Genomic DNA, 60557 nt, shown 5'->3' with positions numbered 1-60557 from the left:
GGAAATTCAGCACCACACATCATCTCCACACTATCCCCAGTCGAATGTAAAGGCTGAGACGGCAGTGAAAATCGCCAAAGGACTCGTCAAGAAATCAAGCAAATCTAGCGCTGACGAATACAAGGCAATCCTCAAGTGGAGGAACACAAAACCTGAAGGCATGGAAAGTAGTCCCGTCCAGCTGACCAGAGTCTAATGTCATGCTGCATGCAAACTGCCCTTCCAATAGCAAAAAAGATACTGAAACCAGGAGTAGTAACATGCGTGAGTGAAAAGATCAAGGTGAAACGACAGAAAGGCAAGTTTAATTTTGACAAGACTGCCAAAGCATTGCCAGAGCTGAGCATTGGAGAGCCAGTCAGGGTGCAAATCTTCAATGCTCTCAACAGGAGTCAGCCGTATGGAAACTTGGGAAATTGCATTGATAAATTGTCACATCGATCGTACGCAGTGGAAGTAAAGGACCAAATAAAATGCCACAACTGCAGGCATATCTGAACAATTAGCAAAGCTGTTCCTTCACAGCAATCAGCTGGTCAGGGAGAAGGGTCTCATCAGGTGCACTGAGTACAGAACTACCATCAATCGCGGAGGCCCACAAGTCCCCAACAACCACAATGGAACAACAATAGTTCCCAAGGCAACAAGTGCCATGGAAACAACACTCTCTAGATAAGGAACATCACCCAGATGAACAGCCAAAGTCAACGCGCATGCGTTCCATTAAGAGACCTGCATAATTTAAAGACTATGTGTGCAATGCATATGTGGAGACTGACTAGTAGAACAAACTGTTATTAGTGCATGAGAACAATGGGTGTTTAGTGGGTAACTTGGGTAACTCACAGTCACACAGGATCACACATGCAAATGTGTCTTTTGTTCACTAGGAAAAGGGGGATGTTTGTATCTTTTGTTCGATATGAAAAGGGTAATGTTTGGGTTTGGAAATCCAATCTTTACTAAGTGGCTTACCATAGTCATGTGACTATGCCATGAGGCAAGCTGATTGTAGGTTGCCATTTCTCTTCAGTTTAATAAAGCCTCTCACTGAGAATGCACTGAAGAAGTACAGTTATCCTTATACAATAAACAATCTCCATCGTGTTGTGTGGCACTACCACAGTGGTCAATTGGATAGATTTCATACAGATGTAGCAAAACTGGGATTCTATGAGGCGCTGTGGGCCATCAGCAGCAGCAGAATTGTAGTGAACCACAATTTGTAACCTCATGGCCCAGCATATCCCCCACTCTACCATTACCATCAAGCCAGGGGATCAACCCTGGTTCAATGAGGAGTGCAGGGGGGGATGCCAGGAGCAGCACCAGGCATTCCTAAAAATGAGGTGTCAACCTGGTGAAGCTATAACACAGGATTACTTGCCTGCCGAACAGAAAAAGCAGCAAGTGAGAGACAGAGCTAAGTGATCCCACAACCAATGGCTCAGATCTAAGCTCTGCAGTCCTATCACATCCAGTTGTGAATGGTGGTGAAGAATTAAACAACTCACTGGGGGAGGAGGCTTCACAAATATCCCCATCCTCAATGATGGGGGAGCCCAGCACATCAGTGCAAAAGATAAGGCTGAAGCATTTACAACAATCTTCAGCCAGAAGTGCCAAGTGGATGATCCATCTCAGTCCCCTCCAGAGGTCCCCAGCACAGATGCCAGACTTCAGCCAATTCGATTCACTCCACATGATATCAAGAAATGGCTGAAGGCACTGGATATGGCAAAGGCTTAGGGTCTGAACAACATTCTGGCTGTAGTCCTGACGTTTTGAGTTCCAGGCCTTGCTGCACCCATAGCCAAGCTGTGCCATTACAGCTACAACACCAACATCTACCCACCCCCAATGTGGAAAGTTTCTTAGTTATAAGCTAATCACAAGATGCAGGACAAATCCAATCTGGCCATTTACTTCTACGCTCGATTATGAGCAAGATGTTGGAAGGGTTTGACAACAGTGCGATCAAGCAGCACTTGTTCAACAATAACCTGTCCACTGACGCTCAGTTTGGGTTCCGCCAGGGCCACTCAGCTTCTGACCTCATTACAGCCTTGGTCCAAACATGGACAAAAGAGATGAACTCTGGAGATGAGGTGAGAGTGACTGCCCTTGACATCAAGGCCGCATTTGACCGAGTGTGGCATCAAGGAGCCCCAGCAAAACTGGAGTCAATGGGAATCAAGGGGAAAACTCTCCGCAGGTTGGAATCATACCTAGCACAAAGGAAGATGATTGTGGTTGTTGGAGGTTAATCATCTCAGTTCCAGGACACCACTGTAGGTGTTCCTCAGGGTAGTGTCCAAGGCTCAACCATCTTCAGCTGCTTCATCAATGACCTTCCTTCCAATATAAGGTCAGAAGTGAGGATGTTCATTGATGGTTGCACAATGTTCAGCACCATTCGTAATTCCTCAGATACTGAAGCAGTCCGCATCCATATGTAGCAATACCTTGACAACATTAAGGCTTGGGCTGATAAGTGGCAAGTAACATTCACACCACATAAGTGCCATGCAATGGCCATCTCCAATATGAGAGAATCTAACCACCTACCTTTGTCATTCAACAGCATTACCATCGCTGAGTCCCCCACCATCAACATCCTTGGGGTTACTATTGATCAGAAACTTAATTGGACCAAACATATAAAAACTGCAGTTACAAGAGCAGGTCAGAGGCTGGGAATTCTATGGTGATTAATTCTCCTTCTGGCTTCCCAAAGCCAGTCCAACATCTGCAAAGCACATGTCAGGAGTGTGATGGAATACTCCCCACTTGCCTGGATGAGTGCAGCTCCAACAACACTCAAGAATCTTGACATCAGACAGCACAAAGCAGCCTGCTGGTTAGCACCACATCCACCACCTTAAATATTCACTCCCTCCACCACTGCTCACAGTAGCAGCAGTGTGTACAATCTGCAAGTTACACTGCAGAAACTCAACAAGGCTTCTTCAACAGCACCTTCCAAACCCATGACCGCTACCACCCAGAAAGACAAGGGCAGCAGATACAGGGAACACCACCACCTGCAAGTGCCCCTCTAAGTCACTCACCATCCTGACTTGGAGAAATATATCGCCATTCCTTCACTGTCACTGGGCCAAAATCCTGGAACTCCCTCCCTAACAGCACTGTGGGTGTACCCACGCCACATGAACTGCAGTAGTTCAAGAAGGCAGCTCACCACCACCTTCTCAAGGGCAATTAGGGATAGGCACCAAGTGCCTAGAAGGAGTACAATTCTAAAAAGAACCATTGGCGATGGTGCAGGTACAATTCATAAGGATGATACTGGAACTTTGAGGTTATGACTATCAGGAGAATGTGAACAGCTTGGGATTCTTTTCTCCATAAATAAAAGAGAAGGCCGAGGGATGACCAAATAAAGGTGTTTAACATTCTGAAAATCTTTGATAGGTTTGACCCAGAGATTTCCCAACCGTAGGGGAGGTGAAAACTAAGGGCCATAAATAAAAGATGGTCACTAATATATCAGTTAGGGAATTCAGGAGAAACTTCTTTATCTAGAGAGTGGTTAGAATGTGGAACTCACTACTACAGAAAGTAGTTGAGGCAATTAGCATTGATGCTTTTAAGGGGAAGCTGGATAAACACATGATGAAGGGGAAATTAATGGAAGGACTGGCTGATCAGGTTGGAAGAAGAGGGATGGGAGGAGGCTCATTTGGAGTATGAACACCAACATGGACCGGTTAGGCCGAATGGCCTGTTTCTGTGCCGTAGATACACAGTGAATGGAAAGTCCAATATCACAGCATCACTCGCACCCATGGCTTTCTAGGATTAGCTATGATCATATTGGATGGAAGAGCGGGTTTGATGGGCTGCATGGCCTCTCCTGCTCCAATCTCTTGTGTCCTTGTATTTCTGTTTTCACAGAACAATAAGTTGCATTGGAGACCATGATCGTAATCGATAATAAAAGAATTGAATTCCCATTAAATAAAAAGGAATTAAACCTATTCGGTCACCTTGAAGCAGTGGCCTGGGCAAGGAGCCCTTTTTTTAGTTGTATGTAATTTGTGCAGTCATGATTTCTGAAGCCACTTATCAACGTTCTTTGGCATGGGTATGAATGGTCGGGCAGAATAATATTGTGATAATGACTGGGCCAAGGGGCTCTCAGGTAGACATAAGCGACCCAATGTCACTATTCCAAAGAATATCAGCAGAGCTCCACCTGATGTCCTGACCAATAACTATCCTTCAACCAACGTCAAAAATTCAGATCACTGTTTCATTGCAACCTGTTAGATCTTGTCGTGTTCAATAGACAGCCAAGTTTACTGTTATGACACTGTTACACTCCTAAAATACTTCATTAGCCCGTAAAATGCTCTGGCACATCCCGAGGTCATAGAAGGGACCATATAAATCTTTCTTTTAGGTCATGGCTTACCTGTGTCCCAATTCCGAGATGATGCCAGATAAGGGGAACAATCATCATGAAGAAAGGCTTGAGATATTGCGACTGTTTTCACCAGAGCAGGGAAGGTTAAAGAGATTTAACAGGGGTTTATAAAATCACAAGAGTGCTTCATCGGAGCGATTGAAGAAAGACCATTCCCTCAGGTTGCTGAGTTTGTGAAAGGTCATCAATTTAAAATTGCCACGAGGAGAATGAGGAGAGAGATTAGGAGGAATTTCTTTACACAGGGGGTTGCTGCATCTTAGAATATTTTGTGACTAAGTGTGTGAGGCAGAGGGAGGTACAGGATTACAGGGAGAGTGGAGTTAGTTCTGGATTGCTCCAGTAAAGAGACTGTAAGGAAAGGGTTAACCAAACTGATTTTAGAAGTGCTAAATGTAATGCTGCTCATAATGTGGCAATGTTAGCTTTTTAGCATTGGTTTGTTTAGACGGGACTGTGATTCCATTGTGAAGTGGCAATCACCCAACATTTGAACTGAAACTCTGGAAGATTTTAGTATGATGTAACCACTTGTTCAATAAGAGGTGTTAATTGACAACTGTGTAACTCTTTCGAGTACATTCACAGTTCTTGGTTTCCGGGAGTGGGACATGAACCCACAACCTTCTGATTCAAAGGCGAGGGTGCTATGAACTGAGCCACAGCCGACACCTCTTGACAACTGTGTATTGGTTCCTTTCAGGTAGCTACAATTACTTAAAAAGGGAGGAAGGGTTAACAGTTTGTCCTGTGAAAGAAAACCATGCAGATAAATATTCTCTTTGCATTGGGGGAGTTAAGCTGGTTCTGATTGGTATAGAATCAAAGGCAGATTTATCATCAGTACTTTCACTTGGTGGAACAGGCAATTCTACAGAACAAAAGGGAAATATGCAAGGTGACAAAGTGAGTTATAGTCATCAGGTTAGCTTGGCTGATAAAAGGCTCATTAGCATTAAGGAAATCAGATTAGCAACTAAAATTATTGATGATGCACAGGTTCGATTAAATTCTCCTGATACTAGGTCATATACCACCTGTAAATCACAAGTCCCACTCCAGGTCTTGAGCACAATAATCAAGGGTGACCTCCAGCGAAGTTTTGAAGGAGTGCCGCACTGTCAGAGGTGCCTTCATTTGGATGAGACATTAAACCAAGGCCTCGTCTGCCCTCTCCAGTGGCCATAAAAGATTGCGTGGCACATTTCAAAGAAGAGCAGTAGTCATATCCTGGGCAATGTTTATTGCTCAATCAACATTGCAAAAAAGGATTATCTGGTTATTATCATTTTGCTGTTTGTGGGAGTTTGTTTTGTGCAAATTGGCTGCTATGTTTCCTATATTACAACAGGGACTACACTTCAACAGTACTTCATTGGCTCCAAAGACCTTCCTTCCTCCCTTCCCTTCCCTTCCCTTCCCTTCCCGCCCTCCCTCTCCTGAGAAATTGGAAGGCAAGTTCTTACATCTTCACCCATGTCAGCCAATTTGTGTTACAGAAATGTCTACACTTCAAAAATACATCATTGGCTGTAAAGCACTTTGGGAATCCTGAGGTTGTAAATGGCACTATATAAATTTCGATTGGACACAGATGTAAAGCTGTGGCCAAGACATGGTCAGGTCTAGGTAACTTACCGTAGATGGACATCTTGTTAAGGAACCTGTAACTCAAGGACCTGTATAGATTGGACTGAGCTCAGAACTGAGGTGTAGGTATAAAAACCTAAGTATGAGTGCGTACCTAAACACAGCTGCATATACTGTATAAGAAATACATTTATGAATCTTGATTTCAATATTTGCTGAACCTTATTGATTTGAAGGAATGGATCGAACATAAATAAAATCCATCCTCAAATGGACACGAGAGGCCAAATGGCCACTTTCTGTAAATGGAATAAATTTGTTCAAAATCATGAAAGATCTTGATAGAGTTAAAAAGGAGAAACTATCTACGCTGGCAGGAGACTCTGTAACCAGAGATTTAAGGTAATTGGTAAAAAGCCAGAGGGGGAATGAGCAGGCTTATTTTATACACTTCAAGTTGTTATGATCCGGACTGCCTGAAAGGATGGTGGAGACATGTTCATTAGTAACTTTCAAAAGATGATTGGATAAATACTTTAAGGGAATAAAATTACAAGGAAAGAGGTGGGTTTTTTCCCCATTTTTTGATGGGATGTGGGCATTGCCAGTATTTGCTGCCCCACCCTTAATTTCCCTTGAGCTGAGTGCCTTACTAGGCCATTTCAGAGGGCAGCTAAGAGTCAACCACATTGGTTAGCATTTTCAAAGAGCCGGCACAGGTGAGATGGGTCGAATGGCCTTCTGTGCTGTATGATTTTATGAACCTGTGACCTTTTGAACCTTTACACATCTGCTTTAATGCTTCCAATACAATAAGCTCCATGGTCACTGTATCATGGGACTATCAAGGTGTCAACCGGTGAACTGGGTTAAGTCTTTTCTCATCTAGGAGTTTTTATGCTTCCTGCTAATGTATTCAACCTTTGGGTGAAAATACCCACTTTTTTCTTCCCACTCAGGTCGCTAATGTGGGCTGACATAGGGGGAATGAACCATCTCCTCAGTCACCAATTAGCTTGAATCAACTCAAACTGCTGCTCAGAGACATTTAAAGCTGCTTTTGCTCAGGGTCTGGACAACATCCCCATAAAGGGGAGAGAATTAAAGAAGGAATTAATTCACAGTGCAAGTCAATTAAATTAAAACTGGTTTTATTGTGCAGCGCTCACAGTGAAACTTCAATTTACAGAGAGTAAAAAAAAAAAATGGGCAGTTTCTATTGGAGCCAAGCATCCCAGTTTGCTGGCAACTTCTCCAGTGGTCCCAAGGAATTTGTAAACTGGTTTGTTTTTCAGTGTGAATGACAACCTAAATGTCTCTCTAGGACCACCTTCGATTCCATCGCTGTGTTAAAATAAAAACCATAGCGCACCCCTCACCCTGCCACTGCTACCCCAACGAGGACCGCAACTGGAAACTTCTTCACTGTTGCTGAGGTTGAATCGATTTGACAAAGGCTTCAGTGGGGGGGGTCCAACCTCAGTTGGGTCCTCCCATTTTTGCTGTTTTACACCTCGATTATTTTGTGCAAAATACGAGCTCTGAGATGTTGACTGAGTTTATTGGAAAACAGGAGGATCGCTATTAAACCACATTTGGTTAATTCACCGATCACATCACCTTATCAGCTGAAAGTCTATCTTCTTTTTTTGCATTGGGCCTCAAGACACGGAGGTGGACAATGACAGAAATGACCATTACTTTGACCGAAGAGAATTTCAGATGGCAGCACACAACAATAATCGATACACAAGTTCATGAAAAAACATGGGACACTCCTGTTGGTTTATACTGCTACAGCCACTTTAGGTCCACGTCACCTGGTTTATCGTTGCAACTGGGTGAGGTAGCATTCTGCAGCCCGCTGCAGTTGAACAGGGAGGTGGCAGGAGGGTGTGTATCGCGGGCTGGGGGGGGAAACTACATGCAGGCCATGACTTGACGTTTGCAAATTGGGACTGCGCAGGTGTAAAATCCCGCGTGATGATGTCAGGTTGCGAACGCGGCATCAACGCTCTGGTTTTCCAGGTGGGGTGGGTTCCGAAATAAAGCAGCCTGCCCGCCATTTTGAAAAAAAATCACGAATGGACAATTGAGCTTGTTAACAAGCCAACTGACCCGAATATTACGCTGCCACGTGATTGGCTTGGGCGGGCGAGAGTGGGGAGTCCGCTTTTTCACCACCTGGTGACTACTGCATCACCCTCCCCCTCCTCCATTTGAAGATTCCCAGCAACTACCCCATGTTTCCTGTATGAGAAAGTGAGAAGGTAAAGGGGGTGAGTTTTTGTTGTGTTGTGTGCATCGTGGGCAAAACTCATCCCTCCCTGGGTGATACCCTTCCCTTTGTGCCCCCTGCCTGGCCTCCAAAACCTGCCCACCCCAATCCCCTTGCCCTAGGTTGGCTGATCCATCCCTGCCCAAAAATCCCAGGCTCACCTGAGTCCGAGTCCTCTGGCACCCATTGACCTCTTCACCGTAGGGCTTGCAGTCCCAGCAGTGCCCGCCACTGAATACTGGCGCCAGGGTGGCCAACTCATGGGGAATAAATGAAGGGACATGTTGGCATGGGAAGGGTAGGGGAGGGAAGGATGCTGGCAAACCCATGAGGGGAGGAGGGGGCCTGAATCTATGAGAGGCCCCTGGGTCGCTTGGGGTGGGGGGGGTGAGAATGGTGCACAGCGCTGGCAAGTACTTCAGAGCGAGCGAGATGGAAGGAGGCTGACAGCTACGCACACGGATTCTGATTCTGTCTGCTCGCAACCTGCCCCCCCTGGTCACCCCCCAAAACCCAAACCACGTTAACTGGCGCATGGGCAGAAACAAAGTCTCCAGCAAAGGAAGACATCCCGGGAAAAACGTGTCCCGGGAAGGCCTGACCTGGGAAGTGGGACGAAAGGTCATAATAGGGGACAGTCCCAGAAAATCCTGGAAAGGTTGGTCAACCTGGCTGGCACTGCCGGGATGGCTAGAGATCTGATTGGCTGGCAGCTCTTGAGGGGAGGACTTCCTACCAGAGGAAGTTGCATTCTCCGCCTCTTATCATTGTGGGGCGTCCATTTTCTTAAGCCGGTAAATTTGTGGCTGGCTTTTGCAGCGGGCGGGCGATATACCCTGCCCCTGTCAAATTCAACCTCATGTTTCCGACCTTAACCGGAGTTCTTTGAGCAGTTGTTTTCTACTGCTGGCGGCTTTGGCCAGGTTGAAGCCAGTTTGGTGTCTGTGCCGGGCCTTCCCAAAATGGAAACTTCCAAGAAAATTCCCGATATTTCAGAGGCTCACGCGTGAAGCTCTCTCTGTTTTAGAGTAAGCAGCGTCTTAACACTGTGAATGGCCAGGGACTGTACAACATCATCACAAATATATAGTCAGAGACTTCCCTTCAAAATCATACTTTATCTGAATTTTGTTTTATTCACTTTACGGGATGTGGGCTTCGTTGGCTGGGCCAGCATTTATTGCCCATCCCTAATTGCCCTTGAGAAGGTGGTGGTGAGCTGCCTTCTTGAACGGCTGCAGTCCCTGTGGTGTAGGTACACCCACAGTGCTGTTAGGGAGGGGGTTCCAGGATTTTGACCCAGCGACAGTGAAGGAACGGTGATATATTTCCAAGTCAGGATGGTGAGTGACTTGGAGGGGAACTTCAAGGTGGTGGTGTTCCCATCTATCTGCTGCCCTTGTCCTTCTAGATGGTAGCAGTCATGGGTTTGGAAGATGCTGCCTATGGAGCCTTGGTGAGTTTCTGCAGTGCATCTTGTAGATGGTACACACTGCTGTCACTGTTTGTTGGTGGTGGAGGGAGTGAATGTTTGTGGATATGGTGCCAATCAAGCGGGCTGCTTTGTCCTGGATGGTGTCAAGCTTCTTGAGTGTTGTGGGAGCTGCACTCATCCAGGCAAGTGGGGAGTATTCCATCACACTCCTGACTTGTGCCTTGTAGATGGTGGGCAGGCTTTGGGGAGTCAGGAGGTGAGTTACTCGCCACAGGATCCCTAGCCTCTGACCTGCTCTTGTTGCCACAGTATTTATATGGCTAGTCCAGTTCAGATTCTGGTCAATGGTAACCCCCAGGATGTTGATAGTGGGGGATTCAGTGATGGTAATGCCATTGAACATCAAGGGGTGATGGCTCTTGTTGGAGATGGTCATTGCCTGGCAATTGTGTGGTGCAAACGTTACTTGCCAATTGCCAACCGAGGCCTGGATATTGTCCGGGTCTTGCTGTATTTGCACAATTTACCAAAAAAAGTGCGTGATGCTATCATTGGAGAATTTACCAGACATAGCTGTCTGGCTTTTTGAAGCACTAACTAGTGAAATGAATTACCAGCAATGAAGTCCGATTCCTAATGGATCCCAACAAAATCTAAGCAGCAGAAGAGAGGAGTCATCGATCAGGTGATTCAAAAGTGGTTGAAATATCATTTTAATTAACAGAAGTTAGTTTCTAATTCCATCCCTCCTCCGGTTAGGATCTCTTCATGCGTCCTTTCGAAAAATGGGGGCCAGTGAGTTGTGCCAAAGCCATGCCTGCTATTTGCTCAGCTATAAGGAGAGAGACAGATGATCTGTGCGCCCTCAGTCATACACCTTACTCTGGTAAGGAGGCGTTATTTGCTATTTGAGTGCTACTGGCTCTATCCCCATTGTTGACATTATTACTGTGAGAGGGTGTGAGGTGCCTTCTACAGGGAGTTCTTGACTGGGGCAGAGGTTGCATTAGGCAGGAGGTAAGCGTCTTTATCACTAACACTTGGTTTGTGTGATCTCCTGGACCAGTTTCCATTGCCTGAGGGAGTCAGAGAGAAATGTTCCAGTCATTTTTTGATGATTGGTCTTGGTCTTTTTTGTTTCTCTGAGTTTTGTTTTTTGCCTTTCCAATGAGGTTTGAAAGGTTTGGGGTTCAGGGGAGATGAATGATGGAGTGGGTGGATCTCAGAGAGGAGGGAGCGAGTGTTTAGCCGGGATGCTCTGGGCATCATGGGGTGGGCAGGCTTGATGGATCAGCTGGTCTTTTCCACTTTGTACACCCAGAGGAAAACCTGAAAATCTCGTTAGTTAATCCGCCGCCCAACCCCAGGCATCAGAGTTGAGTGGCATTGCTGGTGCAGAGTCTTGAGCCAGGAGCACAGGCTGGCATTGAGATCTGTGGACGTGTGGGACAAGCACTGTTTCTCATAATACACCTTTGGCAGGCAAGGCTCCAGGCTAGGTGTGTGCAATTGTAAAACACTTTTACTTCTATCTCCTCTAAAGGGGGCGGGAAAAGATATCTGGTCCCCAGGGCGTTGTGTGACTGACAGGGTAGAACCTGCTGCCATGCTTCTGTCAATGCCTAGCTGTAACCATCCAATAGTGAACCCACAGTGAGTAGTGAAAGCAATGCCCATTACCTCCCCAAGTAGCTCAATGCCATAACAACCAATGACATTGCCACTTCAATGGCCGAGGGGTCAAAATGTAACATATAAGATCCTGAGGGGTCTTGACAGGGTGGATGTGGAGAGGATGTTCCCTCTTGGGGGAGAATCTAGAACTAGGGGTCACTGTTTAAAAATAAAGGGTCACCCATTTAAAACGGAGACGAGGAGAATTTTTTTTTCTCTCAGAGGGTCATGAATCTTTGGAACTCTCTTCCTGAAAAGACGGTGGGAGCAGAGTCTTTGAATATTTTTAAGGCAGACGCGGGTAGATTCTTGGTAAGCAAGGGGGTGATAGGTTATCGGGGGTAGGCAGGATGCAGGTTTGAGGTTACAATCAGATCAGTCATGATCTTATTAAATAGCGCATCAGGCTTGAGGGGCCAAATGGCCTACTCTTGCTCCTTGTTTGTATGTTTATTGCCAATCTCCAAAACCTTCAGTAACACCAGAATGGCACAGTTTCGTCTTTGGAGGTTTGTAGGTGGTGCCACACATCAGGGGCAGCAGCGGCACGGGAATGCCAGTGTCGACAAGGCCCCTCCCGGTCACTCACCACCCTGACTTGGAAATATATCGGCCGTTCCTTCGCTGTCGCTGGGTCAAAATCCTGGAACTCCCTCCCTAACAGCATCTGTGGGTGTACCTACACCACAGGGACTGCAGCGGCTCAAGAAGGCAGCTCACCACCACCTTCTCAAGGGCAATTAGGGATGGGCAATAAATGCTGGCCCAGCCAGCGACACCCACATCCCGTGAAGGAATAAAAACAAACATGATGCAGTGCTGCCTAAATTGGACTACAATTTTTCATTAAAGGGAAAGATAACATCAATAAAGATTAAATGACAGATGGAGAGTGATAACCAAAGTCTCTGTGATACAGCAATGAGTTCCTTTTGGTTTCATTATTCAAGTTAGGAAGGATGTACACCTGATCCATTTTCAGAAATAGCCTTGTGATATATTGTAATATATTGTAACCAATTGTGATATATTGAGATATATTGTGATATATTATAATCTATCATGATATATTGTAATATATTATGACCTATTGTGATATATTGTGATATATTATAATGTATTGTGATATATTGTAATATATTGTGACCTGTTGTGATATATTATAATGTATTGTGATATATTGTAATCTATTGTGACATGTTATAATATATTGTGATATGCTATTTCCTACAGGCTGGTTTGTCAATTCCTTGATCCTCCCAAACTATTATAACAAATTTGTGTTTTTTTTAAGATTACTGCACAATGTATTCTCCCCTCAAGGGAGACAGGATTTCCAAAGTCAGGTAGAAAATAACCTGGACTTCCGAGTTTTCTTCTTTGGAGAACCTTCTCACAGGCTGCTTGATAGAAGATACCATTCAACAGCGGAGAGGATCAGTCAATACCAGGTTTTAGTCTTCGCAAAACATTCCAGTCAGATACCTGACTAGCAACAGGTTGAAGAAATTGTCACAACACTGGACAAATATATTCACATGCCAGGCAGACTGAAGTATAAACTTATCAGGAGGAAGAGCACTGCACTATTTTTACTCTTCATCGTTGGGAACTGGGACCAAGCAATGCGTTGCGCTAAGACTGTCTCTCGATCTCTCGATGTACACTTACAAGCTCCAGTCGTAGGAACACCGCACACTCTACAGAAACAGAAATACCTGGAAAAACTCAGCAGGTCTGGCAGCATCGGCGGAGAAGAGTACAGTTGACGTTTCGAGTCCTCATGACCCTTCAACAGAACTGCACACTCTACAGTGTTGCAATCATTCAGCTCTGAAGAAGAGCCATGAAGACTCGAAATGCTAACTCTCTCCACAGAGGCCGCCAAAGCTGCTGAGTTTTTCCAGCGCTTTCTGCTTTGATTGCGATTATTGATCCTGTATCTCTTCTATTTTATTTTCCTAAAGCAATTGCCAGACTGAAATCCTACTATATTCTAATAACAGCACACCCTTCTAAAAGCAGAAACCTCCCTCCGTTGCTAGCCGATTGACAGGACTATTCAATGAATTAAAATAAGAGGAAGGACAAAATTAGCCCCTAAAAGAATTTCCAGATAGGATTCTTTATCCTCAAGCAATGAATAAGTTATAGTTTCCACCTACTATGGCCAGTTTTTCTTTGGTGCTCACTTCTATCATGGCTTATGTCAGCTGTTATAAATAGTTAGATTGTTACCGGTGTCTGATAGGAATAAACTCTCACATCAAGGGAATGGCTTAATGTTGCCTTTTGCCCAGACACTGCAATCCCACGTGTCCTGAAATATTCCCATTGCTAGACGTGCTCGTTCTAATAGAACAGGATAGCCCATCAGGTCGACCTACGCTAAAATGTCTCAAGGCCAGACAATCCTGAGGGGAAACTTCCAATCACAACAACCGAACTTGCGCTCAATATCGAGAAGACGCTTCACAGCAGCATGAAGGTAAAACAGAAGCTAAGCGGAAATAAGAAGGGATTAGGAGCGGTGGACAAAAGGTTGGCTAAGGAGGAAGATTTTAAGAACAGATTCAAAGGAAGGTAGGGCAAGCAGCTTTTCTTCATTTCATGGGATGTGGTGTCATTGGCTAGGCCAACATTTGTTGCCCATCCCTAATTGCCCTTGACCTGAGCTGAGTGGCTTGCTAGGCCATTTCAGAGGGCAGTTAAGAGTCAACCACATTGCTGTGGGTGTGGGTCTGGAGCCACAAGTTGGCCAGACCAAGGAAGGATTGTAGATTTCCTTCCCTAAAGGGGATTGGTGAACCAGATAGGTTTTTAAACAACAACCGATGATGATTGTCGTGGTCACCATTGCTGAGGCTAACTTTATATTCCAGATTTATTAATCGAATTTAAATTCCACCAGCTGCCTTGGGGGGATTTGAACCCATCTCCCCAGAGCACTAGCCTGGGCCATTCAGGTGGGGGAAGGAATTAAGAATTAAGAAAGGCATTCCAGATAGTGAGACATGGGTGACTGACAGCACAGCTGTCGATGGTGGGGTGCTAGAGAGTTTGGGGAAAGAGGAAGTTGGCCATAAGCATTTTAGGAGGTGGTGAAAGGCCATGGTGGGATTTAACCACAAGAGAAGAAAAGAAACAATCAAGGACCAGAATGAAAATCTTTCACTTACAGTATCGGAGGAGTGAGAGCTCATTTCAGGTAGAGAATACAGGTACAATGGACAGTTGGGACCTGCTGCAGGTTAGGAAATAGGCATTTGAGGTTGGGATGGACTGAAATTTTTGGAAGGATGTTAGATGGTAAAGGGATTGTTGGGGTAATCAAACATTGAGGTGAATAACGCTATGAATAAGGATTGCAGCAGCGAATGGACTGACAGAGGGACAAAAGCAGCACTGGTATGGAGCTGAAAGTAGAGGTTGCTGCTATGGGGTCGAGAGGGATCAGAAGATCATCTTCAGGTCAAAATGGACACCAAGGTTGAGAATATTGCGGTTCAGCTTGAGACGGGAGTCAGGGAGTGGGCTGGAGAAAGTGCCGATTAAACTAATGAGTTTGACTGCACCGTGAAAAAAAAAGAAAAAAAAAACAATACTTTGTCAAGTTTTTGTGCAGGAACTGGGAAAGCGATGAGGACAATGGGTGTGTGCGCTTTAAATTGAGTAGCAATGAGGAAGGATTTGCAAACAGCAGGGGAGAGGGCAAGGTAAATCAGAAAGTAGTGAGCAAGTGATGATAAGAGAAGGAAGATGGAGTGATAGTAAAACAAGAGGGAGAAATAGAGATCATAAAAGGAGAGATAGATAGAGTAAAACCGCTTGACATATGAAGCTCCCAGTGGAATTTAACAGTGTCTATGAGACATGGGAATGATAATAAATGATAATATGCCAGAAGGCTTAGCACCTTTTTGAGCAATTTCATTAGTGTGAAAGAGAGAAGGATGTGTAAAAAAGTGTTATGTTTCCCATCCCAATAAATCACCTATTCCTGAATTAATTGTGTATTTTACATCTAACACCTAACCGATGTTGAGCCTGGTGAAGGCTGGAGGTGGAGGGGGGTGGGGTGGGGGTGGAGTGGGGTTGGGGGGGCGAGGGTGTTGGTAGGGGGGCGGTGGTGGTGTGGAAACTTTAACCCTTATAGTTCCATCAGTAATGGAAAAATATGGCAATTACCAGTACTAGATGAAGACTTCAAGTTGTTCAATGATAAAAATATTCTTTAAAAGCATCAATTTATGATTGTTTTCCTTTTTAGAAAGGGTGCATAACATTCCTGTGAGGCACCCTTTATTGCCCCATCGTCACCCCTGCATAATGGTTGTCTTAGGCTGCATGCATCAACCTCAGACAGGGTGGTCCAATGCTGCCTACACCCATGCTGTACAATGCCAGTCTTGGACAACTGCCAGGAGGAACATTTTCTCCTTTCCCAATGTCAGATCCCATCATTTGGTGATACCTTGTGCTGCCAGTTGATATTCACGGCTAACATCATGTGTTGACCCGGCAAGCTCTTTTGGCTGCTAGGCTCAAGACGAGAGCACAAAATTTTAATTGTACATTCGCATTAAGCAAGGCAAGTTAGGTTGGAGATTGGAAGACTTGTTCTCGATGTGTAAAGCTTTCTCCGATTTACCCTGATTTTTTAACTCAATCCCCATCCCACCATTCTTTCTAACACCAAGGTGAGATCCCTTGGCCTTGCATTCTTCGTCCATGAACTTTGAGGTAAATGGTCAAAGTAGTGCAAGTTAAATCCCAATTTAAAGCCAGCTTTGTGCATTGTATCAAGTTCACATCCACCAGAATTCATTTTGCTTAAAGGTTGACAAAATAACGAGTATTCCCTACATTAGGAGCAAGACACAAACTTGATTGGGAAACATATGTTGCACGCTTAATAGGTTTGCCCAGAATTCCCCTGTTGTCTCTTTCAGTGGGAACTACAACCTGTTTATTTTAAATAAGCTGAAAGTGTGTAGAGGAATTTTGGATGAGCACTGGCATCCCACATTGTAACGTCAGAGCTTTCTATGGATTCAGCAGGGGTAATGTTTGGACTTTGTGCTTCCTGACGGAAGCCTTGTCTGCTACGGAGACATGTTAGAAATTCCAGTGACTGCCCTACAGAGTGGAATTTCTGATTACGCGCTCTCAGGAGATTGGAGGTAGGTAATTGCCCCTCCACCATGTCTGAAAACTGGCCCAAGTTTCGAAGAAACCATGCTGAAATTTGTTTGATTCTTAGAATCCTTTAATGGCTCATTTCATGCCTATATTGTGTCCCAAGGTGCTAGCAGCTTTGTCCAATGTTGTGTTGCTGCAGTTTTATGTTGCATCGAGCAGGAGTAGTAAGCGTCAAAGGAATCCTAGCTTCCCCTGCAATGTCAGACAGCCGACTCCCTGGATGACAGCAGGAAACTTTAGCACGTAGCGGAGATGGAGATAAGTCTGGTTTTCTGGGATCGATTCCTCATCTTTACTTCTATGCAGTAGCTTAGTGGAAACTGAGCAACTGAATGAACCTGGCACCATCAGGAGGTGTGGATAGGATCTCAGATTGCCATAAATAGGAAGCACAATTTAAATTTTGTTTGGTAGTACAGAACGAAAATTTTGCTGAGAAGAGAGACATGTCGCCAAAGCTTTTCGCCTTGCACTCATCAGGACAAACACAAGAATACTACATTTCAAACAACCATAACAATTCATACTACAAGAGAAAAGGGGTCTGCTTGGTCGGCAAGTTGACTCTAATTGGCCGAGGCTTTGCCTTGGAGAAAGCAACTAGGAACTATAGGCTCCCCAAGCTCCCAGGTAATTCAAAAAATTTTGCAAGGCTTGAACATATTCCTTTTGTTTGCAGAGTATGGAGATGCAGATTTTTGAAGATGTCGATCTTTGTCAAGGGGTGCTCCTGGCACTCCTGGTGTGATGGGAATGCACATTGGGAATAGGGGCAGAGTGTCTGGCTTGATTCTCCATCATTCATTTTTGGCAGATTTTATGGGTTACACGGCTCACCACAACCAAAACCCTAATACATGTCACATCAGCGCAAAACTGGATGTCAGGCTCTGTGATCCATCACGTGCAATTTTCTAATTCTTCGTGCATTATTGGCCCTTTGCATTAAGTCGCAGGTTGGCCTGGGTCCCCCTGCAGTACAACAGGGGGGGGGAACATTGATTCCTTTCAACTGAAAAGATCAATTTAGAGATAATTTTTTTATAAAAGCAAGTCCGCAAAAGTGGAAACAGGAAAAAGACGGAAAATCAAAAGAGCTTTGAGGCATTGGAAGGTTGATTAGATCCATCCAGGATATGAATTCACATTAACTAAAGATGGACGGGAAAGAGGAAGATAAAGCAAACAGCGAGAGCAGAGTTAAAGCAGTTAATTTTGCGTTTTTTTTGTAGGTTAAGATAATAAAAAAGGGTTTGCTTTATTCACGTTTTATGCCTTCAGGGCATCTCAGAAATGCTTCATGGGCAATTTTGAAGGTGAGACACAACAGCCAATTTGTACACAGCAAGCTCCCACAGACAGCAAAGAGGTAATGGCAAAGTAACAATGTTACTTGATGGGATAAATGTTGCCTGGAACATCGGAGGACTCTCCCACTCTTCTATGCCACACGGCATCCATTAAGCTCACCTGTTTACGGGCACACAGGCTTCACTTTGAAGGTCAAAGCATGGTTACCATCTTCAGTGTTGGAGTATCAGCGTGGATGATGTGCTCAAGTCTTTGGAGTGAGCCTTAATAGCCTGACTCAGGGGTGAGAGTGCTGTCACTGATCCAAGGGAGCAAGCCCGAACACTGGAATGGGTTGGAGCTTTTTTCTGCATCGCAGACCGAGGAGCTGAAAATTCTCAAAACTGCCTGGCCCAGCGCCAGCGTCCTTAAAATTCACAGCAGGTTAAAGGTTAAAAAGGAGGAGAAAACAGAACAGTCAAAACTGTGCAAGCCAGGATATCTCCCAGGACACTAAAATGTGACGCATTCGTGCAGCATTCTGCTGCTTTGATGGGGGGGCGCTGACTGCTTCACTTTAAACAGGTCACGTCTCCGCTTAAGCAGTAAAGTGAGGGATGTTGTCCCAAACCATGCAGGCAAAAAGGAATTTTAAGCTGCTGATTTCTATTTTAAGTGTTTTTTCTATGAGGCGGGGGGGATGCCCGGGGCTTTGATCCCAAGATTATTTGAGCACTAAATCAAGGAAGCATCCTGCAAGCTTAGATTACAAATTCTGGTGTGCATTGCTCCCACTCAAATGCTATTGGGGGTGATGAAGGAGAACGGAATTGAAATGGCAAAGACAGCCTGATTCACCTTTCCAACTCAGCACTTCAACCCACAGCAGAATACCTGCACCTGACATTTTGGTTGTCTGTGGTTTTAATATAGTTGTTGTCCCACGTCACTAGGGTTAAAAGTCGTGAGGTGAAGCTACCAAGCAGAGCGTGGAATTTTGTTGGAGTCTGTCCCTGTGATGAAAAGGGGCTCTTACAATTTTCTTAAGTGAAAGCGTCGCAGTTCCGCAGCCAAGAATGAATCACGCACCGGACACAGGATGGAAACTCCCAGGAAACCAGAAGCAAACGTTTCTCCCAGCAAGCCATCATTAAGGCCAGTTAAAGCTTCTTACTCATTGTGGATTATTTTTCGGCGTTTTGGTCCCTCCTGTAGATCAGAATCTGAACCAAACCGGCAGCAGGCAATTTGTCGTGGAATTTCGGGACAAGGTGCCCCTCCCATAGTTCACCGATGTAAACAGCAGCTGGTTTGGGACAAGTCGGGGTATGTTAGTAGCTCAGCTTCTTGACCACTTCCCAAGGGAATTCGTTCCTGCCAAAATGGCCGTAGCAAGCTGTTTGTTGGTAGATTGGTTTCTTCAAGTTTAGGTCCCTGGAAAAGGAAACATTTATTTTGTCTCATACAGAATTGCAAAATAGATACAAAGGACAACATAGAGAGAGGTGAGGCTGACAATCCAACCCATCTTACCTCATCCAAGCAGAATGTGCACTGCCAAGCGGGACATTCAACTGTTTCTTAAAGATTCGAGGCTTTTTGACACTTGTGTGCAGAAGGATTCATCATTGTTAACTATATCTCCAGCTGGTTTGACCCTGTGCCCTCTTTACTATCATGGTGCTGTTTAATGGAGTGTTCCAAATGTACCTGTTGCATATGTTACCTTGTAAGATGGCTCTTCAAGAACTCGCTCCATTACTTCTGAGCAGCTCCTTTGAAAGGTTTGACAAGCCCAGTCTTCCCTCACACTTCAATCCCCTAACCCTTGGAATCAGTCACATGCTTCCCCCCCCCTCAGAACCATCTAAAGAGCTAAAATAACTCCCTCATCTTTGGTAACTAGAAAATGACACAAAGTGTAGCCTGACCAAACCATCACGTTCTTTAAATGCGCCTTACGCTGACTTGTACTCTACTGTTTGGCTATACAGCTCATTGTTCTATTTGCTTTGTAGATTTTTGGGTGGTGAGGGTGGTAATGAAGCCAGTGGGTCCCTGCGCGAATTGGAAATCATGGATCTGATTGTCTCCCGGGTCTCCACGCTCTCATATAGTTGGTAAACTCATTAATCTGCCTTGCGCAGCCCTTATTCAGGATTGTGAAGTGATTCTAAAATCACGCTTTTGACTACTTGTTCTCCCTGCTCCCTAATGGCAATGGGGGAGTGGATAGGAGAGATATGGTTATACAGTGAGACTCTTGTCCCAACTGTGCCAACTCCAAACCTGAGCTTGCCGTTGGGCACTGTCTATTGACCTGCACAGGAGTACAAATGGAAACATGTAAAGGGAGTATATTCTTCACCTCGAGTGAAGGGATGCTGAGCAATTTCTCAGCCGCAGCCTGAATAGTTGACCGACCAGTGGAAATATGTTTTCCTTTGACTTTTATCAAGATTTCTCACAACCTGAGGTCCTTCGAACCTGCTTTGCTTTAATGAGAAGAAAAAATATACATTTTCTCTCATCTCTCCCACCAGGTCTCACCCTAACGAATCTCTCAGTGATATAGACATGTTCCTGAGATGAAACTAGCCACAATATTCTAACAACAGCCTCACTCATGGTTTCTACTTGGTTAACATTCGGTCTTAGCCTTCATAAAGTCAAGGACTTCATCTGGTTTTCTTTTAAACAGCTTTACCCACCTCCCCCTTCAACTTCATGCATCAGAAAGGAATACATCCACTTAACAATAATCTCCCGGCCACATACATTGGGCGGACTTCCTGTGGTGCTCAGCAAGTTCCCTTTGGCTCTTTCACGTGAGGATCTCTGTACCAAGGGATAAATGCCCTGGGTTGTCATTAGATTGTTTGTGAGTTACATTCCCTCTAATGGACAGTGTTGGTTTAAAATTAAATTTAGTCAATGCATTAAATTGAATTCATTCTCAGTCTGAACTGGTTCGCTGCTCTGCTCTGTCCTCTGGAACGCATTCAGGTAAAAGCAGTTTTGACAGCGTTCTGCATTTGACAGCGTTTGTGTGGCACGGCCAATTCACACAGCACGCTGGCTCCCACACACCAAGGGGCAACTTAGAACAACAACTGAGAGTTTGTACAGGAACAGGGCCGGCACGATGGGCCGAATGGCCTCCTCCGGTGCTGTTAAAACTCTGCGATTCTGAAATCTCTGCTCCCTGGACTGAGGGATGGGCTGCGGCCAGGGAAAGATGACAACCCTGAGCTCCCGGCTGCCGGCGATTAACGTGCGGGTTGCCAACCCTCCAGGGTTGGCCTGGAGTCACCAGGAATTGAAGGTCAATCCCCAGGACACGGCTGTGAACGAACCCAGGGGAACAATCATTGCGGCGTCAAAAGGATCGCGTCCTTTTGTCTTTTCCCTCGATCGGTTTTGCTCCCTAATTACAAAAATTTTGGAGGTGGCGGAGGGGCAGGCTGCTCAACTGGGTGAGGCGGTTGGAGGTAAAGAGCCATGTACTGAAATCTCCAGGAATTTGACCAGTGTTGGCGATGCTGGTTTTTGCCAGTTATTATGGATGTAACGCTGCCAACTAACAGGGTCGCCTTAAACTGTAACCAGGAGCATTCTCTAAGCGAGTTCCTTCCTGAGTAACGGAACCAATTTTACAAGTACAGGCTATTGAAGGGGTCCCATGTACAGGCTGCACACATCAGGCAGTGTTCTGGTAGGTTTTGTTGTACAATTATATCTGTACTTCTGCACATCAATGATCCCCCACCCACAGCACAGCGTGCCCGCCTTGGGTGAATGTTCATCAATCCTCACCTTTCGCTCCCAGGACCGAGCGCAACAACTGAATTTTACCTGACAATCACGCCAGGTCGAAGGTCAAAGTTCTTTCTCACAATTTCCATCAACGCCTTGTCACCCATTTGTGCAGTTCCGTATGAGAAAACGGAGATGGAGAGTGGTTCAGCGACGCCAATGGCATAGGAAACCTGCAAATTTACAGCAATGCGTTTATGCAAAAATCTGCTTCACTGTTATCATTGTGCAAAAACAAGAGAGTATGGTGACGATCGCTAAGCAGGCTCACGTAACCACACACACTCACAAACACACACTCACAAACACACACACACTCACAAACACACACACACTCACAAACACACACTCACAAACACACACACACTCACAAACACAAACACACTCACAAACACACACACTCACAAACACACACACTCACAAACACACTCACAAACACACACACAAACACACACACACTCACAAACGCACACACACACACAAACACACTCACAAACACTCACAAACACACACACTCACAAACACACACTCACAAACGCACACACACACACAAACACACACACTCACAAACACACTCACAAACACATACACTCACAAACACACACACTCACAAACACACACACACACACACAAACACACAGACACTCACAAACACACACACTCACAAACACACACATACTCACAAACACACACACACTCACAAACACATACACTCACAAACACACACACTCACAAACACACACACACACACAAACACACAGACACTCACAAACACACACACTCACAAACACACACACTCACAAACACACTCACAAACACATACACTCACAAACACACACACACACACACAAACACACAGACACTCACAAACACACACACTCACAAACACACACATACTCACAAACACACACATACTCACAAACACACACACACTCACAAACACATACACTCACAAACACACACACTCACAAACACACACACACACACAAACACACAGACACTCACAAACACACACACTCACAAACACACTCACAAACACATACACTCACAAACACACACACTCACAAACACACACACTCACAAACATACTCACAAACACATACACTCACAAACACATACACTCACAAACACACACACTCACAAACATACTCACAAACACATACACTCACAAACACACACACTCACAAACACACACATACTCACAAACACACACACTCACAAACACACACATACTCACAAACACACACACACTCACAAACACACACACTCACAAACACACTCACAAACACATACACTCACAAACACACACACTCACAAACACACACACACTCACAAACACACACACTCACAAACACACACACACACACACAAACACACACACATTCACAAACACCCAGGTTCAGATACTAACTGACAACCACAGGCACAGGAACACACTCATTCCCAGTCACGCATACACAAAGCCACACCCTCTAAATTCCATGCAGACTCACACAGCCACGTACAAACACACACACACAAACATTCCCCACTCGACATGAACGCGCACAGCTATGTTGTGGGAACACTATAACCCCCCCAAGTTCTGCTCCAATTCACACTCTATCCTGACGTCTGCATATATCATCCTTCTTTAATCGTCGCTGGGACAAAATCCCGGGATTCCCTGCCTGACATCACCATGGGAGCACCAAGGCCACAAGGACAGCGATTCAGGAGAAGACTCGACACTGTATTCTCATGGGGCAGGATTTTTACCTCGCTGGGCGTGCGCAGCAGGCGGGCCCAGAAGCGTCCACGATACCGACCGCTGCCTGCGATCGGGCCCCGGCCGCGATTTCACGCTGGCAGCAGGCCAATTGACGGTCAGCGAGCGGGGATCGTGTGCTGCAACGCTCAGCGCTGCCTGGGTGGCGGGCGGGGGGTGGGTGGGTGAGGGCAAGCACGGAAGTCAGCGCTTGTGATTGGGTGCGCTCAGCGAAAGCTCCTCGAAGGCACGGGGCTGCCTCAGGGAGCTGAAGATTTTTAACATTAAAAAACGAACAACTGAAAATGAAGGAAAAGATGTCCCTTCACGTGACTCTGTCGTGTTGAACATGAGTTTGAAAAGTTTTTGTTTTTGATCACTTGTCGAAACCTCATCCCCACCGGTGGATGAGGTTTCGCAAAATTGCAAAGGCCGCTTTGGCCTATTCGCCCGCCCCCTCCCCCCACCCAACTAACCCTGAGGCCGGACGGGCAGGGAAAAGTTCAATTAAACGAATTAATTAATGGGCTCGGCAACCCTCTTAATTGTTGGCGGGCGCGTTGCCAACTCCCACGCGGGCCCGCCGACCGAAATAATCACCCGAGTGTGTGATGTCGCCCGCCTCCATCACACACGCTTTCTCTCCCATTCAGGTTGGGCAGGCATCTGCTCAATGAGGGAGAAACTCTGCCCATAGTGGCCATTGTCTGCCTGTCAGCTCTCAACGGGCACTTTCTGACACAGGGGCACTTTACCCTTTGCACGTTGTGGACAAACTGCTCAAATCTAATGGGCATTTTAACAGGGGATTATTGCGAGTACCAACTTTGTTTACTCTTCATGCTCTGAGCACAGAGTCCCCTTGGCCAGCCACAAAACCCCAATGTCTTTAAGTGACTTTACTCGACATTAATGCGTGGGTGCTTAACACGGTCACGTTGAATCACTGCATTGGTGCAATGCAAGCTTCGATTGATACAAAGTAAAACGGGCACATCCCTCGGTTAAATGAGCAGAGTAATGTCGTACAGAATGCAGCGAGAAGCCCAAGGCCACGCTTGGTCATCTCTAGACTGTTGCCTCCTCAGTCCTCACCTGCACCAAGACGCGTTTGCACAGACCAGCCTTCACCAGGGATTTGGCCACCCAGCGAGACGCATAGGCTGCCGATCGATCGACCTTTGTGTAGTCCTTGCCTGAGAAGGCGCCGCCGCCATGGGCTCCCCATCCCCCGTACGTGTCCACAATGATCTTCCGCCCAGTGACTCCGGCATCGCCCTACACAAGCCGAACACCATGCACCAGGTGAATCCTCCCACATCGCAAAGAGAGTCAACCCAGCCAACCGAGCGTTTTTCAATCCCCTTTTTTCTATCCCTTTCTCCCCAACCATTGTCGTCTCCCCCGACCCCACCTCCTATAGGTCCATCTGTTACTCCTTCCATGTTGTTCTTTCACAGAGTGGCTGACCCACGTTCAGCTATTCACACATTCTGCTTTTATACCTCTATGCACCTTCTTTATTCTTCACCACTACCATTAACATTCCCTTTGTCTTATGTCCATGACATCTTTATCAACCTCTCCTTAGTCCCCACCTATCGCTGACCTTCTATCCAGCTTCACCTGCCCCTTAAACAGTATAAATTCCATCACATTTCTACTTCTCTTTAGCTCTGAAGGAGAGTCACACGGATTCGAAACGTTAACTCTGTTTCCCGCTCCACAGATGCCGTCAGACCTGCTGAGCTTTTTCCAGCATTTTCTGTTTTGATTTCAGGTTTCCAACATCCGCAGTTTTCTGCTTTTAACTGAGGAATGGCCTTGGAGAGGACTTTAAGATTCTCAAAGGGTTAGATAGGGATGATGTAGAAACATTTCCATTGGAGGGGAAATCCATGATCCAGGGCCCTAAGTATACAATAATAAATCCAATAGGGATTTCAGGAGGAACTTCTTTACCCAGAGAGTGGTGAGAATGTGGGACTTGCTACCTCAAGGAGTGGTTGAGGTGAATCACATGGATGTCTTAAGGGGAAGCTTGATAAGCCAATGAGGGAGAAAGGAATGTGTTGATTGTAGGAGATAAAATAGGGTGGGAGGAGATTGTGTGGAACATAAGTGCCAGCATAGACCAATTGGACCAAATGGCCTGTTTCTGTACTTTATCTATGTAATACTAAAGGGATTTTCAAAGACTTAAATTTTAATGCGTTTAATGTCCAATTTAGGGCTGAGTCTGTGCTCCCAGTGAGAAGTCACACTTTGACAAAGCTCCTCGCTGCTTAGGGATAGATTCTAACTCTCCAACTCACCCGTCTTGTCCACACAGCTGACTGCGGACTGAGGAGTCGCCCCCTTTTCCTCACACAGCCCTTGTGATCGTCACAATTATACGGTGGTATCCCAGTCGCATGTGCAATTTACATTGGTAAATTCCCCAGCTGAAGGCTTAACAGATTGGATTCTACCCATGCCATCATACAGCACAGAAGGAGGCCATCTGGCCCATCGTGTTCTTGAAAGAACTATCCCATCGGTCTGGCACCCCTGCCTCTTTCCCTCATCGTCTTGCAAATTTTTTCCTTTTCAAGTATTTATCCAATTCCCTTTCGAACGTTAGGATTGGATCTGCTTCCACCCACCCTTTCAGGCAGCGCATTCCAGATCAAACAACTCTCTGCATAAAAAAATTCTCTTCATCTTCCCCGCCCCGGTTCTTTTGTCAATTATCTTAACTCTGGTGTCCTCTGGTTACTGACCCTCCTACCAGCAAAAAACAGTATCTATCCATCTACTCTGTCAAAACCCTTTGTGGTTTCGAACGCCTTTGTTAATTCATCCCGAATGATGCTCTTTCGGCTAACCTGGGGACCTCCAATCACGAATCGCCCACTGGGCTGGAGGTGATACACGGTGTTATCATCCAGATACTTGTTTGGCACCACAGCATCGACAACCTTCTCCTTCAGGACCGTGCGCATCTCGTCCACTGTCATCTCCTCATCGTGCTGCACAGAGATGACAATGGTGTGCACACGAGTGGGGACAACCATCCCGTTCTCCTGACTGTACTGGACCGTCACCTGCAGAGAGAACACAACAGCTGGGTTAGTCCGGTGTCCGACGCAGTGACGGAGAGCCAGTGCTGGTGGGGGGGGTGGTGGGGAGGGGGATGCACACCCGGGCTCACAAAATCCCACCAGCATCCTGCCTGAAACACTGCCAAGCCCCTCTGCAACCCATGTGACATTAGGGGGAGGCGGTGACAGAGTGGTATTGGCACTGGACTAGCACTCCAGAGACACAGGGTAATGCTCTGGTGAAAAACAAAAAGAAAAATAGCTGGCAAAACTCAGCAGGACTGACAGCACCTGTGGAGAGGAAGACAGAGCTAACGTTTCGAGTCCGTATGACTCTTCATCAGAACTGAAGAGAAATAGAAAAGAGGTGAAATTGAGAGGGGGGGTGGGACAGGTAGAGCTGGATAGAGGTCCAGTGATAGGTGGAGGCAAAGGAGAGATTGCCAAAGATGGTCATAGACAAAAGGACAAAGGGGTGTTGAAGGTGGTGATATTATCTAAGGAATGTGCTAATGGTGACATTAAGGGTAGAAAGCAGGACGAGCAAGTGACAGATGGCCCTAGTGGGGGTGGGGTGGGGGGAAGGGATGAAAATGGGCTAAAAGGTGGAGATAAAACAATGGATGGAAATAAATTTAAAAATAATAATAGAAATAGGTGGGAAAAGAAAAATATATCAAAAAAAATATATATAATAATTATTTAAAAAAAGGACATCGGAAAGGGGGTGGGGATGGAGGAGAGAGTTCATGGTCCGAAGTTGTTGAACTCAATGTTAAGTCCGGAAGGCTGTAAAGTGCCTAATTGGAAGATGAGGCGCTGTTCCTCCAGTTTGCGTTGAGCTTCACTGGAACAATGCAGCAAGCCAAGGACGGACGTGTGGGCATGAGAGCAGGGTGGGGTGTTGAAATGGCAAGCGACAGGGAGGTCTGGGTAATGCTTACGGACAGACCGAAGGTGTTCTGCAAAGCGGTCACTCAGTCTCCGTTTGGTGTCTCCAATGTAGAGGAAACCACATTGGGAGCAGCCAATGCAGTAGACTAAATTGAGGGAAGTGCAAGTGAAATACTGCTTCACTTGAAAGGAGTGTTTGGGCCCTTGGACGGTGAGGAGGGGGGAAGTAAAGGGGCAGGTGTTGCACCTTCAGCGGTTGCATGGGAAGGTGCCGTGGGAGGGGGTTGAGGTGTAGGGGGTGATGGAGGAGTGGACCAGGGTGTCCCGGAGGGAACGATCCCTACGGAATGCCGCCAGGGGGGGTGAAGGGAAGATGTGTTTGGTGGTGGCATCATGCTGGAGTTGGCGGAAATGGCGGAGGATGATCCTTTGAATGCGGAGGCTGGTGGGGTGATAAGTGAGGACAAGGGGGACCCTATCATGTTTCTGGGAGGGAGGAGAAGGCGTGAGGGAGGATGCGCGGGATATGGGCCGGACACAGTTGAGGGCCCTGTCAACTACCGTGGGTGGAAAACCTCGGTTAAGGAAGAAAGAAGACATGTCAGAGGAACTGTTTTGGAAAGTGACATCATCAGAACAGATACGACGGAGGCGAAGGAACTGAGAGAATGGGATGGAGTCCTTACAGGAAGCGGGGTGTGAGGAGCTGTAGTCGAGGTAGCTGTGGGAGTCGGTAGGCTTGTAATGGATATTGGTGGACAGTCTATCATCAGAAATTGAGACAGAGAGGTCAAGGAAGGGAAGGGAAGTGTCAGAGATGGACCATGTGAAAATGATGGAGGGGTAGAGATTGGAAGCAAAATTAATAAATTTTTCCAGGTCCCGATGAGAGCATGAAGCAGCACCGAAGTAATCATCGATGTACCGGAGAAAGAGTTGTGGGAGGGGGCCGGAGTAGGACTGGAACAAGGAATGTTCCACATACCCCATAAAGAGACAGGCATAGCTGGGGCCCATGCGGGTACCCATAGCCACACCTTTTATTTGGAGGAAGTGAGAGGAGTTAAAGGAGAAATTGTTCAGTGTGAGAACAAGTTCAGCCAGACGGAGGAGAGTAGTGGTGGATGGGGATTGTTCGGGCCTCTGTTCAAGGAAGAAGCTAAGGGCCATCAGACCATCCTGGTGGGGGATGGAGGTGTAGAGGGATTGGACATCCATGGTGAAGAGGAAGCGGTTGGGGCCAGGGAACTGGAAATTGTTGATGTGACGTAAGATGTCAGAGGAATCGCGGATGTAGGTGGGAAGGGACTGGACAAGGAGAGAGAGAAGGGAGTCAAGATAGCGAGAAATGAGTTCCGTGGGGCAGGAACAGGCTGACACGATCGGTCTGCCAGGACAGTTCTGTTTGTGGGTTTTGGGTAGGAGGTAGAAGCGGGCCGTCTGAGGCTGGGCAACTATCAGGTTGGAAGCTGTGGGAGGAAGATCTCCAGAGGAGATGAGGTCAGTGACAGTCCTGGAAACAATGGCTTGATGTTCAGTGGTGGGGTCATGGTCCAGGGCGGGGTAGGAGGATGTGTCTGAGAGTTGGTGCTCAGTCTCTGTGAGGTAGAGGTCAATGCGCCAGACAACAACCGCACCACCCTTGTTAGCAGGTTTGATAACAAAGTCAGTGAGAGAACGGAGTGCAGCAATTTCAGAGAGAGACAGATTAGAATGGGTGAAAGGAGCAGAGAAATTGAGACGGCTAATGTCACACCGACAGTTCTCAATGAAAAGACTGAGAGCAAGTAAGGGTCCTGAGGGAAGGGTCCAGGTGGAGGGAGAATACTGGAGGTGGGTAAAAGGATCCACTGTCAACACCCCTTTGTCCTTTTGTCTATGCATCTTTGGCAATCTCTCCTTTGCCTCCACCTATCACTGGCCCTCTATCCAGCTCTACCTGTCCCACCCCCTTAAACAGCTTATATTTCACTACATTTCTATTTCTCTTCAGTTCTGATGAAGAGTCACATGGACTCGAAACGTTAACTGTGTTCCTCTCCGCAGATGTTGTCAGACCTGCTGAGTTTTTCCGGCTATTTTTGTTTTTGTTTCAGATTTCCAGCATCTGCAGCATTTTGCTTTTATCTTAATGCTCTGGGGGCCTGAGTTCGAATCCCCACCACAGCAGATGGTGAAATTTGAACTCATGTGAAGCAGGAGTGGGCCATTCGGCCCCTCGAGCCTGCTCCGCCATTCGATAAGATCATGGCTGATCTGCCAGTAACCTCAAACCTGCATCCAGCATTCAATAAAAAACCTGGAATTAAACGTCTAATGGTGACCCTGAAACCATTGCCGATTGTTGTCAAAACCCCATCTGGTTCACTAATGTCCTTAGGGAAGGAAATCTTACCTGGTCCAGCCTACACGTGACTCCAGGCCCACGGCAATGTGGTTGACTCTGAAAAGCCACTCGGTTCTCAAGGGCAATTAGGGATGGGCAATAAATGCTGGTCCATGGACGAATTTTTTAAAAAATGAAAAGCGCTGAGGATTCCTCATTGGGAAGCAGCGTAAACATGTCACGCACCTGGGTCTTGGAGTCGGGTCTGAGCCAGGGGAGTGTCCGGTCCCGCCGGAGCTCAGCAATCTTGGCGTTGAGCTGGTGCGCGAGGATAATCGTCAATGGCATACATTCCTCTGTCTCATCTGTGGCATAACCAAACATCAAGCCCTGAAAACACAACACAAACATGTTTAGAAAACGAAGGGGTCGGTTTTCCTGTCCCCGTCCGGGTGGAGCATCCCTCCATCGCCCTGAATTCCGAGGCTGAGATCAATAGATTTGTTAGGTAAGCGTATCATGAGATATCGAGGCACAGGTGTGAAGGGCTGAATGGCCTCCTTCTGTGGTGTATCATTCTACAATTTTCGGATACGCAGGGAATCCTCACTTAAAGTTGCGATTGCAATCTTGAAAATCACAACTTTAAGTGAAACAACTTTGAGTGAATCATAGGTTCTCATAGGAATCAATGTTAAAGCCAGAGATAGGTTCCTTCAGACACTTCTCACTCAGAAGAAAACAATGTACAAGTTGAAACACTGTACATTACATGTGCAGCACTGTGCATTCCTAGCTGAAGTAACTTGCAAAATAAAATACACCACCAAATATAGAAGAAATACAACACACAATGCTGTAGAATGTAAAATGTCTAAAAGAATTACAGTACACTCACCTACCTAACAGTGCTTTTATATTGACCAGGCTCCATCTAGTGGCAGAGGTTGGTTGGTGCAGGTAGCAGCTGAAGTCCTGACCAACCTCTGCCACTAGATGGAGCCCAGGACGCGAGTGCGAGTTCAGAATGGAGCCAGAAGTGAAGCCAGCAGCAGGAGCCAGGAGGTGGAGGTAGCGAGGACAGACCCTGGAGACTAAGGTAAGAACAGGAGGCAGGAGGCAAGGGTGCGAAGCAACCACTGAGGAGCAATGTCAGGGCGGAGGCGAGGCCAGCAGCAGGAGGAAGAGGGACTGACGGCGAGAGCAGGCAGGCCACAGAAGGGGAAGTTTGTGGCAAGCAACGTTAAAGGGAAACTGGCCCCGTTAAGTGGATCCACTGACACTAATTTATCAGCGACATTAAAGTAAAACAAAGATATGTGAGTCATTGTTAAGCGAGGACTAACTGTAGGTGGAGTTCAGATACTGATCAGCCACGGTATAATTGGTTGGTGACACAGGGTCGAGGGGGTTGAACCTTTTCCTATGTCTGCATGGCCCCCCTCACCCAGGCTCCTGGTTCTGGGCTCATTAGCTATTACACAGCATTTACGGTCAGCCTATCTGGTCTATGTCAGCTCCACAAAAGCCTCATCCCCACCTACTTCACTCCAACGTATTAACATGTCCTTTTGTTGCTTTCTCCCTCATGTATTTCCTTTCAACAAATCCACGCTACTTACCTCAGCCTCTCCAAATCTCGCAGCGTTCTCTGGGCAAAGCTGCTTCTTCTGAACTCTCCGTGGAGTTTATTAGTGTGACTAGCCCTAGCCGATGGGCCCTAGTTCTGGTCTCCCCCACAAGTGGAAATATTGCCTTTCCTTAAGCTGAAAGGCCTGAGCCAGGCTGCCCCACGGGTTCGCTTTCCGAGGCTATTCAATCTTTCCTAAATAGCCTCTTATTTCTGGTATCGTTCTAGTGACATGTTTTTGCACCGTCTCCAAAGTCTCTGCATTCTTTTTATAATTACGGAGATCAGAGTGTTCAATAATCTTCAGAATGACTAATAACCCAGAGGCCCAGGCGAATGCCCCGGGGGCATGAGTTCAAATCCCACCCCGGCAGCTGGCGGAGTTTAAATTCGATGAATAAACCTGGAATATAAAAATAGGCTCAGTAATGGCGACCGTGACAAGTATCACCTGGTTCACTCAGGGAAGGAAATCTGCCGTCCCTACCCTAGTCTGGCCGACATGTGACTCCAGACCCACAGCAATGTGGCTGACTCATAACTGCCCCTCCGAAACGTTCAGTTCAAGGGCATTTTCAAGGGATGGGAGAGGTCTGGAGGGTTATGGACTGGGTGCAGGTCAATGGGACGAGTGGAATAATATTTCGGCACAGACTAGAAGGGCCGAATGGCCTGTTTTCTGTGCTGTAGTGTTCTATGGTTCTATTTAGGGATGGGCAACAAATGCTGACCTTGCCAGCGACACCCTCACCCCATGAAAGAATAAATAAAAAGGCGTTCCAGCTGTGGCCTAAACTGAACTTAAAACAGAAAATGCTGGAAATACTCAGCAGGTCAGGTCCATGACCTTTACAGTTTTGCAATCTCTGTTCCTCTCCTTTCAGGTGCTGTCTGAGGGCTTGCTGGAGTTGAAGGACAGTTTCATAGGTTTACCGTGTGTGCCCTGGGTGACACAGCCCCTCTCCCTCAGAGAGCAAACACTGCCCAATACAGTCACTGCCATCCGCTCTCGCTTGACATTGTCACAACTGTGCTTCTGCCATGTTCTCTCAGTCAATGCCAAAGGAGGTTCTTTGTCAGTCGCTGCCACACTTTGTCCTTAAACTTGCTGGATTAATCACAGCCAAGGTGAGGCAGTGGTATTGTCACTGGCTCAGAGACCCAGGATAATGCTCTGGGGACTTGGGTTGAAATCCCACCATGACAGACAGAGTCAAGAGTCTAATGACCATGAAACTCATTGCTGTAAAAACCCACCTGGTTCACTGATACCCTACAGGGAAGGTAACCTGCTGTCCTTACCTGGCCTGGCCTATGTGTGACTCCAGGCCCACAGCAACGTGGTTGACTCTTAAATGCCCTCTGAATTGGCCTAGCAAGCAACTCGATTCTCAAGGGTAATTAGGGATGGGCAATAAATGCTCTGAAGGAGAGTCATTCAGGCTTGAAAGGTTAACTCTGTTTCTTGCCCCACAGGTGTTGTCAAGCTTGCTGTGTTTTTCCAGCATTTTCTGTTTTTATTTCCGACTTCCAGCGTCCACAGCATTTTGCTTTTATAACAGGGCGTTGGTGGGGCAGTGGGCGCAGAGTTGGCAGGTGGTCTGTCCAGCCTTCTTAGTGACCAGTGGGGGAGGGGATTATGGCCATGTCCAGCATTCAATTCAGGATACAGGGGAACAATCTGTGTCTCAGTTCTGGGGACAGAGGGATGAGGAGCTGTGTCCCAGGTCTCGCATGGATTCTCCGGAGCTGCGTCCAACGTCTTTAATGGATTGTGCGTAGGCCTGTGAGTTTGCAATTTGTGTTCATACTTCACCTTTGGATTTTTACTTTGACCGCAATCTAAAATCAGGTCAGCCCTTTGCTGACACAAGGAGCTGTGGCAAAATATCCCTGAGCAACATTCAAAAATATTCCCTTCAGACGCTGTCCTCAGCCCAGCACCCTGAACGAGGCCTGAATGCAGTGCTGCACGCTTTTGGAATCACAACCTTGACTGATGCAATAGTTAATCCAGCCCCGTGGCTGCCAACAACTCGAGAGGCAGCTGCTGCTCCCAGGCAGCAGAATTCACAGAGCTCAGAGCTCAGCTCAGAATTATCAACTGTCAGGGTCTCACTTCGACTGAAACCTGGGACCACCCCACCTCCCGGACCCAGATCCACATAAACGCCATGAGAGACCTCGGGTCAGACCCCAAACTACTTATAAGCTACGGTGTTTATAAAATCTTCAGGGTGACTGATAGCAAAACAGGGGTGTCTTTGTAGCATTATGGAACCTGATGGCCAGCAGATTGTGGGCTCTGAATATTCTTTGGGATGCTTTACACCACATCGTGCAATAGAATTGTGCAACAGGTTTTGTGTGTGAGCAGCACTGTCACTGGAGGCAATGGTGTAGCAGTATTGTCACTGGACTAGTAATCCAGGGTAATACTCTGGGGACCTGGGTACAAATCTCACCATGGTGGATGGGGGAATTTGAATCTAATAAAAATCTGGACTTAAAAGTCTAATCATGACCATTGTTGATTGGCATTAAAAACCCATCTGGTTCATTTATGCCCTTTAGGGAAGGAAATCTGCCCTCCTTACCTGGTCTGGCCTACATGTGACTCCAGATCCACAGCAATGTGGTTGACTCTTAAAATGCTCCCTGGGCAATTAGGGGTGGGCAATAAGTGCTGGCCTAGCCAGTGATGCCCACATCCTGTGAATGAAGAGGGGGGTGGGGGGGAAAAAAATGTGCCAACAGACGGCAAAGCCTTAATTTTGCAGAGCTGTGCACAAACTCTGTAATTATATAACACCTTATGACCTCAGGACACCCTAAAGCACTTTTCAGCCAGTGAAGTACTTTTGAACTGTAGTAGCTGTTGTACTTCAGGAAAAGCAGTGGCCATTTTGTGCACAGCAAGCCCCCACAAACAGCACTGTGAAAGCGACCATCAGTGACTGAGGGATAAATATCAGCCAGGATACTTGGCGACGGTGGTGGTGGTGGTGTGTGGGGGGGAACTCTCCTGCTCTTCTTTAAATAGTGACATTGAATTTTTTTTAACATCCACCTGAGAGGGCAGACGGGGCCTGGGTTTATTGTCACTTCAGAAAGGTGGGGATTTCCACAGTGCAGCACTCCCCCAGCTCTGCACTGGGAGTGTCAGCCTGGATCATTGTGCTAAAGTCTCTGGAATGGAGCTTGGACCCGTGGTCTTCGGACTCAGTGTTATGAGGCAAGCTCGACACCAAAGCAAGGTTAACATATATATTAAGTGCCACATAGTTTTCAATTTCAAGCCTAGAATTGTGTCACTAACTTGCTGTCATAGGGCTCCACACTTGTCAGCAGTGATGGGATCCCAGCGCTACATCAGTTTCATAGTCAACCCGGGTTGGAGTTTTAAGGGTTTTAAGCAACATTTGCTCCCGGGTCTGAGGTGGACATTGCCTCCTGTAGGCCTCACGCTGCTGCAGGCTGTACCAAGGCCACCTTCTTTCAAGGCCCAAGGCAAACTGAGCCATTCACTGACCTAGACCAGGGCGGGCGCCAGTTGAAAGCGGGATCAGCAAGATTGTGGCTGACCAGCTTCTCTTCGGAGATTTGCTAGAGTTGTTCAAAACCATGAGGAGTCTGGACGGAATAGATAGGGAGATCCTGTCCCCATTGGCAGCGGGATCGAGAACCAGAGGGGCCAGGTTTAAGGTGATTGACAAAAGAAGCCACGGCGACATGAGGAGTAACCTTGTTGTGCAGCAACTATTTAGGATCTGGAATGCGCTGCCTGAGGGTTTGCTGGAGGCAGGTTCGATCGTGGCTTTTACAGGGGATTGGATCATTATCTGAAAAGGAGAATTTAGCAGGGCTACAGGGGGGGCGGTGGGTGGTGGTGAGCGGCACTTGGTGAATGGCTCCTTCAGGGAGCCAGTAGAGACACGATGGGCTGAATGGCCTCCTTCTGTGCTGTAACCATTCTATGATTCTATTCTAAGCCCATGAATTTCAGCTCTCTCAATGGTATCTTGATTTTACTCTAGAGCTCGCCAACTCACCCACGAAACTGGAATCTTAGCTAAGGAAAGGCTTGGAGTTGGACCCCAGCATTCGGTGCCCACAACCACAGGTACATGAGGCTAAAAAACAAAACTTGATTTCACTTGGGATGGAAGGCGGTGAGAGAGGGGGAGTTTTGTACTTTGATCCCAAAACAATGGACCTCCCAGCAATTTGGTTTGTGAGTGGCAGGTGAACAAGTCACACGCTCTGTGCTTTGAAGGCAAGGAGTTGAGACGGATAAGGTACTTAGCACATTGTGTTCCAATAATGAGAAACACTAGCCTCCCATGATCTTTGATCTGTCATGATGCCCAGCATTTTGCAAAGGTCAGTGATACAACGCTCTGTGCTGGATCAGAGTGCCCTCTGGATTGTGATGGTCAGTGGCCTCAGTAATATAGTGACCACTGAGTGGCGAAGGCCATTAACACACCTGGTCTCCAGCGCCAATGTCCTCTTCGTGTCTGTCTAGGTGAACTCCTTGCGCAATGTCTGGTGACTGCTGTTCCAAGGCAACCAGCACATTGCATGTCTTGTAGTCAAAGCCTGTATACAGAAAAACACAGTCAGAGCCCAGTAACAGGTACACACACTACACAGTAAAGACCACACAGTAAAAACTACACAGTAAAAACTACACAGTAAAAACTACACAGTGAAGACCACACAGTGAAGACTATACAGTAAAAACTACACAGTAAAAACTACACAGTGAAGACCACACAGTGAAGACTACACAGCAAAGACCACAGAGTAAGACTATACAGTAAAGACCACACAGTGAAGACTATACAGTAAAGACTACACAATGAAAACTACACAGTGAAGACCACACAGTGAAGACCACACAGTGAAGATTACAAGTTTTTGAAAGTTAATAGAGGGACTTTTCTCTTTGCTTTCCCACTCTCTGGTCCCGTGATTGTTAAATCAGAAAGGTTTTTGGAGCCATATACCATTTGTACACCTGTGTCAGTAAGTGAGGACAGAGCGTTAGTGTTGAATGTGAGCAGGTGGTTACTGGTATGTGTTACTGAGGGCAGTGATGTGATTGGGGTGAGGGTTTCTGCTGGTATCAGTGAGTGACATTATTGCTGGGATGGGATGAGGCTCTGTGTTGTTGGAGGGTGAGTTTGACTGTTGCGTTATGGAAATTGATACTAACACCATGTAACTGAGCTACGCAGACTATAAGAAGCTGTGTGTTGAGTTACTGGAACTCAACTGAGATGCCACATTTGGCCAAAGCACCACTAGCAGAGATTAATCCCCCTGAGCACTGTCAATAAACGGGGTGGAGACTGCACTGAATTGACACAAGGAGAGGACCAGAGTTGGCTGTGATACCTCGCAAGGTTGGATATCACAGTCTAGACTCAAATTGTGAAGAGTGACTTGCATGGGGTACTCAGGGTTCATATTCCCCAGGGGATTAACCCCCAGCTGTATTATCAGTAAAAGAAACCCAGAAAACTGAAGATACTTTGAGGTAGTTTCCAACGTGTTTAGTCATTGAATAGATTCGATGTGGAATTATTTTGAAAAATATTTCACACTGAGTCATGAGAATTGAAACGGAGACTTTTAAATGAAGATTCCTTCAAGGTGTTAGTCTACGAGTCGAAATAAAGTTGACATTGAGTGGCTTTTCACTGACCTTTATTGGAATTATCATATCCAATGTACTGTATTGTATCCCTCACCACCTTCTGGTAATCAACAACCGCACGGGAGGTGATCTCCCCACATAACAGCACCATCCCGGTCTTGCAGACAGTCTCTGTGGGACATAGGAGGGACATGGCAATGAGCTTAGAGGCTGATCTTTTAGATTAGGAGACATTTTGATTTGTTGATCGTGATGTGGACAGGTCTCAGCTCTGGGGATTCAAGGACTTTCTATTTTGAGAACCTGGAGTCAGCATTAACCACAGCCACATCAGGTACAGTATGGTTATATACAGAGTGAAGGTTATATATAGAGTTAAATATGGTTATATACAGACTGAAGGTTATATACAGTTATATAGGGTTATATACAGTTATATATGGTTAGATACAGAGTGAAGACTATATACAGAGTTAAATATGGTTACATACAGACTGAAGGTTATATACAGAGTTATATATGGTTATATACAGTTATATCGGGTTATATACAGATTGAAGGTTATATATGGAATTATACATGGTTATATACAGAGTGAAGGTTATATACAGTTATATATGGTTATTATACAGAGTGAAGGTTATATACAGAGTTATATATGCTTATATACAGAGTGAAGGTTATATATAGAATTAAATATGGTTATATACAGAGTGAAGGTTATATATAGAGTTGTATATGGTTATATACAGAGTGAAGGCTACATACAGAGTTATATATGCTTATATATAGAATGAAGGTTATATATAGAATTATATATGGTTATATACAGAGTGAAGGTTATATACAGTTATATAGGGTTATATACAGAGTGAAGGTTATATACAGAGTTATATATGCTTATATACAGAGTTATATATGCTTATATACAGAGTTATATATGCTTATATACAGAGGTATATATGGTTATATATTGTTATATACAGAATGAGGCTCATACCATATGTCACAAAACCTCTTGTTGATTGACCCATCACTCAACACCCTCAGAGTACACTCTGTATTGTCTGTCAGAGTGAGAGGACCCAACATTTATTTGGAATTGTGGGTTGTTTTGCACATAATCCTCCAGGTCTGGGCTGAACACCCATCACATTGTCAAAAGCTTTGAGCTGGCAGAGAGAGGGCATCTGCGTCTGAGACTTCAGAAGAATTTCTTTGGCTGTAAAGCACTTTGGGACATCCTGAGGTTGTATAAGGTTCCACTTCAATGCAAGTGTTTCTTTATTTTTTTCAATGCAGGTTGGGCTCAAGCTTAAGACACACCAGAGAGGATGATGTGCCTCCCTGTTGTGATGCCCAGCACCCACAGAATCTTTGTTTTATGCAGAATGGCACAACGCTTAAAAAAAAGGAAGTTCTTTGAGTAGGCGCCCAGCCACATTCGAACACAATAGAGTTACTAGTATTGCAGGAGCAATTTATCAAAAGAAACAAATAATCTCATTTTTAAAGTTTAAAACAGCTCGATGGTCACTTGGCCTCATACAGAAGAACTTAAGAGAAGGTCATACAGCTCGTCGAACCTGCTCTGCCATTCAATAAGTTCGTGGCTGTTCTTATACCTCAACTCCCACCTTCCTGTCCTATCCCCATATCCCCTGAATCCCTTCGTGTCTAACAATCTCCCTCTCTCTGTAATCGCCTCCAACCCCACAACTCTCCGAGATATCTGTGCTCCTCTAATTCTGGCCTCTTGTCTATCCTGATTTTAGCCACTCCACCATCGGTGACCGTTGCATCTGTTGTGTTATTTCTTCTGATTGGCTCAATTCTGTAGTGTCTTCCTTCAGCTACTTTCTAATTGGTTATCCTCTGCTTTGGTGAACTCAATGACATTGCGCAGACGGTAATCAGTCACATTGCATAATCCCCTACATTCGATTAAGAACGACAAGCTCCATTCACTAATCACAGGCTCTACCTCCGCCAGGCTCTCAAATCCAGGGAAGGCCCAGTGATGACTTTATCAAAGTTTAGAGGACCCTAAGGCTCTATTGACCAAGGCAGCTGATTCAAATTTAGAGGCAGGAAGCTAAATAATGTCAGACAAGAATGTTCAGTGTGTTAAACGGGCTGCCCAGGGAAGTATTGTGCTTTCAAAGAGACCAGAGGGGTCACTGCCCTCTCACCCAGCTCAAGGCCTCTGTCATGCTATGTCGTGGCACAGCCTTGAACCTTCCAATAATTTCCAGACCAGACAGAATCTGAGCCTGAGTGCCCGGTTTGGGGCAAGTCTACATTTTTAAAAGAAGGGTTCAAACCAGCCTGAACCTTCCTGGGGTAAGATTCCTGGTTACTGTACTCCACTGGGAGCACGACACAATTGAAATGATAGATGCATCATTTATAGGTAGTGCAATAATTAAGTTGCACAGGGCATTATAGCCTTGTTCTGAGCTGGACTAGAAGCTCCAGCTTGACCTCTGACCTTCCCCTAGATATGCACGCCCCTGGGATTGGCCAGTCTACACTGCCAATCAAATCAGCCGTGTTTAGAAATTTACCTCGCCCACACGGTGGATCAGCCAGGCCCTTGCTCTACCGATCTGAGTTTTCGCCAAGGGAATGAGCAACGGAAACTGGGTTTGTTCGCAGGTCAGAAACCCATCTCCGTGGGCGTTGAAGGTTTTCAAGTGGATAACCCTGTGATTGGCACGGAGATGGGTTTCTTGTACAATTAAGGGTGGTAGCCAGAGCCTTGAAGCTGGAGGGCCAATCAGAGGCCTTCCAACTACGACGAACCACACAGCTGCAGCACAAGGTAAGTAACTGGGCAAACACCTGAACCAATAGGTGCCTACATGGTGGCCTTTAGCTGTATCCCCAGGGAGGGCAGGGAGGGCCTGGAGGCCTGCCAGGTGCATTGGCTGCCCAGCCCGCCATTGGGTGCCTGCCTCCAGGCAGCTGGTCTTCCCCCTGACCCATTGGGAAGCTGGAGGTCAACTTGGAAAATCCCAGTCAGCATCCTCAACCCACCTTTAACAACCCGGCCTTGTTAATTGTCTGCCCGCCATGTGGGGCCCTCCCTGGCCTCAAACTTGTCTCCTCCAAAAGATCCAGCGCTGGAAACACCGTCCAACAACGGACACGTTGCCTGGTGCTGGTATTTTCAGGCCTTCCCCCTAGTGCCACCAACTCCCTCCACACCCCCCAACCCCCCCACCAGCCTCCACCATTCTCACCTTTGAGGGTCACTGAAAATTCAGCCCCAGGACCATTTCTCGTAGGTAATGTGTCAATGTTTATGAGAATAACTTTAATGAGCATTTCATGTCTCGTGCTGAGACAGGGTGTGCAAGAAGCAGCATGAGTTTAGCTGGCTTAACTGGGTCTCAGCCCTCACATGCTGAATTCCAAGCTGCATTCCCTAAAATACACAACATTTCCAGCACAGAAACAGGCCATTTCAGCCCAGAAGGCCTCATAGAGTTATACAGCACACAAACAGGCCCTTTGGCCCATCTAGTCCATGCTGGCCATCAAGCATCTATCTACTCTAATCCCATTTTCCAGCACTTGGCCCATAGCCCTGTATGCTATGGCGTTTCAAGTGCTTATCTAAATACTTCTTCAATGTTGTGAGGGCTCCTGCCTCTACTACCCCCTCAGGGACTGTGTTCCAGATTCCAACCACCCTCTGGGTGAAAAAAACCTTTCCTCAAATCCCCTCTAAAACTCCTGCCCCTTACCTTCAATCTATGTCCCCTGGTTATTGACACCTCCGCTAAGGGGAAAAGTTTCTTCCTATCTACCCTATCTATGCCCCTCAATCAGGTCCCCCCTCAACCTCCTCTGCTCTAAGGAAAACAACCCTGGCCTATCCGGTCTCTCCTGATAGCTGATTGTTGGGTTTATGCTCCATATGAACCTCCTCTGGCAATACTTCATCCCACCTGTCAACATATCCACCTATTCTTTTGTCCCAAGTGGATTTCTTCATAAACGCATCGACGCTATTCACCTCAATCACTCCTTGTAGTGGCAAGTTTCATATTCTCATCACTCTCTGGGTAAAGAGGTTTCTCCTGAATTCCCTTTTGGATTCTTTTTTCATTCATTCAAGGGGTGTGGGCTTCGCTGGCTGGGCCAGCATTTATTGCCCATCCCTAGTTGCCTAGTTATTAGTGACTAGTGACTTAGTTATAGTGACTAGTTATTAGTGATGATCATATTTATGGGCCCGAGCTTTGCGTTCCCACGCGAGTGGTAGCATCTTTTCTATGTCGACTCTATCAAACTCCTTCATGATTTGAGAGACCTCTATCAGGTCACCCCCTCAGCCTTGCCTTCTCCAGAGAAGAGGATATTGAACCCTGTTTTGCGCTGAATTGCAATTTAATACCACCGCTGTAATGTGGAGTTTATCTCAAATCCTTCCTGGGTCCAACAGACCAATGTCTGACAACATCTCGTTGTGCTAGCCTGGTAATGATACAGTTCACTTACCACATGCAACCTTGGCATCGGGGTCCTGCTTCAGATGGGCATCCAACACTGCATCACTGATCTGATCACAGATCTTATCTGAAGAAGAGAAGACGGTATTAATGTCAGCAACAATTTGAATTTGTCTAAGTGGTTGCAACATTGGAATATCCTAAGGTAATGGGATGCGGAGGGACGCTGGGTCAGGAAGAGGGAGGTTTGGGATAGCCCAGGAGAAGTGGCGGATTTAGGAATGATGTTGAAAGAGGGAGACAGGGATGGGTCTGCAGGACAATATCACACCTGCGTACAGCCCTGTGTACCAGCCTGAGGCCCGAGAGTGCCTGAGGTTCCGGACGTGTACCTATGAAGGAGTGGAGGAGGGAGCTTGCTATGAGTGGGGTCTTTAACATTATGAAGATCCAAATGAATCAGAGTGTTTACCAGGAACTTTCCTTTAGTGGGGTAAAGGGGTCACTTAAAAGACCCTACAGATAGATGGGAGCAGCATTAGTCGACTTGGCAGGTTCCGCAATTTCACCATCCCTCCCCGGGTGGTCAGCATTGATATATTTTGCCAGGAGGGTGGCAGGAATGTCCCTGTCTGACAGAAGCGAGGGCCCCAGCCCCATTCTATTCCCTGCGACAGACGGCACACGTTCACTGCTGGGCTCCTCATTCACCCAGAGGGGAAAACCAGCTCGGGCCAGTTTGAAACCAGTTCCGCACCCGGGTGGCCTATCATGGCCATAAACTGGTTCCAATCTGGCTTGAACTGGGCTTCACTGGAGGCAACCAGGAGACTGGTGGATCTACTGGTCTCGTCTGAAATCCAGTTCAAGCCCAGTTCCTGAGTTGGCACCAGTTGTTTGCAGATGACTTAGCGGACTTTAAGGCACTTTTTTTCTCCTCGTGACTGTGCGTGTCCTAATGTTGAAATCTATGTGCCCTGTATGCTTTATGTTCCTATTTTCCCATTTCTTTCAGACACCCCCCCATGGACATGGATTGCAGAACCGGAACGATCAGACCCTTGGGTTTGCCGATCCTCTGTCTTACAGGTCTGAGCGGAGCAGGGAGGGTAAAGCCTATGGAAAAAGCAATGGGGTAAATTACAGGATAAAGGAGCACATTTCAATGCCAGTTTAAGACGCGGAATCACTAAAGGACAGAGACAGATCCCGCTCATTTGTCTCTCCCTGCTCCCAGCCTGCAGCTGTTTGACATGTTGCTCCCAGCTTTCTCCCATCCCGAGCTGCAGACGCTGCCTGGCACTGGGAGCTGCTTCACAGGTTCTCAAGAGCCTCCCTAACAGGCCACTCTTCACGTGCTGGACCAAGGCAGGGAGAGGTGAGCTGTTTGACCCCAAGGGCAAGCGCAGCTCTCTTCCAATTTCCACCCGATGTAGCTGGACCCAGAGGGCAGGGATCAGGTTAGGGCAGCGCTGGGTGAGTTTACCCCCTCCAGTGGCCCAGGGTCGCGCTTGAGATTGACCTTAGGGCCACAAACTGATGCCTGAATGAATGAACTAACGGAGCACAGACTGGGAAAGCTTCACTCTTACCACTCGTCACCCGCTCTGCTAGTTTTCCTGGGTTTCCAATGTGGAATGAGTCAAAGGAAACGGCACAACTCCCCCTTGGCCCGAGTTTTCAGCTCAGCGGGTGGGCACGATCGGGTGGGGCCTGAGAGCCGTCGGGAAGTGGACCCCCGAGCGCGATCGGCCCCCCTCCTCCCCCACCGCGATTTCACGCTGGCTGGCTGGCCAATCAACGGCCAGTGTGAAACGTGCGCTGACAGGCTCAGCACTGCCGGGGTGGGGGGGGCAGGAAGAGGGCGGGCGATGACGTTAATGTGGGCGCAGACCAACGCTGGCAGAAAGATCCCCGGGAGCAGGGAACTGGCCTCGGGGAGCTGGAGACCCGAAACAGCAAAAATAAAGGTTTCAAAAGCTGAGGGACAGTGGCCCTGCATCGTAATCAGCCGCCTGAAAATTTAGCCACTGAAAATGCTGCCCGGGGAAATGTATTTATATTTCGTTTCGTCACGGAAATCTCATCCTGCCCGCCAGGTTTGATGAACAATGCAAAGGCCCCTTGGCCCCGTGAGGTTGGACGGGCTGCGCAAAATGACAGACAATTGCACCATTAACGGGCTTAATTGCCCTCTTAATTGTCGAGCGGGCACGCTTCCCAGTTTTGTCTGCGCCCGCCGACCCGGAATATCGCGGGAGCGCGGGATGAGGTTGGGATGCTCGCCCGGTGTCATCTCGCGCGATTTCACGCCCGATCGGGTCGGGCGCACTCCCGCTGGACCAGCGCGAAATTCAGCCCAATTTCGGTAACAGTTCACGTTGTTAGAAATTTACAGCAAATCGTTTTTTATCTTCACCTTGGTTTTCACAATGAAAATGCACCAAGATCCCTCAGCCCTCGGAGGGTTAATACTCGGTCATTAACGATACCTGGCGTTTTCCAGCCAGAGTGTTTTTAAAATTCATTCTCAGGGTGTGAACTAGGTCAGCACTTATTACCTATCCCTAGTTGCCCCTTGAGGAGGTGTGCCCTCTCGAAAGGCTGCAGTCTATGTCCTCCCACAGGAAGGGAGTGTCAGCATTTTGACCCGGCGACAGTGAAGGAATGGGGATTCTTTCCCAAGTCAGGATGGCGAGTGACTTAGAGGGGAACTCGCGGGTGGTGGCATTGCCAATGCTCCTGTCTTTTTATGCAGTGGAGGTGCTGTCGAAGAAGCCTTAGCGAGTGCTGTGCGTCTTGTGGATAGTAAATACCCACCGTCAGTCTTGCGATGTGTAAGTGTTCAACCTACGTTAAGCTGATTCAGCTACTGTATGAGAAGTGTATGGTGCAGAACGCCAGGTGGTGTGTGCAGTATACTGCACCTCTCAGTTACATTACATACCATCACAAGACACTCCGAGCACAGATACACATGCATCTGCAAGTTTCTAAACATGGTACCATTGATAGACAAGCACTTACTACCTCCTGCTAAGACAGACCCGTGTTGACTAGCTGCCAGGGAGACTGATCCACATTTGGGATATCAGATCAGTCACCAGGCTGTCAGGAGAGAGAGGATTGAGTAATCCTATCGTTCAGAGTCCATTAATCAATTGCCTGTGGCAGTACCCGAATTCACACATCAGGAGAGAGCCCCTCCTGTCCCACTCCTTTTCCGGACCGGCCCTGCAGGACTGAGAGGTGAGCTCAGATGGGCAGGTGAAGCCTGGCTCCCGTAGCTCAGCAGGTAGTACCTTTACTCCTGAGCCAGGTGACTGTAGGCCTCAAGCCTCACTCCAGAGACCCAAGCACAAATGTCTAGGCTGAGACTCCAATGCAGTAGAGGGAGTGCAGCACTGTCAGAGGTGCTGTCTTTTCCTTCCCTTTAGTCTTTGATGGGATGTGGGCCTCGCTGGCAAGGCCAGCATTTGTTGGCCATCCCTAATTGCCCTTGAACTGAGTGGATTGCTAGGCCATTTCAGAGGGCAGTTAAGAGTCAACTACATTGCTGTGGGTCAGGAGTCACATGTAGGCCAGACCAGGTAAGGATGGCAAATTTCCTTCCCTAAAGGACATTAATGGACAAAATGGGTCTTAACAACAATCGGTGAAAGCCTCCTTACTGAGACTAGCTTTCAATTCTAGATTTATTGAATTCAAATCCCACCAGCTGCCGTGATGGGATTTGAACCCATGCCCCACCCCCCTGCCCCCCCTGACCACCCCCCCCAACCCCTCCACCCCCCACGACCACCCTCCCACCCCCACCCCCGACCACCCCCCCAACCACCCCCACCCCCCTGCCCCCCCTGACCACCCTCCCCACCCCTCCACCCCACCCGACCACAATCCCTCCCCCCCAAGCTTGAGCCTTGTTTTAAGATTACAAGTCCAGTCACATTAAGACCACACCACCATGTCCTCTCAATATTCACCCATTATACTCATTATAACCAAACCCACTCCTGTTAACATCCCCACATGATTAGGATGAGAAGTTAAATCAAAGCCTCCTCTGTCCTCTCAGAGGGATGGAAGTGTTCCCATGGTAACTAGTTGAAGGAGAGCAGGGGAGTTTTCCCCAGTGTCCTGGCCAATATTTATTCCTAACCGAACATCACTCAAGAAACAGATTATCTCACCATAACCACACCTGCTGCTTGTGGGACCTTGCAAGTTGGCCACCATGTTTTCTTACATTAACAACAATGACTACTCTTCAAAATCTACTCGACTGGCTGTAAAGCGCTTTGGGACATCCTGAGGTTGTGAAAGATGCTATATGAATGTAAGTTCTTTTTCAAGGATGTGGTGCTCCGAGTATCAGCCAAAGCCCCAGCTCCTACTCACTAACGAGTCCTGTGGGGAATGTTAGCAGGAGCGGGTTTGGTTGTAACGGATGAATATTGGGCAGTCAATCACTGTCTGGGGCCTGGTTGCAGTGCAGGAGGGCAACTGATGCACAGAGGATTGTTCCCTGGCTTAATGCTGGTGCCTTGGGTGTGTGGGGTGTTGGGGGGGGTGGGGCTGGGGGAGGTGGGTGGAATAAGAATTTAGGATTGCAGGGTACACTAGGATCCATAGCCGGAAGAGGGCACAGATCTGCCCTGTCCTGAGACCCTGGACATCCTTCAAACACCACCCAATGCCATGTGGCGCTATTGGCAGTTGGGGCACAGAAAGTCACCTGACTTTTAGAAACTGCAAAAAATGCTGCTGAATCTCGTCCGGGAATTCTCAGAGCAGCAGAGCGCCCCTATTAATAGAGGACGACGTTCCTAGGAGAGATTTTGTTTCAGAATTCCACATAGCAGATAGCAAGACACTTTTAACACAAGACTGCAGCAGCAACAACAAAAAAATGAACAACCAAGCCACTGGGGTTGGTGAGGAAGCGGAGACTGAGATTTCACTCCAGGTTGGATCCGGGTTCCTAGCTTGCATAGAACCTGATGCCTGTTATACATCCCTACTGTGTGTAACACCTGAGAACTGGGGATGAGTTGCATGGTAACCTGCCCCCAGTATCAGAGCGGATTCCAGTGCCAGTTCCTGATGTGGGTCCTGGAAGCTGAATCACTTCACAGAAGGAGGCAAAGTCAAAATCGCTCCAATCCTTTTCCGAAACAACCCATTTAGGTTCCTAGGAAATTTGGCCAGGTTTTTGGATTTGTACTACTGTGCCTTGTTTTTTTTTACTCTGAAGCCTCTGATACTTGTTGGGGTGGAGTAGGATGAACACTGATAGGACACCCTCCCCTCGCAACACCCTTTCCCCTGCAGTTCCCCACCTGTGGCTCTGTTCTTTAAGACTGGGGGTGGGGGGGGCGGTGATGGTGCAGATAGTCCTGGGACCCTCGTTATGCTGGTGTTCCATGTGACAGAGCAAAACCCTTACTGGAGACCAAACATGATTGGCTGCATAGACCAGGGTATTGCATGGGTCTACAAAGACCTTTCCACTGGAATCCACCCACCCCCATGTTAGCTCACATGCACCTCCTTCCTCACTATGTTTTCTACAGGGAGAAAGCTCCTCCTCCCTTGAACAGTACATTCAGTTCTGAGGACTGCACCTCAGTAAAGGAAAGGTTAGTCTTGGAGGGAGTGCAGTGCAGGTTCCCCAGTTTGATAAAAAGGTTTAATAAAAAGAACAGTTTGCATAGACCAGGCTTGTGTACTACAAAAGAGGCAGCACAGACTTGATGGCCTGAGTGGCCTCCTGTGATGTATGATTTCAATCACTCGGGCAAAAAGAGTCTTATGGACTCGAAACGTTAACTCTGCTTCTCTCTCCACAGATGCTGCCAGACCCGCTGAGTTTTTCCAGCATTTTGTTTCTTTATTTGAGGAAAAAGGGATGGGTAATAAGGTTAACCTTCCCAGTAACCTCACAACCTGAGATGTATATTTAAAATAAACTCAAAAGGTTGTAGAGCTAGGTGTTTCCATCCCCATTCTGTTGGAAACTGCGTACTCCAAAAGAGCAGGATAAGGTGATGATGGTGGACCCAGGCCTTACAATCATTACGTGTGAAGGCGCACTTCTCTACAGTGTGTCGATACAGAGATACATCATACATTTGTAAAGGCTTGTCAGCTGGCTCTTTGTTTAAAAATTCATTCCTGTAGGTGAATGGTGCTAGCCAGATCCAAGCCTATTGCCCAACCCCCAAGTGGCTGGTGCTGAGCTCCCTTTTTGGATGCGTGCTTTGTCATATTCACGCAATAAGAACTTACGAGCTAAATGTGAACTTATGAAGTAGCAACCTGAAATGGGCACTTTCCTGTAAAACAAAATGGAGTTGAGAGGTCAGGTGACCTTTCCTTCCCTGCCAATACACATGGAACTGCAAGCACCTTGAGTTAATCTTCAGGTCTGGACAAGTTTTTATGAAGCCATTAAAATGCAAGTAACTCTTGTGGTTAATGGCTGCACCTCTACAACTAATTAAAAAGGCTGGTTTCACAATACTGTTTGCAGACTCTTCAACTCCAAAGTTGAAATCCAGAAATTGGGTGCTAAAAGTTCTATCTTATCAAGATGGAATGTGGATGACCATGGCCCAGCCATCAGAAACTAGTTAAGAGGACAATGGGAAGAGATGCTCTGGTCACATGACAGAAACTAGGTTTCTGATAGGGGGATTTAATAAGGTGTCTTCTGAGCAGACAAGAGAAACATCTAGACCAACGAAGGAAAAACACCTTGCTTAAGAAATGCCAGTAGGGAGAGACTCATGTTGACCTTGACCTCCCTACCTGAGGAACCGGACCAGGGTTTTGCTACAGGCCTTTGCTATAGCACCTTGATCGGAATGGAACAAGAGAAACCTGCTATTGCAAATGTTAAACAACAGCACATCTGTCTTTCTACAACTCCAGACTCTTTCCTTCAGTGAACATAAAGCATTACAGACCAGCATCATTTCAAGTCTTCACCCCAGGAAAAAGCAAGTGTAACGGAGAATGCTTGAAATCCTAAGGCCTAAAAATATGTAACCATAATCTGTTCTTGAGTGGGTGTGTGTATATCTGTGTGAGAGTGGGTGTGCGTGTGTGTATCTGTGCAAGTGTGAGAGTGGGTGTGTGTGTGTGTCTGTGTGACTGTGTGAGTGGGGGCGCGTGTGTGTAGCTATGTGTGTGAGAGTGTGTGTGTATCTGTGTGACTGTGAGATTGGGTATGTTTGTGGGTGTGTGTGTGTATCTGTGTGAGTGTGAAAGTGGGTATGTGTGTGGATGTGTGTTTATGTGTGTGAGAGAGTGCGTCTGTGTGTGTGTATGTATGTGTATCTGTGTGAGTGTGTGTGTGTATCTGTGTGAGTGTGAGATTGGGTATGTGTGTGGGCGTGTGTTTGTGTGTGAAAGTGTGTGTGTGTATCTGTGCGAGTGTGAGTGTGTGTGTGTGTGTGTATGTATGTGTATCTGTGCGAGTGTGTGTGTGTATCTGTGTGAGTGTGAGATTGGGTATGTGTGTGGGCGTGTGTTTGTGTGTGAAAGTGTGTGTGTGTATCTGTGCGAGTGTGAGTGTGTGTGTGTGTGAGAGTGGGTGTGAGAGTGTGTGTGCGTATCTGTGTGAGAGTGGGTGTGAGAGTGTGAGATTGGTATGTGTGTGGGTGTGTGTTTGTGTGTGAAAGTGTGTGTGTGTATCTGTGCGAGTGTGAGCGTGTGTATCTGTCTGAGAGTGGGTGTGAGAGTGTGTGTGTATCTGTGTGAGTGTGAGATTGGTATGTGTGTGGGTGTGTGGGTGTGTGTGTGTGGGTGTGTGTGTGAAAGTTTGTGTATCTGTGTGAGTGTGAGATTGGTATGTGTGTGGGTGTGTGTGTGTGGGTGTGTGTGTGTGTGTGAAAGTGTGTGTACCTGTGTAAGTGTGAGTGTGTGTGTGTGTGTGTGTCTGTGCGAGTGGGTGTGTATCTGTGTGAGTGTGAAAGTGCCCTGTAGTTGCATATATTTGGGTGCTGAATAATAAATACTTACCCTTCTTCCAGAACTTACGAGAGAGCCTGTCGTTTGTCTGCTCCTCGTGGTTACAGCGCTCCGGGGTTGAAACGTTTTTTAAAACATTTTGGTCAGAGGAGAAGCTACAAAAAAGGGAAACCAACCCTATCATCTGTCCCCTGCCCGTAACAGCATCTTTGATACAACGGAGTGACTGATGGTAGGTGTGAGTCAACTGGAGTAGCCTGTGTCCCAGGCCAGGTGGGAACAACAGGTTTCCTTCCAGAAGTGAACTGGTTAGGACTTTATGAAGATCTAACAGTTTCATGGTTACTTGAGCTCATGTTTTCTGGGTTAGTCCTAGCCTCTGGATCACTAGTTCAGTAACAAAACCACCACACTACCATTCTCCTGGGTGTGGTCTACTTGAAGGACATGGTGTCAAACAAAAAGTAAACATCCAAGGCAAAGCAGAGAGAAAGGGAGGAAATGCATGGTCAAGTGGTCAAAGGATGTGTTAGTTATATTTGGTCCACATACTATAACCAAACCTTACTCTGCAGTTTCTGGTGAGATTGTTGTGTATCTTTTGACTCTGTGCCAATGCTCGTTGCTTCGTGCATCTGGCATTGTAGATGGTGATCATTGCCTACCAAGCTCTTCAGGTAATGGTTTAGTTCACCATGAAGCTATGGCAAGGAAAGACTTTAGCCTCTGTTCCACTCCAAGACCTGCAGCTAGATCCTGGAGGGTGCTGCCCAGTGCTGGCAGACAAGGCCCCGAAAAACTCAAGCCATATGGCAAAGGCAGGAAGCCTTGACCCACCCGGCTCCCGCCAAAGAAAGAGACAGTGGAGGTGGAACACTGAGGAGGAGAACGCCCAAAACTGCTCGACATTGCGAGGAGGGGCAAATGTGAAACACCAAATTGCTCAGTCTGTAAAAATAAAAGAGACTGGAAATGTCCTCATTTGCATTGTTCACCTCCAGTCCATGGAGAGAAACACCCTGGAAATTTCCTGGGATTATATTTGTCTGAACCGTCTCCCCAGTGACAGGGCACAACACCATCAGTTCAAAGCCTCCGAACCCCGAAATAGCGTTGGTTCAGGACCATCAAAGGACACCCAAGGCAGTGGAGACAGGAAAATCAGGCTCATCCTGTGCCCCAGTGCAGGTACAGTCATACCCCCTCCCCAGCACCGAAGCTGTCACTTCCTGTCCCCAATATAGACAGACGCTGTCACTTCCTGTCCCCAATATAGACAGACGCTGTCACTTCCTGTCCCCAATATAGACAGACGCTGTCACTTCCTGTCCCCAATATTGACAGACGCTGTCACTTCCTGTCCCCAATATTGACAGACGCTGTCACTTCCTGTCCCCAATATTGACAGACGCTGTCATTTCCTGTCCCCAATATAGATAGACGCTGTCATTTCCTGTCCCCAATATAGGTAGGCGCTGTCATTTCCTGTCCCCAATATAGACAGACGCTGTCACTTCCTGTCCCGATATCGACAGTGTCACATGCTATCTGATGGATACTGACTGACAATCATCAGCTTGGCTCAGTGATATTGCTCACCTCTGTGACAGGAGGTCCTGGGTTCAAGACCTGCTCCAGCAGCGGCTCGGCTGAGACTTTGATGCAGTCCCAACCCTCCTGGAGACCGGGAGTTTCCCAGAATCAGGGTATCCTCCCCCTAATTGCTGCCTGCAGCCTGGGACTTCAGCAAGTTAAATTTTTCCTGCATCCAGTTGGATGGTGTCACCTGCAAAGCCTCAGCTGTGTGGAGGCAGCTGGGAGTGGTGGTGGGGAGTCTGGGATCAGGCAGGGGAGGAGGTCTAGGCAATTAGAGCAGGTTCGACAGTTGGGGGAATCTCAGCCATAGGGCATGTTCCGGCAATCGGGGCAATTGGAGGGGCTCAGTGATTAGAGGGTCTTCAGTTTTGCCTCTTCGCCTTCTCACTGGTGGCCTCCTGAATCTTGGAATGTCTCACACAAGAGCTGTGGGCTCAAAGGTTAGGCGGTTAAGATCTGACATGGGGCTGGGTGTCACATGCTCAGAATGTCACGTGACTAAACCTCCAGGAATGCTTCCAGCCAGAGTTGGCAACCCGAGTGCAGTTGCTGAGTGAGTGCTGTGCTGTTGGAATTGCCGCCCCCTTCAGGTGATAGGCTGAAGTTCGACCTGTTCAGGTGGATGCAAGAACCATATGGTGAGGAAGAGTTTGCTTAGTGCTCTGGACATTCATCCCTCAAGCGACACCGTTAGAGTGGACTAACTACTTCATTCATCTGATCTACAGTTTGTCACTCCCTGCATTGTACATACTTTCTTACAGAACCACACTGACAACCTCAAATAGTTTTGTGGTCACATTTTGGGACTTGATGGTGTGAAACGCACTTTATAAATATAAATTCTTGCCTTCTTTATACCCCCCGCCCCAGACACTGACACTAAAGCCCCATGTTTCCATGTTTATGTCAGATCTTTCTCCAGAGACACTGTGCAATCACTGGACAGCAGTGTCCATGTGCTGTGCATTAGACTTACAAGCACTGTCACATACACCCTCTTCCCATCAAGAGTTGTTTGTGTGATATTCTGAAGAATCATATTGGACTCGTAAAGTTAACTCGGTCTCTTTCTCCACAGATGCTGCCAGACCTGCTGAGTTTTGTGCAATATTATCTGTTTTTGTTTGAATGCTCCATCGGCAACCAAACACCCATCCCACTTCCCCCCCGCCCCCACCAAACAATCATGGTTTATTAGGTATTCCTCTCCCCTCCCCCTGCCCAATATTTGGAGCACAAATATCATTGCCTATGTTAACAGCTGTCTGGTAAATGCATTGTGATTTTTACCAGAAGGTTCAAGGGGGGGGTTCAAGTCCCACTCCAGGCCTCGAGTGCAAAAGTAAATCTAGGCTGACGCGCCCAAGGGCAGGACTGGGGGAGTGCTGATCGGTCAGAGGTGCCATCTTTCAGATGAGACGTTAAATCGAGGTCCCGCCTGCCCGCTCAGGCGGACGTTAAAGATCCCTTGGCACTATTCTGAAGAAGAGCAGGAGGGTTCTTCCTGGGGTCAATATTTATCCCACAATCAGCCTCACACACAAACACGCAAAAAAAAAAAAACCAGGTTAGCTGGTCATTATCGTTGTTTTGTGGGATCTTGCTGTGCACCAATTGGCTCCCCTGTTTCCTACCTTAACAACAGCGATTGCGCTCTTAAAAAAAAAGTACTGAATGGGTTTTAAAGCGCTTTGGGGGCATCCTTGAAGTCACAAAAAGCACCATAGAAATGCAAGTCTTTTTTTTCTACATACCAGGATGTCCCTCTCCCACAGACTCTGAAGTGAACATGAAAGTCCCTTCATCGTGTATGATGTTGTCATGGATACCATTCACCGGCTGAGTCATATTTAGAGCTAGGAAGGGTAGCAGGTGTTCCGATTTCAGCGGGATTCCCTGGTCCTTGTCCCTTTAGTCAGGAGGTGGGGGGCAAGAGAATCCCCGATCTCCTGAATCCAGAACTATAGCCGGGTGGAATTGTGTGGCTCCTATATAAGACTAAGAGAATGTTAACATCATGTGAGGTTCTAAGTGAGCGGGGAGGTATTGTTCTGTGAGGTGCAGAGGCAGGTCCACTGCAAGCCAGGACAATCAACTACAGGAGGCTGCACGAGCAGTACACACCCATCGGCATCCATCTCGTTATGCCCTAGCCAACTCTACTTAATTGGCGGCCAATGTTTCTTAATTATTGCTAATCATTTGTGATATTTCAGGCTAGACCTCCCCCCCTCACTATTTTGCATTTGGAAAGTCCGGTCGGAGAATTGAATCTGATTGATGGACACAGAGGGGAGGGTTGCAAGGGGAGGGTCCAGCCAGAGGGCTTTTTTTGGAAGCAGACTTGGCAAGATGATGCAATGGGCAAATAGTGATTGTGCAAAGTGTGTTTGGACTGCACTACTTCTTTCCACATGGTGGCTCTTTAGAAGGATTTTCACTAACAAACAAGAATGCCGGAGAAATTTTTTCTAATCCCTTTGCAGAAGCTCCTCCGAGGTTGGTGGCAGCAGCTCACAAGTCACAATCTCCTCCAAACTTTGGGTGTAAATCGACTTCAGCCACTTTCAGGACTGTACACCTGTCGCACCCTGCAACTCTCTCTGTTTCTTTTTCAGAGCTTGAACTTGTGAATTTAATGAAAGCTTCCCTGCGCCACTTCCCTCTGAGCTATTCCTGTTATTTCTGTTATTCAGCCAGACATAGGGGTTTCAGCTTTGCGTAATGCAATTGTCCTTTTGCCAGTTAAGAAACGTGAATTTTTAGAGTGCATTCCATCTTCCAAAATTACGGGCAAATCGAAAGTGAAAAATCCAGGTTTAATTCGGTGAAAATCACTACGTGTTTTTTTTTGGTTGGTGGTTTAAATTTAAAGCCAAAAGGTACGGGAAAATGAAATTAAAAATTGTAACTATTTACACAGCTGATCGGCACCAGGGGCAGTTAAAAAAGGAAGCAACAGTGTGAAGACAGCCAGCAAACAAGGCCAAATAAAGGGTGAACAGGCATTTCCTTGGCAAATGAGTTTCAACATAGGTAAATGTGAGGGGGTGCATTTGGATAGAAAGAATCAGGAGGTCATATACAAGTCTACATAGGATGGAGGGACAGAGGAATCTGGAAATACAGGTTCACAAGCCACTAAAAGTAGCTACACGGGTTAATAAGGCCGTAAAAAAGCCAACCGAGCCTTGAGGTTCACTTCTAGAGGGGTAAAATTGAAAAGCAGAGAAGCTGTGTTAAACTCATATATAACCTTAGTTAGACCTCAGTTGGGATGCTGTACACAGGTCTGGCTCCATGTCTTAAAAAGGATACAGAGGTACAGAGGAAGGTGCAAAAATAAAAAAAGATTCACAAAGGGCAATTCCAGAACTGAAAGATTGTACCTATCAGGAAAGGCTGGGGATCTTTTCTCTCCATAGAAGAGAGGGTCGAGGAGTGACTTGATACAGGTCCATACAATGATGGAAGGGTTTGATAATTCAGGCATAGCGAGAAAGATCTTCTCTTGTGGGGGAGCCCAAAACTAGATGTTATAAATAGAAGTTGGTCATAGACATAAAATAATCATTAATAAGTTCATAGGAGAATTCAAGAGCTTTACCTAGAGGGTGGTGAGAATGTGGTGTTTGGTACAACATGGAGTAGCTGAGGTGGGTTGTGCAGGTGCATTAAAGCTAGATAAACACTTGAAGGGGGGGAAAGGAATAGAAGGTATACTGATCGGGTTAGAGGCAGCAGGCTGACATGATACCAAATGGCCTATATCTCTTCTATAAACCCCCTGCAGTTCTACATAACTGGTTTTGATTGCCAGAGGGGTCAGAGAGCAATTTTTCAGAGCGTGTTTCTCCACTGTTGGCCCTGGACTTTTTTCTCGGGCATTTTTTTCTCTGGTGATCTGGAGATTACAGATGTGGATGTATATACACTGTGGATGGCAGACAGGACAGGAAGGGTGGGGGGGGGGGGGAATGCGGGGGTGGGTGAGTGGAGGGGTTGGTATGATGAGGGGGCAGGTTAGGAAGTGCCTGGCAGTGATGCTTCAGCTACCATGGCTGGAATTTTACATTCCCACCCCCTGCCCCCCGCCACCCCCCACCCGCAGGCTGGCACTCGAGGGGGGGGCCTTGTAAAATGGCTGCCAGGGTGGCAGCACCTACTCACTTCTGGTAGTATTTTACCAGAGGCACAGGGGTGTAGGGCCCTTGAGCCAATTGAGGACATTAATTGGCCAAATAATGGTCTCTTAAGGGCCTCCTCCTGCCACTGCTGGTATTTTGCCAGCATTGGGAGGCATTGGCAAGGCTGCCAGGTAAAACTTAGCTGCTTTTTTTGCAGGCTGAGTCTTGGTGGGGGTGGTATCCCTCCTGTTTGGGCACCGCGTACCCAACAGAGGCCCCCACCCCCTCCCAAAGCACTTGCCCTACCCTGAATGCCACCCCCCCACCTCCACACCACCTTCCTAATCCTGGACCCCCAACCCCCTCCCTGGGGCCTGCCTGGCAGGCCTGAGTGAAATGCTGGTCTTACTTCATTATTTGACTCCTTGGCTCCTCGACACTGGGAACTGCCTTTAGTCCCAGTAATGGCCACAGACCCCGGTGGGGGGTGCACATGGGACTAGAGAGCTGCCTCTGATTGGCTGGCAACTCCCAGAAGTCCTGTCCCGGGTCAATTATTGTCAATCCCTGGTTATCCTATAGGAATTAAAAGTTGAAACATAAGTGTAAGTCTGGAGTCACATGCAGGCCAAACTAGGTAGGGGAGGGCAGGATCCCTTCCTTGAAGGATCAGTTGGGCTGTTACAACATCCTAACACGTTGCATGGTTATTCTCCAGTGTGAGCCCTTAAGTGACCAGATTTCTTTGTGTTTGTTTGCATAGTTAAGCAAATGTACTTGGGAATGATTATAAAATATCCCTTGACGAAGTTCAAATTGTGTACTGGATGTTTGAAAGTGTAAACCAAAATCTGCCCTTCTGGCCTTACACTAATCTTTGGTGAGACCACATTTGCACTGGAGAGAGTTCAGAGACAAGTGCTGAGGATGATCCCAGACTTCAGGGGTATGAATGTATCTTGGACGGTTGTGTGGAATGGCTGCTCATGAATCAATTGTCCAATTTCCCTTTCCATGAGCCACGATTAGCTCTTGCCCGATTTGAGCGATGGTCCAAGATGAACTTCGACCCCTGCAACGGTCATGTTATCAAGAGAAGCTCACCAGCCAAACTCCTTTTCAGTAGAGTAAAGAAGATCGAGAGCAAGGACATTACAACACAACCTAGAATTGACATGTGGAGGTTGACATGCAGAGCTGGACTGTGAGCCTGAAGTCTATAGAATTGACAAAAACATAAATGATTATTCAATCAGAAAAACGGCTGATGACTTTTGCTATCCTCATCAGCCTATCCATAATGGCTAGAACTAAACTCCAAGAGGCTGGGATATGTGTGTGTGCTCATAAAGGAGGAGAGGGATAAATTGGGTCATTACACGTCAGTTACACTTACAGCATCATTAGGTGAACTGCGATAGACAGTGAGTGAACACCCTGATTGGATGGGCAGCTCAAGAGCATTCAACATGGATTTCTGAAGGGCAGGCTCTGCTTACTAAGGGAATCAGAAGTCTCGAGGGAATTACTGAGGGTGAAGACAAAGGGAATGCAATGTATAAAGTGTCACATGGGAGGCTTGTTGCAGAGTTTAAGTTCCATACTATTAAAGGTAAAATGAAGGGATGGCGAAAGGGTAAAGGGCGGAGGGCTGAGGTTATGCATCTCTCAGCACTCAGTGTACTGCAGGTATTCCAACTAATTCTTCACCTGCTTCATTGTGAGTGTGGTGGGGTCAAGAGTGGGGTAATTTGCTGATGATTTTGAAATGTCTGTTTCTGTTCGCGACTCCACTGACAATGGAACAAGCAACGCTAACCTGCAGCAGGATCTGGACAACAAACAGGCGTTGTTCATTGACCCGAAATGTTAACTCTGTTTCTCTCTCCACAGATGCTGTCAGACCTGCTGAGTTATTCCAGCATTTCCTGTTTATTTTTCAGGCTTTGGCTGACAGATACCAGGTGATTGCAGCAAGCAATGACCCTTTCCAACAGGATAAGACCCAGCCAACTCTCCCTGACCTTCATCATGACACAAAAACAGAATTACCTGGAAAAACTCAGCAGGTCTGGCAGCATCGGCGGAGAAGAAATCAGTTAACGTTTCGAGCCTTCATGGCCCTTCGGCAGAACTGAAGCATAGTTAGGAGAAGGGAGAAATATAAATTGGTTTAAGGTGGCGGGGGGGTGGGGTGGTGGGGGGAGATAGAGACATTGAGGGTGTGGTGATTGTGGAGATGAGCAGATAATCAAAAGATGTCACAGACAAAAGGGTCAAAGAGGTGTTTTGTCTGAGAAAAGTGCTAATTAAGAATGGAGGACAGGATATTCAAAGTACAGCTCTAGTGGGGGTGGGGTGGAAAGGCTAACAAGGTTTTAGTTTTAGATTTAAAAATAATGGAAATAGGTGGGGAAAGACAACTCAGCTCCAACAACTCATCGACTCCAACACCCATCTGGGACCCTCCACTCCTGCTTGTCCCTCCGTCCTCACCCCATCTTCCAATCCCAGCCCCAGCCGCGTATTCACTATACCCCCTGACCTTCCCCTCTCCGATGCTGAACGTTCAGTGCTCAGCAAAGGACTTAGTTTCATACCCTTACGCCCTCATCTCAATGAATTTCGGGCTCGGCATGATGCTGAACTCTTCTTCCGCCATCTTCGTCTCCGTGCTCACTTCTTTGGGCAGGAGTCCTCTCCCCGTTCAACGGATCCTTTTACCCACCTCCAATATTCTCCCTCCACTTGGACCCCTCCCTCTGGATTCTTACCTTCTCTTGATCTTTTCATTGAGAACTGTCGGCGTGACATTAGCCGTCTCAATTTCTCTGCTCCTCTCACCCATTCTAATCTGTCTCTCTCTGAACTCACTGCACTCCGTTCTCTCAGGTCCAACCCCAACATTGTCATCAAACCCGCTGACAAGGGTGGTACTGTTGTTGTCTGGCGCATTGACCTCTACCTCGCGGAGGCTGAGCGTCAACTCGCAGACATTTCCTCCTACCTCTCCCTGGACCATGACCCCACCACAGAACATCAAGCCATTGTTTCCAGGACTGTCACTGACCTCATCTCCTCTGGAGATCTTCCTCCCACAGCTTCCAACTTGATAGTCGCCCAACCTCGGACGGCCCGCTTCTACCTCCTACCCAAAATCCACAAACAGAACTGTCCTGGCAGACCGATCGTGTCAGCCTGTTCCTGCCCCACGGAACTCATTTCTCGTTATCTTGACTCCCTTCTCTCTCCCCTTGTCCAGTCCCTTCCCACCTACATCCGTGATTCCTCTGACATCTTACGTCACATCAACAATTTCCAGTTCCCTGGCCCCAACCGCTTCCTCTTCACCATGGATGTCCAATCCCTCTACACCTCCATCCCCCACCAGGATGGTCTGAGGGCCCTTAGCTTCTTCCTTGAACAGAGGCCCCAACAATCCCCATCCACCACTACTCTCCTCCGTCTGGCTGAACTTGTTCTCACACTGAACAATTTCTCCTTTAACTCCTCTCACTTCCTCCAAATAAAAGGTGTTGATATGGGTACCCGCATGGGCCCCAGCTATGCCTGTCTCTTTATGGGGTATGTGGAACATTCCTTGTTCCAGTCCTACTCCGGCCCCCTCCCGCAACTCTTTCTCCGGTACGTCGATGATTACTTCGGTGCTGCTTCATGCTCTCGTCGGGACCTGGAAAAATTTATTAATTTTGCTTCCAATCTCCACCCCTCCATCATCTTCACATGGTCCATCTCTGACACTTCTCTTCCCTTCCTTGACCTCTCTGTCTCAATTTCTGATGATAGACTGTCCACCAATATCCATTACAAGCCTACCGACTCCCACAGCTACCTCGACTACAGCTCCTCACACCCCGCTTCCTGTAAAGACTCCATCCCATTCTCTCAGTTCCTTCGCCTCCGTCGCATCTGTTCTGATGACGCTACCTTCAAAAACAGCTCCTCTGACATGTCCTCCTTCTTCCTTAACCGAGGTTTTCCATCCACGGTCGTTGACAGGGCCCTCAACCGTGTCCGGCCCATATCCCGCGCATCCTCCCTCACGCCTTCTCCTCCTTCCCAGAAACATGATAGGGCCCCCCTTGTCCTCACTTATCACCCCACCAGCCTCCGCATTCAAAGGATCATCCTCCGCCATTTCCGCCAACTCCAGCATGATGCCACCACCAAACACATCTTCCCTTCACCCCCCCTGACGGCATTCCGTAGGGATCGTTCCCTCCGGGACACCCTGGTCCACTCCTCCATCACCCCCTACTCCTCAACCCCCACTTATGGCACCTCCCCATGCCCACGCAGAAGATGCAACACCTGCCCCTTCACTTCCTCTCTCCTCACCGTCCAAGGGCCCAAACACTCCTTTCAAGTGAAGCAGCATTTCACTTGCATTTCCCCTAACTTAGTCTACTGCATTCGTTGCTCCCAATGCGGTCTCCTCTACATTGGAGAGACCAAACGCAAACTGGGCGACCGTTTTGCGGAACACCTGCGGTCTGTCCGCAAGAAAGACCCAAACCTCCCTGTCGCTTGCCATTTTAACACTCCACCCTGTTCTCTTGCCCACATGTCTGTCCTTGGCTTGCTGCATTGTTCCAGTGAAGCCCAACGCAAACTGGAGGAACAGCACCTCATCTTCCGACTAGGCACTTTACAGCCTTCCGGGCTGAATATTGAATTCAACAACTTTAGATCTTAAACTCCCCCTCCCCCCATCCCCACCCCGTTTCTTCCCCCCACCCCGCACCCCCCCCGCTTTTTTTTCAATCATTTATATAGATTCTTCTTTCCCCACCTATTTCCATTATTTTTAAATCTAAAACTAAAACCTTGTTAGCCTTTCCACCCCACCCCCACTAGAGCTGTACTTTGAATATCCTGTCCTCCATTCTTAATTAGCACTTTTCTCAGACAAAACACCTCTTTGACCCTTTTGTCTGTGACATCTTTTGATTATCTGCTCATCTCCACAATCACCACACCCTCAATGTCTCTCTCTCCCCCCACCACCCCCCTCCCCCCGCCACCTTAAACCAATTTATATTTCTCCCTTCTTCTAACTATGCTTCAGTTCTGCCGAAGGGCCATGAAGGCTCGAAACGTTAACTGATTTCTTCTCCGCCGATGCTGCCAGACCTGCTGAGTTTTTCCAGGTAATTCTGTTTTTGTTTTGGATTTCCAGCATCCGCAGTAGCTTTTAGCTTTTTGTTTTCATCATGACACCATCGCCAAGACCCCAACATCGACAACTCGGTTACACGAGCAGAGCCGAGGTGGACTGCTACATTGTGATGAGTGG

General features: G+C 47.1%; 1 protein-coding gene across 1 annotated transcript; it reads right to left on the bottom strand.

The window, feature by feature from the left end:
• Window positions 1-18291: 18291 nt before the first annotated feature.
• Window positions 18292-53091, bottom strand: LOC144668514 (S-adenosylmethionine synthase-like). The gene is made up of 9 exons (XM_078530608.1): window positions 52868-53091; window positions 41590-41667; window positions 37129-37251; window positions 35905-36017; window positions 30032-30175; window positions 26350-26568; window positions 24578-24760; window positions 21775-21908; window positions 18292-19353 (listed from the first exon to the last, which is right to left on the bottom strand). Exons 1-9 carry the CDS (start codon window positions 52959-52961, stop codon window positions 19251-19253), a joined length of 1191 nt encoding a protein of 396 aa, XP_078386734.1. The 5' UTR covers window positions 52962-53091; the 3' UTR covers window positions 18292-19250.
• Between the last annotated feature and the right edge of the window lie 7466 nt (window positions 53092-60557).

The sequence above is a fragment of the Cetorhinus maximus genome, chromosome 27 (genome assembly GCF_964194155.1).
Source record: "Cetorhinus maximus chromosome 27, sCetMax3.hap1.1, whole genome shotgun sequence".
Classification (NCBI taxonomy): domain Eukaryota; kingdom Metazoa; phylum Chordata; class Chondrichthyes; order Lamniformes; family Cetorhinidae; genus Cetorhinus; species Cetorhinus maximus.
This window is presented reverse-complemented; position numbering and strand designations above follow the sequence as displayed.

What these genes read in the sequence shown, in the direction of transcription:
- LOC144668514 (XM_078530608.1), bottom strand. Translation starts at nt 52,961, where the DNA reads ATGACTCAGCCGGTGAATGGTATCCATGACAACATCATACACGATGAA. An exon ending in ATATGATAATTCCAATAAAG is followed by an intron (nt 36,018 to 37,128) that starts GTCAGTGAAAAG and finishes TTCTGTATACAG; the next exon opens with GCTTTGACTACAAGACATGC. An exon ending in ACATTGGCGCTGGAGACCAG is followed by an intron (nt 30,176 to 35,904) that starts GTGTGTTAATGG and finishes TTGTGTTTTCAG; the next exon opens with GGCTTGATGTTTGGTTATGC.